The sequence below is a fragment of the Cervus elaphus genome, chromosome 3 (assembly GCF_910594005.1).
Source record: "Cervus elaphus chromosome 3, mCerEla1.1, whole genome shotgun sequence".
Taxonomy (NCBI): Eukaryota; Metazoa; Chordata; class Mammalia; order Artiodactyla; family Cervidae; genus Cervus; species Cervus elaphus.
The window spans coordinates 51,075,106-51,147,194 of NC_057817.1; the positions used below are offsets into that span (position 1 = coordinate 51,075,106).

Genomic DNA, 72,089 nt, shown 5'->3' on the forward strand with positions numbered 1-72,089 from the left:
TGTGTATATATATATATATTTGTTTAAGGAAAATATATATGTTTAGAAGTATTGTTGTCGTTCAGTTGCTCAGTTGTGTCTGACTCTTTGCAACCCCGTGGGCTGAAGCCTGCCAGGCTCCTCCATCTGTGAGGTATCCCCGGCAAGAATACTGGGTTACCGTACAGTGTTGGTGTGGTAGTACAGTATTACCACCATACTGGGAGTAGGTGGCCATTTCCTTCCCCAGGGGATCTTCCTGACCTAGGGATCGAACTTGCTTCTCTGCACTGGGAGATGGATTCTTTACAACTGAGACCAGGGAAGCCCATACTTAAATGTATGTATTTAAATAAAAACATAATCCGTAACTTCCTCCATCATCCCTTTTATAAGTAGGTGAAAAACATTGTTTTCCTAACAGGGATTTAATCAAATCACAGTTATCTGCCTTGAGGACAGAAGGAGCACAGTTCACCCTGAAGCAAAAGAAATGTAAAAACCACATATGCTGACTTTTGAAGATGAGTTATATTTCCAATATTTATAGATTACTATTAATGTTGCATTTAAGGGCGTAAAATCACCTTATATACCAGAAGCACACACTTAAATAATGGAGAGGAAATATGAACAAGAAACTTGGTTTGTGGTGCTAGAATCCTTCCTGACATTAAACATACAGCATAAATCATGTCCTTACTATATAATCAATGAGAAAAATTGACTGGTATCATATCGAAGTTTAGTAATTAAGACGGACATGTGGAGACAATTTGATTCCTAGTATGATATGGCTGAATTCTTAGAATATTCAATAATAAAAGCAGTACCATTATAGTATGTTTTTTACTTACCCACAAAGCAATGGTAGGCATGGCAGAAATTTGTTTCAATGTCATTTTGACACCAATCATTTACAGGATCAAAATTCCCTTTCTTTTGGGAAGTACAAGAATCTCATTCAGGCATAAAATAAATAAGATCCATATTCAACAAATTCTTATTAAGATCTGAATGATTAAATTTTAATATGTCTTAAATACTCTTATATTGGCATTTACAAGAAAAAATAATGTAGCATTTTATAGTTAGTACTGAGTTTTAATCATAGAACAAAACCAAAGTGAAGAATTTTACCCTGTGAGTAATGTTTAGAGTATCATGTGGATGGAACATCATTTTATTGCCTCTTAAATCTGTTATATGAAGAGAATTACTCTCTCTGCACATAATGCAAGAGTTGAAGTCATCATATTCCATTTCTCTGTTGTACTAAAGTTATACTGTACTATGCTATTTATTTTTTCTTTGTTCCCTTTAACACCCATTTAAAAATTTTTCACACTTCAAATGCTATTCATAGAATTAACACCTATCTCATTATATAGCTTTAATACTTATAATCTAGTGTGATTTCTATCCATTGCGCAACTTCAAGTACCTGAAAGAATGCCAAATTGCAACCACTTAATGATAAAGCAGAATCACTATAAGAAAAGCAAACCTACGGTTTTACTTCATCCAGAGGATTTTTGAAATTTTTATTGATCTGTTTCTGAACAAGGCTAAGAAGATTGCATTATTTATCTGGCAGTGATGTTAGCATCCCAGATAAGCAAGAGGCCCATCCATTTTTAACTTTTACAATGAATTCACCTTCTACTTGAATACATTAAATAGCCACTACTAATGTTACATCACTGCATATGTATTAATAATCAAATACTGTTGTGGGAGGAAGAATATATGCAGTTGATGTGTGAAGAATTACGGAACAGAACTAAAACACTCAGATATTTTAAACACCACAGAATCTACCAAGTTTCATTTAAATGCCAAGAAAGAAAACACACAGTTAAACATCTCTGTAAAGGTATTGTCCACAAATTTTGAAGTTCTTTTCCTCTAATTAAAGTTCATAAAATTGCATCCCACTGTAGGCAAGAAGGGACATTGGTGACAGAAGGAGACAATGATTTCTTGAGATGACTTTCTCATGTGAATAGGGACTTCAGATTGGTTTTCAGTGCTTTGTCAACCTTGCTTCTCGGTAACTTCCACTCTGAGTTATTTCCTAGCTTAACCAGAAAAATAGAACTTTTGGGGAAAAAAAAAGAAAGCGGAGACTTAGAGCAACGATTTCTAGTGAGTGAAATTTGCTGATGGTAAAAACTTATTCTAAACCCTTTATTTTATAGAAAAGAAAATAAAACAGATTGAAGTGGTTTTTCTCAGATTTGCAGATAGACATTTCCTCTCAGAGCTTGGAAGAGAATCAATTCTCTGTTCACTAATGAAGGCTCCAGATCTACACTATGATTGAAGCTAAGAGATGGGAGAGGTGCATGGAGTTAGTGTTTTGATACTAATTACTGACAACAAATGGCCTTCCAGGAGCTATAGCCAGTACTGTTATTCAGTAGAATAAGGCTACACCCTCATTCTTCCAAACCTCTTTTAAGTGATAGCATTAAAGAATATAGGGTATTAAGTAGATTCGGTAATTTAAATGGAGATACAAGTTCTCTCTATACTTTCTCTTTTAAAACTGTTGTGTTTCCTAGACAATATTTTGCTTTTTTATTTTGCCCTTTTATTTTCTGTTTGTATTTTACTTTTGATGGCTACTGGAAAACAAGAAATTCCACTTTCTTTAAGGAATTCATAGTTTGTTCTCAGTTGTTTAGTTGTGTCTGACTCTTTGCAACCCATGGACTATAGCCCTCCAGGCTCCCCTGTCCAGGGAATTTTCCAGGCAGGAATACAGGAGTGGGTTGCCATTTCCTCCTCCAGGGGTTCTTCCCCACCCAGGGATCGAATCCACATCTCCTGTGTCTCATGCATTGACAGGCAGATTCTTTCCCACTGTGCCACCTGGGGAGACAGATTTAGAGAATGATAATTCCTCTTTTTGACTTTTTTTTTTCTGTTGTCTTACTTAAGACAAGATTGTAAATTGTAAAATTTGTAAGATTTACAACCTTACAATCAAGATTAAGATCGTAAATTTCCTCTGGTGCTTTTTGGAAATCCTCAGCATAATTAAGACAAATCAGAGCTGGGTTGAATTTACGTGGGAGGAGAACAGTACACAGGTAACAATCCACAGCAGTAAAGAGCTCTTAGTAGTAAGAGCTTTAGTAAGAAAACTTTTAGAATGCAGACAATAGTACCTCAGTCTCTCAAAGAACTGAGAAGTCTTCACAAAGGAAGTGATTTGTGAGTTGGTATTTGATCATTGAATAGAATCTTGGCGGAGAGCGAAATGGGCAGCAGGAGTTATGCTGTTGTGGAACTCAATGCTGGAATCTAATAAATGCAACCGGCGCATCTGTGCATGCTCAGTCACTTTAGTTGTGTCCGACTCTTTGCAACCCCATGGACTATAGCCCACCAGGCCCCTCTGTCCATGGGATTCTCCAGGCAAAAATACTGGAGTGGGTTGCTATGCTCTTCTCCAGGGGATCTTCCTGACCCAGGGTTTGACCCTGGGTCTCCTGCATCTCCTGCCTTGCAGGGAAATTGTTTGCCACCAAGCCACGGGAGAAGCCCCCCAACTGGCACAATAGGGGGCTATTCTTTGCTTATGTGCCCTTTGCTGTCACTAGATCATAAGGCGCTAATAGAAGTGTTACTTCTAAATATGTCAGTACGAAGTCCCTGTCCTTCAATAATGAGAAAGTATCAATTCCTTGAAGCGGAATAGAGGAAACTACACTCTCTTTTATTCATGATGAGGCAGGTTTCTTTCATCGATGTGTAAAACTTACCTCAGCAATAGATGTTGCGAGAGGAAATGACTCCCATGCTCCATACTGGCAAGAAGCATGTCTTTATTGTCCTCTGCAGCGCTTAGCACACTGTAGATGTTTAATTAATGAAGGCCTCTCTCACTACAGTGAGTCATGTTAAATTCTAACGTCAAGGCTTATGTTTCACCATTTCTACAATGGAAATTTAGAGCTTCTTCTCAAGTGACAAGTTGGTAATTCTTTTCCGTCAAGTTCAGAGTCAATAACACTTAACAGAAAGTTCTTACTTTTAATTTATCTTGTTCAGTGACTCCTAACTTCATGTTTCTCATAGTTATAAATTAAAACCTGATTCATTTATACTAGGCCAACTACAGCCTATGACTAACTGTGGATTTTAAGAATATTAAACATAGGACACTCACTATGTTTGTCATAAGAACATTCATGATTTGGCATTTGCTTTTAGTCAGCATTGGAACATTTTCTACGTTTAATAGACGTGCAAAGTTTTCACCTCAAAAGAAAACAAAGGAGTGATTGGTGCCTTTACAGTATGTTTCTAGTATAAAATGAGGTCGGTTCTACCCCAATAATGACCTTATTAGTGTTAGTGTTAAGACTTTAAATAAGAATACTTTTAAAAAATTAATTCTATATTAGAGAATTTTTCTTAGCATACTATTGGTGTAAATTTGTGAGAGGTGAATACTAAATAGTAAGTCAGAGTAATCCTGGACTATAAAAAGGCCCAGAGATTCCCATTTAGATTTGGAAGATTCATGTATCTGATCTAGAAGCAGATGAAAAACTAGTCCTAGATTCTAGGACTAGTGAAGAGTTATTATCAGATAGTTATCATTAATAACTGCAAACATAGTAAAACACATATGAACATGTATACATACATACCAATGAACACACACACTGTATTCTTAGAAATGGCTTTAATTATTACCAGCATTAATTTATTACCAATTAAAAAGATATTTAAAACAAATATGTTTCATCTTTGAATTGCAATTGTGGGATATTTCATAAAGAGAAAAAGGAAACAAACAGAATCAGCAAAAAGCAACAGCAAAGAAAACGAAACCTGAAATACGCAAGAAATACTGATACTGACTTAACATTTCCTAATATTTTTTAGCATTATCTAAACTAGCTATATTAATTGAATAAAATGAAGCCCAAGTTCCAGTTATATTGGATACGTTTTTCAGAAATTTTGGCTGCCATAACTTACACTCTCTAGAAATATTGCAAGTCTTACTTTTTAACCTTTGATCTGACCAAGGATGAGGGGTGGGATTTAGAAATAAAGTGTTATAAAAATCTTCACTAATGGTAAAATAAGACAAGATTATTTGACTGTAAATTTTGATTAATTAAAGATGTATAACCTAAATCCTGGAGCAGCCAAGCAAATAAATAAATAAATAAGTAAGATCAAGAAAATAAAATTAAATCATAGAAAAATTACTGAAAACCAGATATGACTAATAATGCCACGTAAATTGTGTATTTTTCCAGTTTGGTGTAAATGCTTAGAAGTGGTCTATAATTAGCACTCTACCAAATTCTACAGGAACATCCTTTTCAAATTTCTGAAAGAGCTAACAGTTTTCCAATATTCACCATATTTTGCCATTTAGTGGTTAATGGTGAGCATATAGTATAAGCTATGCAAATGTGATTTTTAAAAATACTTATTGAATCTTAGATTGGGAGAAATAGCTATAAAATTTTAATTTACTTATTGCTATAACATTATAAGGGAGCTGGGCAGCTCAGAACCAGAGAGCTCTGCAGCTGGGCGCCCGACGGCCCCTGACAGCCTCCTCACCGTGGCGGACACAACAGCACCAAGGGTGCAGGTCATAGTGGAGCAGCAAACTCAGCACAGGCCCGGGCTCCACTGCATGGAGCTGGACTAGTAGCTGCCTCACGGAGGGCGGCGGTGGGGGCTCAGCAGGGTTCCTGGGGCCACCCACTGCACTCTCTCTGCCTCCACACAGTGGTTTTTGTAGGACAAACTGGCAGAGCTCAACTCAAGCACTGAAGCCCAAAATTACAACTCACTGCTAAACGACCATCAACAGGAGAATGTTGGATCCCACCAAAAAAAATATACCCCACGTCCAAGGGCAGAGGAGAAGCCCCCAAAAAGTAGAAGGTGGGGCAAAATCACATTTAGAATCGAACCCCATACCCTCCAGACATCCTTGGAGGGCTCAAACAAAATCTTGTGCTCACTAGGAGACTCCACAGAGACTGAGCCAGACCTGCCTTTGAGGGTCTCCTGTGGAGGTATGAGTCAGCAGTGGCCTGTCACAGGGGCAGGAGCTCTGGGTGCAACAGACCTGGGTGTGGCATAAACCCTCTTGGAGGAGATTGCCATTAACCCCACCACAGAGCCGCCAGAACGTACACAGGACTGGGGAAACAGACTCTTGGAGGGCACAAACAAAAACCTCGTGTGCACCAGGAACCGGGAGAAAGGAGCACTGACCCCACAAGAGACTGACCCAGACTTGTCTTTGAGTGTCCAGCAGTCTCTGGTGGAGGTATGGGTCACGGTGGCCTGGTGCAGGATCGGGGTCACTGAGGGCAACAGTGCATGCCTTTTGAAGAAGGTTGCCATTATCTTCATTATTTCCACCATAGTTTGGCCTTAGGTCAAAAAACAGGAAAGGAACACAGCCCCACCCATCAACAGAAAATTGGATTCAAGATTTACTGAGCATACCCCACCCATCAGAACAAGACCCAGTTTCCTTCTCAGTCTCTCCCATTAGGAAGCTTCCATAAGTTTCTTATCCTTTTCCATCAGAGGGCAGACAGAATGAGAACCACAGTCACAGAAAACTAATTAGTCTCATCAAATGGACCACAGCCTTGGTCTAATTCAATGAAACCATGAGCCATGCCATGTAGGGCCTCCCAAGACAGACGGGTCATGGTGGAGAGTTCTGACAAAATGTGGTCCACTGGAGAAGAGAATGGCAAAGCACTTCAGAATTCTCGCCTTGAGAATGCCATGAACAGTATGAAAAGGCAAAAAGATAGGACACTGAAAGATGAACTCCCCAGGTCAGTAAGTGCCTAATATGCTCCTAGAGAGGTGTGGAGAAATAAATCCAGAAAGAATGAAGACACGGAACAAAAACAAAAACACCCAGTTGTGGATGTGACTGGTAATGGAAGCAAGGTCCGATGCTGTAAAGAGCAATATTGCATAGGAACCTGGAATGTTAGGTCCATGAATCAAGGTAAATTGGAACTGATCAAACAGGAGCTGGCAAGAGTGAACGTTGACATTTTAGGAATTGGCAGACTAAACTGGAATGGGTGAATTTAACTCAGATTACCATTATATCTACTACTGTGGGCAAGAATCCCTGAGAAGAAATGGAGTAGCCCTTATAGCCAACAAGAGTCTGAAATGCAGTACTTGGGTGCAGTCTCAAAAAACGACAGAATAATCTCTGTTCATTTCCAAGGCAAACCATTCAATAACACAGTAATCCAAGCCTGTACCCCAACCAGTAATGTGGAAGAAGCTGAAGTTGAACAGATCTATGAAGACCTACAAGACCTTCTAGAAATAACACCCAAAAAAGAAGTCCTTTTCATTATAGGGGACTGGAATGCTAAAATAGGAAGTCAAGAGCTACCTGGAGTAACAGGCAAATTTGGCCTTGGAGTACAGAATGAAGCAGGGCAAAGGCTAATAGAGTTTTACCAAGAGAATTCACTGGTCATAGCAAACACCCTCTTCCAGCAATGCAAGAGAAGACTCTGCACGTGGACATCACCCAATGGTCAATACTGAAATCAGATTAATTATGTTCTTTGCAGCCAAAGATGGAGAAGCTTTATACAGTCAGCAAAAACATGACTGGGACCTGACTGTGGCTCAGATCATGAACTCCTTATTGCCTAATTCAGACATAAATTGAAGAAAGTAGGGAAAACTAGTAGACCATTCAGGTGTGACCTAAATCAAATCCCTTACAATTATACAGTGAAAGTGACAAATAGATTCAACAAATTAGAGCTGATAGACAGAGTGCCTGAAGAACTGTGGACAGAGGTTCACATCCAGAGAACTATGGATGGAGGTTCATGACATTGTACAGGTGGCAGTGATCAAGATCATCCCCAAGAAAAAGAAATGAAAAAAGGCAAAATGGTTGTCTGACGAGGCCTTACAAATAGCTGAGAAAAGAAGAGAAGCTAAAGGCAAAGAAGAAAAGGAAAAATATGCCCATTTGAATGCAGAGTTCTAAAGAATAGCAAGGAGAGATAAGAAAGCCTTCCTCAATGATCAGGGCAAAGAAGTAGAGGAAAACAATAGAATGGGAAAGACTAGAGATCTCTTCAAGGAAATCAGAGATACCCAGGGAACATTTCATGCAAAGATGGGCACAATAAAGGACAGAAATGGTATGGACCTAACAGAAGCAGAAGCTATTAAGAAGAGGTGGTAAGAATACACAGAAGAATTGTACAAATAAGATCTTAATGACCCAGATAAACACTATGGTGTGATCAGCTAGAGCCAGACATCCTGGAATGTGAAGTCAAGTGGGCCTTAGGAATCATCACACAAACAAAGCTAGTGGATGTGATAGAATTCCAGTTGAGCTATTTCAAATCCTAAAAGATGACACTTTTAAAGTGCTGCACTCAATATGCCAGCAAATCTGGAAACTCAGCAGTGACCATGGGACTGGAAAAGGTCAGTTTCCATTCCAATCCCAAAGAAAAGCAATGCCAAGGAATGCTCAGACTACCACACAATTGCACTCATCTCACTTGCTAGTAAAATAAAGCTCAAAATTCTCTAAGCCAGGCTTCAACAGTACGTGAACTGTGAACTTCCAGATGTTTAAGCTGGATTTAGAAAAGGTAGAGGAACCAGAGGTCAAATTGCCAACATCTGTTGGATCATTGAAAAAGCTAGAGAGCTCAAGACAAACATCTACTTTTGCTTTATTGACTATACCAAAGCTTTTGACTGTGTGGATCACAACAAACTGTGGAAAATTCCCATCAAGAGATGGGAATACCAGCCCACCTGACCTGCTCTTGAGAAATCTGTATGCAGGTCAGGAAACAACAGTTAGAACTGGACATGGAACAACAGACTCGTTCCAAGTCAGGAAAGGAGTATGTCAAGGCTATGTATTGTCACTGTGCTTATTTAACTTATATTCAGGGTATATCATGGGAAATGCCAGGCTGGATGAAGCACAAGCTGGAATCAAGATTGCCAGGCTAAATATCAATAACCTCAGATATGCAGATGATATCACCCTTACAGCAGAAAGCGAGGAACTAAAGAGCTCCTGAGGAAAGTGAAAGAGGAGAGTGAAAAAGTTAGCTTAAAACTCAACACTCAGAAAACTAAGATCATGGCATCTGGTCGCAGCACTTCATGGCAAATGGAGAAACAATGGAAATAGTGAGAAACTTTATTTTTGGGGGGCTCCAAAATCACTGCAGATCTTGACTGCCACCATGAATTTAAAAGACGTTTGCTCCTTGGAAGAAAATCTATGACCAGCCTTGACAGCATATTAAAAATCAGACATTACTTTACCAACAAAGGTCCATCTAGCCAAAGCTATGGTTTTTCCAGTAGTCATGTATGGATGTGAGAGTTGGACTATAATGAAAGCTGAGCCCCAAAGAATTGTTGCTTTTGAACTGTGGTGTTGGGGAAGACTCTTGAGAGTCCCTTGTACTGCAAGGATATCCAACTAGCCCATCCTAAAGGAAATCAGTCCTGAATATTCATTGGAAGGACTGATGCTGAATCTGAAGTGCCAGTACTTTGGCCATCTGATGGGAAGAATTGACTCATTGGAAAAGACCCTGATGCTGGGAAAGGTTGAAGGTGGGAAGAGAAGGGGATGACAGAGGATCAGATGTTTGGATGGCATCACGGACACAATGGACATGAGTTTAAGTAAGCTTTGGGCTTTGGTGATGGACAGGCAAGCCTGGCGTTTTGCAATCCATGGGGTCACAAAGAGTTGGACATGACTGTGTGACTGAACTGAGCTGATAACATTATAGCATCCACTTTTGATATATGGTCCAGAAAATAATTTTCAAAGCATTAATGTGCACTGATTTGGGAAAGAATAGATTTCTTAAGGGGACAAATTTTTTTGTAGTTTCTGATACCGTATTTTTCCCCCCCCCAGTAGTAACTGGCAGTTCTTTACTCCAACCATGATTCATATTTATTGAGTAAAGGAATGAATATGTAAGTGAATTGCTGACATGGAATAATATGAGTATAATAGATGGTTACAGATATTGTTATTATTTATCTGCTTGCTTTATTTTTTCTTTGCCAGCATACCTTTAGAAAGGTTAAATAAGTCGCCTTTGTTGTGGCAAGAAAATAATCCCTAATTCAGTGTATTTCAACAATAAAAAGTTATTTCTGACTCAGTATCCCACAGATCAGTTACATTCGGCTCTGTTCAACTTAGCTCTCTTGTGTTATGCTCTGTTCCTCGAGTTACTTCCTCCCTAACCTATATCTAACTGAACCTGTATCCTAAAGTGAAAGTGAAAGTCGCTCAGTCTGTCTGAATTCTCCAGGCCAGAATACTGGAGTGGGTAACCTTTCCCTTCTCTAGGGGATCTTCCCAATCCAGGGATCGAACCCAGGTCCCTGCATTGCAGCTTCATTCCTTCCAACTGAGCCAGAGGTAGCTCATAACTGGAGCAAGTCATTCTCATGGAAGAAGAGAGGAACAAGAAACCCAGCTGAACTGTGGAAGTACGTTTTCATCTTCTGTTCATATAGAGCATACTCATCCATTTTCTTGTTCAGAGAAAGTCACAGTCTTGTCTGACTCTTTGGACCCTGTGGACTGCAGCCCATCAGGCTCCTCTGTCCATGGGATTTCAGGCAAGAATACTGGAGTAGGTTGCCATTTTCTCCTTCACGGGATCTTTCCAACCCAAGGATCGAACCTGCATTTCCTGTGTCTCCTGCATTGACAGGCGGATTCTTTATTGAGCCACCCGGGAAGCCAAAGTCAGACAACTGAGCCTCAAAATAAGAAGAGAGAATACATTGCATATAAGAGGAAACTTGGCAAGAATGAGGCAGTATGATACTTCTACAAGAGAGTGTGGATCACTGAGGATAATAATACAAAGACCTTGATGCATTTTTATGCTATCTGAACCTAGAAATTCTCTGGGGTCTGTTTACATGAATTTCACATTCTTCTGTCGTGATTGACATGAAGGCCAGAATATTATTTTCCAAAAATTTTCAGGACAATCCTAGTATTGTGTGAACAAATATTTGCTGAATTTGCATATTTTTTGAATTCTAGGGATGTGATTTTAAAGACTTATTTGTCTAATAAATAAGATGCTCCTTTTAGGTATCTCCAATCTTCTTGAGATATAAATATTTATCATTATTTATACAAGTGACATAGTCAACTGAAGCTCAAAACCACAAAATTTTAGGAACATAAATATAAACCTGTAAAAATGTCCTAAAGATGAAATAAAAGGAGAATGCTTCCAAAATATAAAAAAAGAGTTTTAACAATAACATGTTCTACTGTTAAATATGTATATTAAGTGAAATTAATAACAATAAAATATACTGGGAAGTATACCTTAGAAGCAGAATTCAAATACCTTTAAATGTGACCATCTTTGTACCTGGGATACCCAGGTTCATGAGTTTCTGTGTATCTCATGAAATTTAAAGAATAAAATACAGTAGATAATTTACATCAGGTTGGTTAAGAGAAAAGTAAGAATTCTTTATACACACTCCTGAAAAGTGATGGAAATGAAAGAAGTAAATACCTCTATATGACAGTATAAAATTAATTTTTAAATGATCATGGCAGTTTACCTAAATTGAATGGAGATGAGCACAATTCTGCTACTATGTGAAGAATCACACAAAATTTTAACAAGATGTTTCCAGTTATACAATGGAAACACCCAGTCTTCTGCTGTGATTGGCAGTTTAAACTTCTTATAATAATGATGATATAACTACTCAAAACCACTTTTAAGATTTTTTTAATATAAATCCTAATATTTCTGTTTAATTGAAAATTATTCATGTCAAGTTGTATCAGACTGACTATACAGTTCATTAGAATAATTGGCAAGTGCAGATTAAACACTGACAACTTTTGCCCATATGACAGTATCTTTATTTAGGAAGTAACCTGTTTAACTGGGAGCACACTTATTTAATGTCATCTGCTGCATCTTAGGAAAGTGAGTCTTGGTAAATGATGACAACAAGAGCTGTGCTTTATAAATTGCAATATATATGATTTTTGTGTGTGTGGATTAAAACTGTTAATAATATAATTCATGTTAAAGGTATGGGAAACTTGGGCAGAATCAGGAGGGATCTTGGAACTAGCAGGGAAAACAAGAGATTGGCGGCAGAAGATTGATCAAGGGCAATCAGTTCAGTTCAGTCACTCAGTCGTGTCCAGCTCTTTGCGACCCCATGAATCACAGCACACCAGGCCTCCCTGTCCATCACCAGCTCCCGGAGTCTACCCAAACCCATGTCCATCGAGTCAGTGATGCCATCCAACCATCTCATCCTCTGTCGTCCCCTTCTCCTCCTGCCTTCAATCCTTCCCAGCACCAGAGTCTTTTCCAATGAGTCAGCTCTTCGCATCAGGTGGCCAAAGTATTGGAGTTTCAGCTTCAGCATCAGTCCTTCCAATGAACACCCAGGACTGATCTCCTTTAGGATGGACTGGTTGGATCTCCTTGCAGTCCAAGGGACTCTCAAGAGTCTTCTCCAACACCACAGTTCAAGGCAATATTAATACCCAAATTAAATCACCACTCCGACTTAGCAGTTAGAGTTGGGAACTGAGGCATTTATAAAGTTGTATGTTCTGATATATGTTATATTAAGCCTTTTTTTGTCTCTTTCACTAAATCTCTAGGTAATTGTATTATGTAAAATAGTGCTTAGGATATTGATAGTGTTTCCATTTGATGAAAGGATGCTGGCTTCATTACTATGTAATGCTTAATTTTGGATGACAGCATAGGACACTGGATGTTAGATGTGGATTCTATCATTCATCCGTCTATCCTGCTATTTATTTAGAAATTGGTTAGTGTGCTTATTCATATAGAAAACAAGCATACAAAATACCTGTAATGAAAATAACTAATGTTAATATTTTACTTAAAATTGCAAAGTATTTTCAGATATTTGGTCCTCGTAATCATCTTATGGAGTTAACATATTATATTGTCTCGTTTTTCTAGTGTTATGCATTATAACAGTATCCAGGAGAAAGAAAACTCAGGACTGAGACATCTCTTTAAAAAAACCAAATTCTTACAAACCACTTAAAATAAGGAACAGTATTTGAAAAATATGTAAGCATTGATCACTGTATAAATATTTCCAGTAAAGAATATTATACCCAGACATCTGTCATTCTGACCTTTAAAGAGGTACTGGAAATGTCACGTCTAGCCTAAATAACATACCCAATACATGCTGAAGTGTTCAGCAGAACCTGAACTGGGGACAAACAAGGACAGTCTGTCAAGCCAGCTGTTCCCAGAATCTGATAACACACTCTGCTTCAGGAAAAGAAGCTTGTCTCTGACACTGTTCTCCATTTAGTGATGGTAAATGCCAGTATGTCAATTCTTCACACATTAAAAGATTTCCAAATATCTAATCTGACACAACATGTGGGGTCTCCACTCAACAGGGCAAACACAGCACTGCTGAGACATTTGTGCTTATAATGTAATTAGAATCTGAATCTGTAGACTGTTTGATTCGTTTGTAATGTCAAGCAGAAAGAAGGACATAAAATGCCACTGAAACGATTTCATATTTATTTTCTTTTTACCATCTCCAAATCATTTATTATTTCTTGAAACATTGTTCTTTTAAGCTGAATGCTTAAAATGCCAACATTATCCATAAGAAGAAAATACTATTAAGTTAATCTTCATTAAGGCACCTCAAGCCACTTTATGCCTTTTTATTGGAGAAAAACATTTAACAAAATGAAAATATGAAATGTATGACTCTATTAAATAAAACTTTAGGAGGTAATTAAATCAGAAATTCAGTTAACATTGACTTTGGAAAGTGTGTTTTATCAGATATTAGTACAAAATTAGCCTAAAGAGAAAAGAAAAAAAAAAACAATGATCAAGAATAGGGCAACACAAAATCATTGGTGGGGTCTGCTCTTGGTATGCTGCCTTGTAAGGGGGCCAGGTGCTATGGCCCCCTTTCTAAAATGAAGTGCAAAAGGGATATCATGTAAATTCAGTGTTTGTGTTGTTTTTCTGCTTTTGCTTCCATTTTTCTTTGCAGTTATTAAGCCTGTCTGCCTGGAGTTTTAAACCTCTGCCGTACATTACGGGCATTATTAGTGTTTTGTGTAGATGGTCAGTTGTCTCAGTACAACACTCAGAAAGCTGTGTTTAGCCTCGTATTTCCAGAATTGTGTTTCTTCAGTCTTTTTTTTTTTTTGAAGGAAAACTAAATGATTTAGTTGCGAAAAAAAAAGAATCGGACATCATTTATTAATAACATATTTAAAAATCTCAATATTCTTTAAAACAATCATTATAACTGGGTGTTGTTCATTTTCTAACATTCATGGGTATAATCTATAAAAACTAACAAAACAGAATAGGAAGCAAAAGAAGTTCTGTTGGATCAAAGTTGCTGTGTTCCTTGGCTTGAAAAATGTAGTATATGTTGGTGCCGTTTCCTGGTATAAACAAAAAGCAAAAATAGATTATATATAATATCTGAATTGTGTTTGAAGCATATGAAGAGGCATGTGAGACATGCTAACGTAGCAGTAAAGAGGCAGGGGATTTAAATTTGAGTATTTTTAGCATAAAGATAGGATTGATATCTATGGGAAAAAAAAAGATGATACTATCAGTTAAAGTCACAGGATAGAAAGAGAGGAGGTGTTGGTCTAAATTAGACAACAGAAATATTTGGGAATCATGCACACAAAAAAATCAAACTAAGAAAATATTTTAATAGCAGTTAAAGTTTATCCGTATATATTTCTATGATTTGGACTCTGAAAGGAAATGAAATCTGAGCTGAAAACTGCAAATTGATATTTAATAAAGGAACTTTTTAAAGTAAGTTTGCGGTTTTGAGGTTGGTATTAATAACATAACAAATCCTTTAGTTTTTAAGTATGTACCAGGGATTGTGCTAAGTAATTTGCATGCATCATCTATTTTATCTATGTAACTTTGTGAAATATGAGTTGAAGTATTAAACTGTAAGTGACTCAGTGTTTCAAATGAGAAAGCTAAGGTTTCAGAAGTGGTAACTGGGGAAGCCGTGATGCAGACTTAGGCTGATCAACTTTAGAGCCACCTTCATGTTTATAATCTGGTGGGGATGACCCACTAGAGGAGGAAGTTTGATGATGCACAGTGAAGAGTGGAAAAGGAAGAGAGATGCAATAGAAAAAGTGAGAACATAGGTAGAGAGATTGGCCTTTTGTTGTAAACGATCAAATCTTCTACGAATGAGATGTTAAGATAGATGCATGTTTAAGTAGATTTGTAGATTTTACAGTATTCACATATGCTAATGTGTATTTTTCAAAGAGTTTTGAGGCATAATATTGAACTGGAAAAACGTTCTAAAAACTTAGATTGATATTTACACAGAGTTTTCATACATCCAATGAAATTCTTTCAAAGAATGTTTGAAAACTTTATAGCTAGAAAGTGAGACAAAATGCATTTCAAGCATCAAGGACATTTCTGAATCATTTATATAGGAAGATATTTTAATGGATCAATTGGTTGTGTGAAGTTAATACTAAAATCCTAATCAGAAATAGAGAGTTAATGAGACAAAGAGGAGCTAAATGCTCCATATAATGATGTAAAAAATTATCTTTCTGAACTGCAGTCCGGAGTGTTATCACTCAAGCTAGAGGCAGCTGTAAGAGAAGGAAAAACCTCTTTTTTTCCTTATCTGTTTGAACCCTGGAAAGAGTTGAATACCTGATTTGGGAGTGGTGAAAATAGTCACTGGGGATGGCTTGGAAGTGAGAGAAGCAGAAGGTGGGGGACTGAATCCTTTCAACATTTTAGCAGGCTGAGCGAGAGACTGGCAAAAAACCAGTCAAGGAAGAGCAAAACCTAGATGACTATGCCAGAGAAAGCAATATCAAAAATCGTCTCATTTTAGGAATTTTTCATTGTATTGTGCTTTTCATGTGCTATGTCCAAGCTTTCAGACATATTGCTTCCAACTTTAATAATAATTTTAAAAAGTTATTACAATAAACATTGACCAAAGGTCACCTTAACAATGATTGACTGAGGTATGGAAGAAGAGTGAGTTTCTGGACCATGTAAGCTCTCCCTTAGTATTCTTAAAAAATAAAACAAAAAAAAGAAAGAAATACTTTGGATAGAAAGCCCCAAATCCTGCAGTGGGTAAGACCTTGAACTTTCATTTGGGTGTTAGAGGAATGGATTACATTCTGAAAGATGGAAGATTTGAGAATACTTGTGTTTCATTATGGCACCCTCTCTGCAGTTGTTTTAAACTCTGGCTCCCCACTTAACTATGTTGGACTTACGTCTGTCTTTAACAACAAGCAGAGAGTACATTTCAGTCTTACCACTATCACTGGGCTTGGGTAAATGGGCCCTGGAGTAAAAACACAGACCTTGATCAGGCATTTCTGAATGTTTGATTACTTCCAGTGAAATACAAGGTTAGTTGTTAGAATTTTCCCAGCATTACAATTCTAAGTGAATGTGTTATTTGGCAGTGACTTATTTTGACCTTTAGCCTAGGAATTTCAGATTGTATTTTAATATTTTAAGCATATGTACATTGAGTTTCTGTAAATTAACCCTCAACTAGACTTTTTTTCACCTCTAACATAACCTTTTTACTTTTCTCTGGAAATCCTTTTATATGATTCAGTTCTACAAATGTTAAGGAGAAGCTGACTGTATTTCGATCTTTACAAAGTACTTTCATGTTTATAAAGCACTATCTTGTCTTGTGAATAGTATAAAATTAATCTTGTACATCATAAAGGCTTTATTAGCTCAATCAATTTATGTATAAAAATGAAAAATAGAAAATATTTTACTATAAAGAAACTAGGAAACGGTGAGATTGCTGATAGATAATGAAAAGAATTTTAAGTAATATCCTATCAATAACAATTTGCAAATCCTAGCAAGCAGCTTACTATACTTACCAGAAAGTGGAAAGTGCATTTTGTCTCTCTCAAAAATTTTACTTCTTTTAGGAGATCATTTTTCTAGTTAATTTGTGATCATGTCAATGTGATTTTCTTTTTATAAATCACTAAGGTGTTTTTTTTTTTTTTTAATTTTCCTACTGCAGTAGGCAATTATAAATTAGCCCCAGTTTCCACCACCTACAATTTCCTAGCATTGAGTGTGTTTTTAACCTAGCTCTTGTTTCTGGCAAATAAAGAAAAACTGATGGAATGTCATTTCCAAGATTGGGTTATAAAAGACTGTGACTTCCATCTTATTCACATTCTCTCTCTCTCTTGCTCTTATTACTTGTTCAGTCTGATGAAGCAAGCTGCCATATTGTGTCATGTGGGGAAGCAAATCCCTCAGTCCAGCCTGGGAAAAACTGCAGCCCTGAGCAAAGCTTGGTTGCAACCCTGTAAGATGCCCTCAGCCAAAGGACTCAGCAGAGCCTGGTGTAGACTCCTGACCCGCATAACTGTATGACAAATGTTGCTGCTCTAAGCTGCTAAGTTTCCAGGTAACCTTTTATAGGTAGTAGTATAGGATTAATGTGCTCATCATATGCTTTGTTCAGTTATGTATTGGACAATTTTAAATTAACTTTTTTTTAAGCCAGCAAAATTCTCCCTAAAATATCCATATTGTCATACATCAGCAAAAATGGCAAATTTCTGAAGTGAAAAAGGGAACAACAGAAACAATCGTTTCTCCTATTTATATGGTTTATTAACATTTATTAGAGGATAATTTCTTTACATTTATTAGAGGATATTTATTTATTAGATGATATTTATTAGAACATTCATTGGAGGATAATTCAGTATTCTTGCCTTAAGAACCCCATAAAGTGAAGTCGCTCAGTTGTGTCTGACTCTTTGTGACCCCATGGACTGTAACCTACCAGGCTCCTGTACCCATGGGATTTTCCAGGCAAGAGTGCTGGAGTGGGTTCCTATTTCCTTCTCCAGGGATGTTCCTGACCCAGGGATCCAAGTCAGGTCTCCCACATTGCAGGCAGATGTTTTACCTTCTGAGCCAACAGGGAAGCCTGAGAACCCCATGAACAGTATGAAAAGGCAAAAGGGTATGACACTGAAAGATTTACTCCCCAAGTTGGTAGGTGCCCAACATGCTACAGGAGAAGAGTGGAGAAATAACTCCAGAAAGAAGGAAGGGACAGAGCCAAAGCAAAAACAATACCCAGCTGTGGATATGACGGGTGATGGAAGTAAAGTTCAATGCTATAAAGAGTAATATTGCATATGAACCTGAAATGTTAGGTCCATGAATCAAGGTAAATATGAAGGATTCAAACAGGAGATGGCAAGAGGGAACATCAACATTTTAGGACTCAGTGAACTAAAATGGACTGGAAAGGATGGATTTAACTCAGATGATCATTATATCTATTACTGTGGGCAAGAATCCCTGAGAAGAAATGGAGTAGCTATCATAGTCAACAAAAGAGTCCAAAATACAGTACTTGGATGCAGTCTCAAAAATGGCAGAATGATCTCTGTTCGTTTCCAAGGCAAACCATTCAATATCACTGTAATCCAAGCCTATGCCCCGACTAGTAACACTGAAGAAGCCGAAGTTGAACAGTTATATGAAGACCTACAAGACCTTCTAGAAATAACACCCAAAAAAGATGTCCTTTTCATTATAGGGGACTGGAATGCAAAAGTAGGAAGTCAAGAGACACCTGGAGTAACAGGCAAATTTGGCTTGGGAGTACAGAATGAAGCAGGGCAAAGGCTAATAGAGTTTTACCAAGAGAACGCACTCGTCATAGCAAACACCCTCTTCCAACAACACAAGAGAAGACTCTACACATGGACATCACCAGGTGGTCAACACCGAAATCAGACTGATTATATTCTTTGCAGCCAAAGATGGAGAATCTCTATAGAGTCAGCAAAATCAAGACCGGGAGCTGATTGTGGTTCAGATCATGAACTCCTTATTGCCAAATTCAGACTTAAACTGAAGAAGGTAGGGATAACCACTAGACCATTCAGGTATGACCTAAATCAAATCCCTTATGACTATACAGTGGAAGTGAGAAATAGATTTAAGGGACTAGATCTGATAGAGTGCCTGATGAACTATGGACGGAGGTTCGTGACATTGTACAGGTGACAGGGATCAAGACCATCCCCATGGAAAAGAAATGCAAAAAGGCAAACTGGTTGTCTGAAGAGGCCTTACAAATAGCTGTGAAACGAAGAGAAGTGAAAAGCAGAGGAGAAAAGGAAAGATATTCCCATTTGAAATCAGAGTTCCAAAGAATAGCAAGGAGAGATAAGAAAGCCTTCCTCAGTGATCAATGCAAAGAAATAGAGGAAAACAACAGAATGTGAAAGACTAGAGATCTCTTCAAGAAAATTAGAGATACCAAGGGAAAATTTCATGCAAAAAATGGGCTCAATAAAGGACAGAAATGGTATGGACCTAACAGAAGCAGAATATATTAAGAAGAGGTGGCAAGAATACACAGAACTGTACAAAAAAAATCCTCAAGACCCAGACAATCATGGTGTGATCACTCACCTAGAGCCAGACATCCTGGAATGTGAAGTCAAGTGAGTCTGCATCGCTACAAACAAAGCTAGTAGAGGTGATGGAATTCCAGTTGAGCTATTTGAAATCCTAAAAGATGATGCTTTGAAAGTGTGGACTCAATATGCCAGCTAATTTGGAAAACTCAGCAGTTGCCACAGGACTGGAAAAGGTCAGTTTCCATTCCAATCCCAAAGAAAGGCAATGCCAAACAATGTTCATACTACTACAAGATTGCACTCATCTCACACGCTATCAAAGTATGCTCAAAATTCTCCAAGTCAGGCTTTAACAGTACATGAACCATGAACTTCCAGATGTTCAAGCTGGATTTAGAAAAGGCAGAGGAACCAGAGATCAAATTGTCAAAATTTGTTGGATCATTGAAAACACAAGAGAGTTCCAGAAAAACATCTACTTTGCTTTATTGACTAGGCCAAAGCCTTTGACTGTGTGGATCACAATAAACTGTGGAAAATTCTGAAAGAGATGGGAATACCAGCCCACCTGACCTGCCTCCTGAGAAATCCGTATGCAGGTCAAGAAGCAACAGTTAGAACTGGACATGGAACAAAGACCGGTTTCAAATCAGGAAAGGAGTACGGCAAAGCTGTATATTGTCACGCTGCCTATATATGCAGAGTACATCATGGGAAATGCCGGGCTGGATGAAGCATAAGCTGGAATTAAGATTGCTGGGAGAAATATCAATAACCTCAGATATGCAGATGACACCACCCTTATGGCAGAAAGTGAAGTAGAACTAAAGAGCCTCTTAAGTGAAAGAGGAGAGTGAAAAAGTTAGCTTAAAACTCAACATTCAGAAAGCTACGATCATGGCATCTGGTCACATCACTTCATGACAATTAGATGGGGAAACAATGGAAACACTGAGAGACTTTATTTTGGGGGGCTCCAATATCACTGCAGATCTTGAATGCAGCCATGAAATTAAAAGACACTTGCTTCTTGGAAGAAAAGCTATGACCAAACTAGATAGCATATTAAAAAGCAGAGACATTACTTTGCCAACAAAGGTCTGTCTAGTAAAAGCTATGGTTTTTCCAGTAGTCATGTATGCATGTGAGATTTGAGCTATAAAGAAAGATGAATGCTGAAAAATTGATACTTTTGAACTGTGGTGTTGGAGAAGACTCTTGAGAGTCCCTTGGACTGCAAGAAAATCCAACCAGTCCATCCTAAAGGAAAGCAGTCCTGAATATTCATTGGAAGAACTGATGCTGAAGCTGAAACTCCAATACTTTGGCCATCTGATGCAAAAAACTGACTCACTGAAAAAGACCTTGATTCTGGGAAAAAATGAAAGTGGGAGGAGAGGGGGTCAACAGAGGATGAGATGTTTGGATGACATAACCAATGCAATGGACATGAGTTTGAGTAGGCTATGGGAGTTGGTGATGGACAGGGAAGCCTGGCGTGCTGCAGTCCATGGGGTCACAAAGGGTCAGACGCAACTGATCAACTGAACTGAACTGTACTGAATTTCCTCACAGTGTTGAGGTGATACCTGCTATACATCAACGTTAATCCCTCATAATCATGTTTTATATATCTCTCCCATCCCCGTGGAGCCTCCCTCTGCTCCTCATTCTTCCCTTATAGTTTGTCATTCATTTTATTTTATAATAATTTGGGATTTCCATAGGATGATCAAAAGCTTTGCTATTTTTGTGTATATTTTTACTCAGTTAATGGCATTACTTTCTGCCTCATTGTCCAAAGCTACAAGTCATCCTTCCTCTTTCCTCCTCCTCCCCATAGCTAATCAGTCACCAAGTGCTATACATTCCCTGCCCTACACCTTTCTTAAATCTATTTTATTTTGTTCCATTATAGTTGCCTTTCATGTGTCCATCATTTCTTCCCAGACATAGCCTCTGTGCCTCTAGTCTTACCATCCCCACGGGGCATCCTCTGTCTTCAAACCCTCTGATGACTTTCCTTTGGGTTCAGGATGGAGCCCATAGTGCTCAACATGACCTGTTCTCCCTCCCTCTCCACCTCATCTCTCACTCATCTTCTCTCTCTGAGGTCCACCTTGAAAAGCCATGTTCTCTCTCTCCTTCCCCTTCCCTTCTGGAAGAAGCTTAAAGAAGCAGGTTGCTTAACTTTAGCTTAAATTTACCTTCAGAGGGCATTAGAAGGTGTGTGTGTGAGATTTTACTTTATTTGTTTGTTTGTTTTTAAATGTGTTTGTTTTAATTGGAGGATAATTACTTTACAGTATTGTGGTAGTTTTTGCCATACATCAGCATGAATCCACCGAGGGTATACATGTGTTCCCCCATCCTGAACCCCCCTCCCGTTTTCCTCCCCACACCATCCCTCTGGGTTGTCCCAGAGCACCGGCTTTGAATACTCTGCTTCATGCATCAAACTTGCACTGGTCATCTTTTTTATGTATGGTCATGTACATGTTTCAATGCTATTCTCTAAACTCATCCCACCCTTGAGAAGGAAATGGCAACCCACTCCAGTACTCTTGCCTGGAAAATTCCATGGACAGAGGAGCCTGGTAGGCTACAGTCCATGGGGTCACAAAGAGTTGGACATGACTGAATGACTTCACTTTCACTTTCTTTTTTGCCTTCTCCCACTGAGTTGAAAAGTCTGTTCTTTACATCTGTGTCTTCTTTGCTGCCCTGCAGGTAAGACCATCATTACCATCTTTCTGAATTCCATATATAAAAATGTTAATATACAGTATTTGTCTCTCTCTGACTTGCTTCACTCTGTATAATAGGCTCCAGTTTCACCCACCTCATTAGAGCTGACTCAAAAGTGTATAATAGCTTAGTAGTATTCCATTGTGTATATGTACCACAACTTCCTTATCCATTCATCTGCCAATGGACATCTAGGTTGCTTCCATGTCCTGGCTATTGTAAGCAGCACTGCAGTGAACTTTGGGGTCCATGTTTCTCAGTTCTGGTTTTCTCCAGGTGTATGCCCAGCAGTGGGTTTGCTGGGTTGTATAGCAGTTCTATTACCAGTTTTTAAAGAAATCTCCACACTGTTCTCCACAGTGGCTGTACCAGTTTGCATTCCCACTAACAGTGTATGAGGGTTCCTTTTCTCCCCACCCTCTCCAGCATTTACTGTTTCTCAACTTTTTATTGATGGCCGTTCTGACCAGTATGAGATATACCTCATTGTGGTTTTGATTTGTGTTTCACTCATTTGATTAATGTTTCACTCATTTGATTAATGAGTGATGTTGAGCATCTTTCCATGTGTCTGTTAGCCATCTGTAATGTCTTCTTTGGAGAAATATTTTTTTAGGTCTTTTCCCCTCTTTTTGATTGAGTTGTTCATTTTTCTGGTATTGAGCTGCATGAGCTGCTTGTATGTCTTGGAAATTAATTCTTTGTCAGTTGTTTCATTTGCTACTATTTTCTCCCAATTCAAGGACTGTCTTTTCACCTTGCTTATAGTTTCCTTCATTGTGCAAAAGTTTTTAAGTTTAATTAGGTCCCGTTTGTTTCTTTTTGTTTTTATTTCCATTACTCTGAGAGGTGTGTCATAGAGGATCTTCCTGTGATTTATAAAAATATGTATTAAATACTCTATTTGTTGGCGTTTTTCTAAATGCCACGTTTGTGAGATCCATTTATGTTGATGTATATAGCTGTGGTTTATTCATTGTCATGTATGGCATAGAATTGCATTGACTAAATGTACCACAATTTATATATCCATTTTACAGTTAATGAACACTGAGTTTCTAGTTTGGGGCAGTTATGAAGAGTGCTGGGATCAACATTTTGTTAAGTGTCTTTTGGTATACATTTGTATACATTTTTTCTTGGTTCTAGACTTAGAAGTAGAACTTCTGGATCATCAGCATGAAAATGTTTCCTGCTGGTAGATAATGTCAAACGTCTTCTCAAAGTGGTTACCATTTTATACTCATAGTGTACAAAAGCTTCAGTTGTTCCACATACTAAATAACATATAATATTATCCATCTTTTAAATTTTAGTCATGGTGGTAGGGGACATAAGTAATAGTAATTAATTATAATATTTTATCTTTTTCAGATGAAAAATGATGTTGAATATTTTTCATGGTAATTGGCCAGTTCAAAATCCACATTTGTAAGGTGTCTTTTTCAGTCTTTTGCACATTTTTAATTGTGTGTCCTTTTTAATAAATTTGTTGAAATTTACTATATATTTTGAATATGAACAGTTTTCTTGTTTTTGTTTTGCCTTGTCTTTAAATGTTTGAAAAAAATTAAACAGTAGCAACATTAGGCCTGGGATTTCCTACTTAAAAATATTTAATTAAAATATTCCTTTCAAAGATATAGGAATATCCAAATCTTCCGTATCTTTTTGTATATTTTTTGGAGAGTTGAGATTTCGAGAGACAGTCATCTCATCTAAATTGCAGATTTTTAACTAGGGGAAGTAGTCTTTAAAGTATAGAGAAAATATGGACACTATCGCAATGACTCAGTGTGTATTTTAGAGTTTCAGTGAAATTAAATTGGAGCACAGTAATAAATGAAATATGTTGTGACCAAACCAACCCTAGTAAGTAATAAAAGAGAAACATGTTGAAAGAAATGTTTGTAGCTACAAAGCAAATATACTGTGTGTTCAGATTTATAGAGCTCTGGCCTAGGTATACAGGACTGGTTAAGAGCATCTTCAAAAAAATTCTCAAAGTAAATAAAGGCCACCAATCCTCCAACTATCCTTCCTGGCAAATAATACAGAGGCACTCAAATAAGAATTCTAATTGATAGCAGAATCAGTACATGAATTTCAGAACATTTGCTATCCTGAATTTTGGAGGTTGACTTTTGAACTATTCTTTCTTATCTCTGTCAGTGGAGACAAAACATAACAGCATGTCTTCTCTACCAAGTATTTAAAGAATCCTCCTCCCTTTATGTGTAACTTCCAGAGAGATTTTAGAAATATGAATATTGAGGCATAAAAAAGAGCACCAAACTACCGTATGATACAATAAGAAATATATATTTGTATTTTGCCCACAGTTCTAGATACAGAACTTCTAAAACCCTTGAGTGGTATATGCCATTTTTATGACAATAAGATGACTGGTTGCTGGGGGACTCTTGATAGCTTCAAGCATGGGAGTTGGTCAGCCCTACCCCCTGACTATTAGGAAAGAGAGAGAGAGCTGAAATTGAATTTAATCACCGGTGGTCAATGATTTAATTGATTGTGCCTGTTTAATACCTCCTGCCAGGTTTGGGGGAATTTCCAGGTGGCACAGTGGTAAATAATCTGCCTGCCAATGCAGGAGACACCAGAGTTGCAAGTTTGATCCCTGGGTTGGGATGATCCCCTGGAGTAGGAAATGGCAACCCACTCCAGTATTCTTGCCTGGAAAATTCCATGGACAAAGGAGCCTGGAGGGCCGAAGTCCATGTGGTTGCATAGAATTGGTCATGACTGAGCGACTAAACAACTACCACCAGGTTTGGAGAGGTCTGGGTTGGTGAATGCATCAAAGTCCTTGAAGGCTGGTGCTTCTGAAATAAGACAGAAGCTCCCTGCTTCGTCCCCACATATCTTTCCCTACGCATCTCTTCCATTTGACTCTTCTGAGCTGCATTCTTTATAATAAACTGGTAATAGTGAGCAAAGTCCCTTTCTGAGTTTTGTGAACCATTGTAGCAAATTACCAAATCTGAGGAGCAGGTCGTGGGAACTCCTGGCTTTATAGGTGGTTTGTCAGAAGTATGGGAGACCCAGACTTGTAGTTGGCATCTGAAGCAAAAGTGGTCTTGTGGAACTGAGTTCTTCATCTATGAAATCTGCATGAACTCCTGTTGGTTAGCATCAGAATTATATTGAATTCTAGGGTACCCAACTGGTATCCAGAGAGTTGAAGGATTGGTTGGTGCAAGGAAAAGAAATCCACATATTTGGTGTCAGAAGCACTGTGAGTAAAAATCGTTAACAAACTTAAGGGCAGCTTCTCAGAGAAGACAAGTTCCTATGATGGTTTTAATGGCTGAATTGAGAGAGGGAAATACATAGAAGAATTAAATAGGATTTTCCAGGCATAGAGAGCAGCAGAGAAAAAAACATGGGACTTTCAGAAAAAATTGAACATTTGGAGAACACCCAAGTTTCAGTACTGAAGAATTAGATTATTTGTAAGGGGAAATTGGTAATATGAATCTTCAATGTTTTGTCCCAGTTCAGTGATTTATAGAGGGATATAAGTGTCCTTTGCATTTAGAAATGTGTGTGCCACTAGTGATTTCTTGGGCTCCAAAATCTCTGCAGATGGTGACTGAAGCCATGAAATTAAAAGACACTTGCTCCTTGGAAGAAAAGCTATGACCATCCTAGACAGCATATTAGAAAGCAGAGACATAACTCTGCCAACAAAGGTCCAGATAGTCAAAGCTATGGTTTTTCCAGTGGTCATATATAGATGTGAGAGTTGGACTGTAAAGAAGACAGTGCCGAAGAATTGATGCTTTTGAACTGTGGTGTTAGAGAAGATTCTTGAGAGTTCCTTGGACTGCAAGGAGATCAAACCAGTCAGTCCTAAAGGAAACCTTTAGGTTTCCTTGAATAGTCATTGGATGGACTGATGCTGAAGCTCGAATACTTTGGCCACTTGATGTGAACAGCCAACTCATTGGAAAATACCTTGACGTGCTGAAGGATTGAAGGCAAAAGGAGAAGAGGTCAGCAGAGGATGAAATGGTTGGATGGCATCGTCGAGTCAATAGATATGAACTTGGGCAAACTCTAGGAGATAGTGAAGGAGAGGGAGGACGGCATGCTGCAGTCCACGAGGTTGCAAAGAGTCAGACATGATTTAGTGACTAAACAACAAAGCAACAATCAGAGAAACTGCTCCTAAGCATGAATGCATCCGAAAAAATGCAGTAAATTACCCCCTGAAGTGTTTTATGATGAGGCAGTTTTCAAGTAAAATTGCAAGTATTGCTGTCAGGTTGACTGAGTTAGGTGAGAGCTTAAAGACTTGAGAAAATTCAAATTTTATTATTTTCTCATAACCCTTGAGACTCTTTCAGTGTATCAGAGATTTCTAAGGGGAAAAGTGAGCACCATTTTCCAGCTTTGTAATTAAGAGTTGTTTAAAGTTTTCAAGATTCTCCAAAAGTTCCTATAGTTCAAGAGTGACTATCATATTTATCTTTTAGTATGTTCTAGGAAATTAAAATATAAGGACGTTAGTGAACCCTGTTTGTTTTTTTTAAGCTTGAGAAATACCCACCTTACTGATAACTGTCATTGACCATGCACAGTCCTGCACTGCCCATGCTAATCTACATCCGATGATGACCTTCTCCATGAGAGGATAGCAGCTCCCTCATCTGAGAATGTTTGCTGAACACTGCTTAACTATGCTCTGAAATTCACAATACCAGTTTTTACCTAGGGAATGAACTTTTCCCTGTTGATATGAACCCACAGTTTAATGAATCACTGAGACAATTAAAGACTACTTTAAGATACAGATTGCATAGAGTTGCTTGAGGTTTCTTAAAGGAAAGGCATAATCTTCCACACTTCTTGCATGTATAAGAACATACTTCTTTCAAATATGAAAATACTTCCAACTAAGAAGAAATGGAAGGTGAAATATTTTTCACTATTAACACAATTCTGAAGTTAAGTGGAGGAATACTTCGTTTAGAAAGGATGCTTGATATATGACTAGAAAGTAATAGAACCATATCAATTACTATTTATTATATATGTATGACTATTTACAAATGTGGTGGTGGTTTAGTTGCTAAGTCATGTATGACTCTTACATCCTCATGGATTGTAGCCCACCAGGCTCCTCCGTCCATGGGATTCTCCAGACAAGAACACTGGAGTGGGTTGCCATTTCCTTCTCCAGGGGATCTTCCTGACCCAGGAATTGAACCCGGGTTTCCTGTATTTCAGGCAGATTCTTAACCATCTGAGCTACAAGGGAAGCCCATTTACAAAGTAAATTCTATTAATATTTACTACAACTTGGATAAACCTCAAAGACATTAAGCTAAGTGAACTAAGACGATAATAGAGGGATAAATACTACATGATTCCACTCATATGAAGAATCTAAAATAAAAGCAGAAAGTGGAATGATAGTTGTTAAGAGGTGATGGAAAGGGAAAACAGTGAGGTATTTGTCAAAAGGTACAAAGTTTCATCTATACAAGATGACCAAGTCATAGAAATCTAATGTACCATATAATGCCTATGATTAATGATACTATATTGTATTCTTTCAAACTTGCTAAAGGGTAGATCTTATGTTGGGTGTTATTGTAGCACAACAACAAAAAAAATGAAAGGTTACTGTCCAAGGTGATGGATGTTTATGGCATATATTGTAGTGACAGTCTCAAGGGGATATACTTATCTCCAAACTCATGAGATTGTATGTCCTATGTATATATACAGATTTTTTTCAGTCGTACCTCAGTAAAATGGTTTAAAAATGTAAATTCTGTATGTGGATTTTGGCCTTTTGTTAGAGACAGTTAACACTGTACAACATGCACAGTCCTGACTTCAACAAGAACTTATGTGTTAAGTTGATTATTATTTTTAAAATTTCAAATATATCTTTAAATTATTAGACTCCTACATATAATTGTAGGTCACAAAACTCAGAAAATGCAAACACCTTGTCATTTGCTGACATTACTAGTGTATTACTTGAAGAATGAGTCAGAATTCCTGTCAAGATCATAAAACACACTTGATATTCTTGACAGTTCTTTTGCTTTTCCAAAAATTTTAATTGTATGACATTTCACTGGCTTTTGATCCTTAGCTACACAGAATTAATGATTGTGCTCTTTATGTATTTATTTCCTTTTTTCAGTTGGAATCTGCATAATTCCAGTATTATACATGTATAGTTATTTGCTTAGCAATGGAAAAGTAGGAAAAGAAAAAAAAAGACTATTGCAAGATTTAAAAGATGAAAGGGCTTGGCAACTTAAATCACAATTCACACACAGGTAATTGTGCATAAAATTAAATTAATATAACCCATGTTAATGTTTATAAATGTTAAACTTCAATTAATTCAGAGCAGAAGAAACTATAAATCTATGATGTTTGTTTGCCTGCCTAGCTGTCTATCTATCCAGAGAAATATTAACAGCATATGTAGAAATTTTGGGGTCAGGAAGATCTACTGGAGAAGGGATAGTCTACCCACTCCAGTATTCTTGGGCTTCCTTTGAGTCTCAGCTGGTAAATAATCTGCCTACAATGCGGGAGACCTGCGTTTGATCCCTGGGTTGGGAAGATCCCCTGTAGAAGGGAAAAGCTACCCGCTCCAATATTCTGTCCTGGAGAATTCCATGACTCTACAGTCCATGGGGTCGCAAAGAGTTGGACAAGACTGAGTGACTTTCACTTTCACTAGGCTATTTCGTAGCATATACAAATACAAGTAAAAGAATGACAGAAAATACAAAACCTTCCCTAATGACACACACATAAAATATTCAATAAATTGTGTCCCACTTCTATAATTAATCCATAAAGCACCTAAAAATGATTGTTACATGAAAGGTGCCCAATACATTTTTGCTAAAGTATTTCATTTAATCGACAGGCCACAATTTGATTGAAATTATGATTCGGAACTACAACAAATTTTCCTGCTTCCTCTCTCAGGACTGAATGTAACTACTTGTCTCTTGGATATGGAGTAGAATAGAATCTAATGTGGATCTGTTGCAATTAAGTATGAGAGGAATTTGTGAAATGATTTTTGGTTGAAAGCAAACAAAGCTTCGATTTAAGAATGGATTTGATTACTTTTCTTGAAAAATATAATGTTTATATTAATAAGCTTATTCATAATTTGAATGTAAGGCATTCAGATCCCTTTCAGTACTGAAAACATTTAGAGGGATGATTTATAAATGACAGATGTAGGAATTCATATCAAAGTGAAAATTATAATATTTCAAAAATGTTTTATTGCTTACTTTAACTTAGCATGAGTTACATACTTGCTTTCATATTTGATATCTTATGACAAACCATTGCTAGTAAAAGCCAAGAATTTTCTTCCTTGGTAAATAGATTTAGTAGCCATGGGCTCATGGATTTATGGGCATTTTTCTCTACTGTCTTTACTGTACTGTGTAAATTCACAAGGGTTTCTCAGAAGTATGAACTAAGTTTGTTACAATGTAAATTCATTACATCTGAATTTAAACATTAAATACAATTAGATTTACTCTATGAACTTAGTTACCTCATTCTTCATGTTTTAAAATCATTTTTACAATCTACTTTATTCATTATTTTTACTACTTTATTCATATTAAATGTTTTTATCTTTCTATGTTTTTAAATAATGTAATTTTTACTTTTCTCTCGACATTTCATAATTTGTGGGTTATGGTGACAAAATTGGGCCAAATTTAATACCAGGGGATATATTTTATAAAACACTTTAATGTTAAAATTTAGGATATAATCCATCAGATGCATTTGAAATAAAGTTTGCCATTTATCTTATTTATATGAGAGATGGTGTTGTAAATACATTTGATTCAGGGATATGAAGATAGTGGCTTTATTCTTCTTAAATTGTGAATTATTTTCTTTAGCTATTTCATTACAGTGTTTATTTACATATATAATAGGAAGCTACTATATTATCAGTGAAATTATTTGCTATAGGTTTCTATAGGTTTTAAGAATAATTTTTGGACTGTCACTAGCATATTGCTTTTAATTATGGTAACTTCCAAAGAGTATAATATTATACATGTATAACAACATCTATTTGTGATCTCTGGACTGTCACTTTACATATATAGGTACACACTTACCTAGATACGCATGCACGCATGCCAAGCTGCTTCAGTCATGTCTGACTCTTTGCAGCCCCACGGACTCTAGCTCGTCAGATTCCTCTGTCCGGGGAATTATTCAGGCAAGAATACTGGAGTGGGTTGCCGTGACCTTCTCCAGGGGATCTTCCTGACCCAGGCGTAGAACCTGGGTCTCCTGCGGCTCCTGCGTTGCAGGCAGATTCTTTACTGCTGAGCCACCAGGGAAGCCCATACATATATATACATAAAAATAATGCACATGTATATATATTATATGTATATTAAATGTATAGTATATTTTAAAAGCGTGCTGTGTATGTGATAAATTTAAAGAATGAAGTATATGTGTACATTATAGCATAAAACAAATGACTAATTCTTCTGTCAATTTCTCATTGACATTAACCACAAAAATATGATTTTTCACAGTTTCAGATTTTACATTAGGATTTTGTAATTTCTTTTTTTTTTAATCATCCTGTTCATATTCAATCTAAAATTTTCTTGCTTACATAGGACAGTTATGTTTGTCTACTTGAATCTAATTATATGTAATTTGAGGATTCAAGTTTGTCTTTGAGTTGCTGGCACTTGTTTGGGGAGATGATTTAAGTCTTTGGAAATGTCAGATTCCTTGCACTAAAGGCTATCTAGGGAAGACACTGAGTAGCTTATTGGAAACATGAGTTGTGGAGCTCAATATAGATAGTGATATCTGTTGTGTATGTAGTTATGTGTATGTGGTGGTGTGTATGATTGACACGTTGTAACTGAATATGGAACTTCACTGAGTAAATTAGACTAAAAAGTAGAAAAATATCGATATAATAAAAGTAGCAAGGAATCACCAAAGATGGAGAAAGATTGACAAAAGTAGAATTTGAGAAGCAATATTCATATGCTAATATAACAAAAATATGTGATGTGAGAGGTGATCATTAGATTCAGTAATTAAAAGTTAATTAGTGATTTTAGTCACCAAAAACCACACTGGAAGCCAGATTTTGGTTGATTCTAAAATGAAAGGAATTGATGAACTTAAATAGTAAATTTAATCTATTATTTTTACTTGATCTGCACTGTGTCACAATTCTGTAGTAGTAGTCAAACTGTAAATAACTTAATGTCTTTGTGCTGTAAGTTACATGAAGCTTTTTTAATGTGTTATAATACTGTCAGGTCAGTTTATTTTTCTTCCTCAGTTCTTGTCTCACTGCAACAAAAATTTGAAATGATGGACTAAAGGCTTTAAAACAACAGACAAGTTACAGCTCAGTTCGTCTCAAGCAGACAGATCTTTTATTAGACAGACACTCCCAAGACATGGGAGCAGGCCGAACCCAAAGGAGTTCTCTTCTCCCTCTTGACTTCCCCTTTTTATACTTCCCATTTCCTCCTTTTGGTTGCCCCCTGTGCAACCAATAGGGCTTATACCCACAACCGGTCAATGAAAGGGAATGGAAATGGACATATGCTCAAGGCCAGCTGACAGTTGCAAGTTGTATAGCAGCAGGCTCTGTTGTTTATGTCTTCCCATAATTCAGTCTGTTATAATCAAATGTATATATATGTAGATTATTTATGAACCCCTAATAGGCTCCATGGGGTCGCTAAGAGCCGGACACAACTGAGCAACTTCACTTTCATTTTTCACTTTCATGCATTGGAGAAGGAAATGGCAACCCACTCCAGTGTTCTTGCCTGGAGAATCCCAGGGACGGGGGAGCCTGGTGGGCTGCCGTCTATGGGGTCGCACAGAGTCGGACATGACTGAAGCGACTTAGCAGCAATAGGCTCCTAGCTGCCTAAAGTTACTGGGAGAAGCCCCTGTGGTTATTTTGTATCCTCTGTGTTCCTAGGGCCATGTATAGGTGTTGGAAAAGTCTCTGTGGTTATTTGTAGGGTATCTGTGTGCCCTCCTGGGTGTGTATGGGATGGGGTATAGAGATCAGCTTGCATTCCTTTTAGCCAGGCCACCCCTCCTTGCTCATGCCTAACTTCCTACCTAACAGTACCTTCACATATACCTCAAAAGCTAGATTTTGAGGTAAATTTCATTTCATCTGTTTAAAAGCTAAGAGTTTGGGAACTTAAGAATTTATAATGAGGAACAAAGTCTAACTTCAGTGTTTTTGCCTGTTAATACTAAATTCAGCCTTCTCTAGTATACTGACTCTCCTCCACTGGGCTCTCTAATTTACTAGAATTCTGAGTTGGAAAAAGTACTGACTCCACCATGGTGTTATTTTTATGAAAATAGCTCCATATTCTGTGTTTTTTTCTAGCAAGTCAGTGTCAGTGGCTTCCTCAGTTAATGGTATTAATTCTTTACATCCACTGAGTAGGAAGCCCTGAAAGAATAATTTTGAAAATACTTAGCTTTTCCTTAACCACTCCACTCTCAGCCAAACACAAATACACTTGACGTTACATTATTCCATGTTCTAAGCAGCCTTCAGACTACCTGTTATCTGCTTGGAACCTTCTCGATCTGTGCTTCTCTTTTTTTTGCATAATGCCTTTGTTGTGAAAACAAAGAAAAATAGGTGTTCATTTTTTTGTTATACCCTGGAGCATTTTGAATGTAACTCATTATTTCAAGGTCCCACATTCCTTAAATATAATGCATTGACTTGAGATATTTTGATGGTCACCTGTCATTAGTTTTCAGAACAGAAAGATCTTTGGAGGCAGTAATTCTGAGCATCGATTGGTCTCTCCTCACTGTATATTGTAATGTGAACTGAGAACAGGCATGCGGATGCCTGTCAGTGACCTTCCTTGTGCTTGTCTTCAGTCATTCTGATGCTTTTGCTCATCTTTCTTCACACAAAGGCACTGAGTTTGTTTATTCATTTACAATTACATCTTTGCTAATGTTATTCAACCTGCTACACAAGCCACATACCAACGATTTTACCCAAGATTAAAAAAGGAAAATAGAGTTAAAGTGGATGTAGGCATGTTCCTTGGGGCTTTCCAGGTGGTTCAGTGGTAAAATATTCTGCCTGCCAGTGCAGGAGACACAAGAGATATGGATTTGATCCCGGGGTGGGGAAGATCCCCTGGAGTAGGAAACGGAAACCCACTCCAGTATTCTTGCCTGGAAAAGTTCATGGACGGAGGAGCTTGGCAGGCTACAATCCAAGGGGCCTCAAGAGTTGGGCACAACTGAGCTACTGAACATGCACTCACAGGCATATTCCTTATGTAATTATTTTAGATTTTAAATTATTCTTTTGCATCTTACTCAGCATTAAGGCCTAGAAGTAAGGGCAACATGGGACTTCATGAATGATGTGCAGTTAAACCTCCCATTGAGAGGACAGTTTCCCAAAGTGACCTCTGCATATCCTGAGTAGATGATTGGCCTTAGACCCCACATCTTCAAAACAGAAAGACAACACTGTTAAGCTTTATGAGCTAAAGTTCAAGCTCAATAAATTATAAACCATTATATAGCCAGTTTGCTTCCTCAATTCTAATCAGTCCTTTAACTTTCTATCCATAAAATCAGAACCAACTGACACCTTCCCACAGGGCCCTGTGACCAACTAGACAATTGTGGTTTTGACACAGGTAATGTATGACGCATTCCTATGACAGTGGGATATCTTAGTGAAAGGTGAAAGCCTACATATTTTTACATAAAGCAATTATAGGAATTAAGAAGAAAGTGAATTCTAATGAATATATAGAAAAACACAGAAAAAAGTATATATGCTTCTGTATACTGTTAATGACTTTCAAGAGCTTGATGACAGCAGCCTGTCAGTTTATTCAGAACTGAAAGTACAACATCCTGAACATGAAAATACCCAGCTGATTCTAGAGTGCTAGTGGTATATGTACACTCCAGAATTTGGATCTGTAGAAACCCAACCTTTCAAAAGGCTTGCCTCATCCAAGATCACAAGAAAGAGAATGACTATGAATGAGAAATAGTCAAGAAATAAGTATGGAAAGTGTGGGTAATGGATATCAGTATATTTGCAGACGTATGGTGGAAGGCCCCAGCAGAGTTGCTCATGGAATTTTTGGGTGTTTGTGGAGGAGGGCTTTCAAGGGAAAGATTAATTTCAGCTAACTGCATAGAAATATGTACAATGAACAAAAAGATCTGCAAAAAAGAAAATAAAAAAACAAAGCAAAAACAAAAGAAGTCATCCGTCTTCAGGATTTTTCCAAGCTCTCTCAAAGAACATTACACTTTACAGAGAAGATTGCATTTGTGATTGGTCATGTCAGAGTGATAGTTTTCATGACTTTTTACTGTGAAAAAATGTCTTGTTTGATGACCTTCAATTAGTGGAACTTGTTGAGGGTTTCTGTTGTTTCTCACACTCTCTATTCTTATGTATAGTATCATTATTTGTATAAATTTGTACATAAATATGAATAACTATTGATGTTTATATCAACATACAGGTGGATTCCATTTCTTTTTCCAGAACAAAGAAGGTATTAATTTGACACTTTAAAAGCAAGTAATAAAGATCTGTTGTTTATGTGGTGATTTTCTCAATTGAGAAAACAAAAGCCTCTAAAGAAAACTATGTAAACAGTTTACTCACCTAGTATACTACATTCTAATGAGAAGATACTCATAAATACAGAAATACATATAAATGTATGAGTTTAACAAAAACAAAAACTATTCACAAAGGGCTTAAGAACAGGAAGATGTAATATCTCAAGGGTGTTGACAACAGAAAGCTGTACAACACCCCTCAGCCTAAACTTAGAAGGAGAAGAGCAGACTTTTAACTCAGAGATGTGGCCGCATGGATGAGGCAGCCGGCACCCAGACCTGTGGTTCACCCTGGACAGGTAAAGCCGGTGCACGGGAGCTCATGAAAGGGCTTTGGTGACAAATAACCTTGGTCTCATTCTCCCCATTTTCTTAACTTCTGCTACTGTCTTTAACAGGGAAACCAAATTGAAGACAAAGAGCAAGAACGCCCCCAGGACACAGATCAAACCTGAGAAGTGGGTTTGGGAGAGAAGAAAAGGTATCTAGTACAGAGAGGGAAGGCATTTTCAACGAACGTGGACTCTTCCACACATTACCCAAGTGAGATTGTATTAAAAATTCTGCAGAGTTCCTCCTCTCAACTGTTGATAATGGTTACTTATTGCAAGTGAAATTGGGTAGGGAGAGGAAAGCACTTTATGTAACTTTGAGGGAAAGAAGGAGTGAAGCAGGGGGATAAGGGTAATTTTAAGCTTATTTTTGATAGTTTCAGTGCCTACTAAATTTCCCTTATAAACAAGCATTTAGTTTGAAATAAAAACTGAGATCTAATAAAATGTGAAAATAGTGCCTAAATTGATGTTTTATAAATTCAATTTAGTTCCAACATAGTAGAATAAACACATCACTATATTTATCAAATTCAGTTCTTTTAACCAAGGATTTTAAAAACCAATCATTCATAAATAATTCACATCATGCATCACATTCATAGATTTAAGATTTAAGAGAAAAGAAGAGAAAGCCATGTTAGGATCTTCCTATATGCTAAGAAATTTGTTAAATGCTATTACATAAATTATCTTAATGTATAAATCAATCCTGGAAGGTAGATATTTAACTTTTCTGTTTATATAGATGAATAAATTAGCTTGGAAATAAAATACTCATATAGTGATGGAATTATTACATTCTATTTAACATATATTTTTGGAAATTTACTGTTTATCAAGTATGGTTCTAAGCAGAGAACTTAACTTTTGGAATAATAATTCCAAAAGGATTAAGACTACATACAGTGATTTTCATCCATTGTGTGCATTTTTATTTTTAATAAGCAAAATATTTAAATTGAAAAAAATGCACAGGAGATAGTAAAATATTGGAATATTATCATTGATATAGATAGATTTTTGGAGAAATAATACTTTTGTAAAACCATGTTAGTCAATTGAATGACTGACAAATTATTTCGGAAAGTAGACATGAGAGTTGTGTTTTGCAAGAGTTCATAGTCTGTAGATAAAAGGACAATAGGGGAAGAAATTATTTTGAAAAATTTATATGACTTACTTAGAACTTTTCTACATAGATACCCTACAGATCATAGTATTAAAAAAAGAAAAAGCATTTGATTTTTAAGAATCTATATTATTTTAATAGTTTAATGTTTATAATATTTATGTTTTATTTGTGTGTGATTCATAGACAAGATAGAATTGAGTGTATTTTATAGAAAATTTTTGCATCAATTCTTAAGATCAGAGAATCATTAGAGTATTTAAGGATGAATTTTAGGAAGACCATGAGTAGTTTTAAAAAGTACAAAAACCATGTGTGTAATTGTGTGTGTTTGTGTATACGTGTGTATATGTAAGATTATATGCTTTTTTTCTGAGATGATGATTCATAGTTTTCAAAACATATTTTAGTGTGACAGTTGGTTTTTCTGTTTTTGTAATGCAGGTGATGACTTAAGCTTTGATTGCTAAGGCATCCACTTTAAGATGGCTGGCCATCTTGAATATAATACTGTTAGTTACAGGACTGCCACTCTAGGCCCCTTAGATAACTGACCATTTAACCCTCTTGTATTCTTTCCTTCTGTACTTTAAATTTCTGCTTTTATGCTTTAAATTCACTAACAAATAATGAGTCTGTCAAACCCTAGGCCACCAATCCATGACCGCAATAAAAGCAGAAGCCCAGACCCACATATTTTCAATCTCTCTCCACCCGTGCCCTTGATATGTGGCTTCAGGTATGTCATGTAATTTCCATGACTTATAAGTAATAAACCTTGTCTCTTTCAAAGTTTCCTGATGGTTATGGCTGAGGGTGTCTTGCAGTCATAGTAAGAACTACATGGGCCAGTCCAGCCACACCATTAGCAATAGGATGAGATCGGCACATTCAAATGGTTACAATATGCATCAGCTCTGAATTTGGGGAATGTTTGTTAGCAACAAATAACTGATTCTGTCATATTTATATTTTAAAATATTCAGAAAAAAAACAAAGACAAGAATAAATTAGAGCAATATATCATGCTGAAGCTCAAATTGTTAAATATCATTGAAGAGAAGTGTCTCAGTTGTGTCCAACTCTTTGCGACCCCATGGACTGTAGCCTACCAGGCTCCTCCGTCCATGGAATTTTCCAGGCAAGAATACTGGAGTGGGTTGCCATTTCCTTCTCCAGGGGATCTTCCCAACCCAGGGATCGAACTCAGGTCTCCTGCATTACAGGTAGAAGCTTTACTGTCTGAGCCACCAGGAAAGCCATATCATTAAATTACTGTAAGTTTGAAGCTAGAACAATCTAAGCAAACTGGGACCAAATCAACAGTATGAAACACCTTTGGGTATACTACTTAAGCAAAGATACTATCTGGAAAATGAATGATGCCCTAAAACAAAATTAGTGTTTTCTTATCCATAATTGATCTGCTATACATGAATTGCAAAGAGCTAATGGCAGGTTACAGTTTTGAACTTTAAATCAGTTCATCGTTTACATTTTCCTCCAAAACTTTCAAACTTTAATTAGTGAAATGTAGCCAAAATATAATCTGTTCTTATATTGTTTGGGGTTTCTTCCCTTTTCTGATATCATAAAATATACTGTTATGTTCTTTAATTTTTTCTTAATTTTTTAAATATCTCTTTAAATCAGTTAGTATTTACTTTAGTATATAGGATGTAAGAACCTGTGTCATCAAATTTTTCTGTAATACATGACAACCCATACACAATCAGCCCACATGAAGATTTTCCATGTTAACATTAGTGTAATTTTTTTCTGCTTTGCTAATGTCTTTCTTTCTTTCTTTTTTTTTTTTTTTGAAGGGGAAGGAGGCAATCTAATGTCTCAAGATAATATTGGGAGAATTAACATACCTCAGAACATCTTGCCTAGACCAAGGATTAGCACAGATTTCTCTTATCAAAGAATCATGCATAAAAAAATTGGCCCAGCTTCCTTTGACTTTTGCAAATTATACACTGTGTTATCCTTTAACTAATGCATTAAATTCTTAAAGCTGCCATAACAAATTACTACAAAATTGGTGACTTAAATCAACAGGAATTTATTATCTGACAGTGCTGGAGGCTAGAAATCTGAAATCAAGGTTTCAGCAAAGGTGGTTCATTCTGGAATTTCTGAAGCAGAATCCTTTCCGTGACTCTCTTCTAGCATCTGGTGGTTGGCAACAATCTTTGGCATTCCTTTGCTTGAAGCTGGGTCACACTCATCTCTGCCTCCATCATCACATGCCTTTCTTTCCTGTGTACATCTGCTTCCCCTCTCTACTTAAAAGGGAACCAGTTATTGGAAATTTACGGTCCAACATGATGCAGTTAGTCCTCATGCTAACTGATTACTTCTGCAAAGACTCTTATTTACAAAGAACTGAAAATCTGAGGTTTCAGGTGGACATGAATTCTGGGAGGACACTATTCAACCCATTGTAGCTAGGCCTTGTTTAATTTGGTCAGTAACTGAATATTTATTTCTATCATTTGTGCAATTTATAGAATAAGGAACAGAAGTCCACTTATTTCCTTCCTTTATCTAACTTTGTAACAGAATTTCAACATGTGTATTTAACTTGATGCAATTTTTAAATTCCCTTTCAAATGTAAGAACTGTTTTCTAAACAAGCCAATTATTGTTCTCACACTCAGCTTCAGATAAACCCTGACTCGATGGGTAATTGAAATATCCATGTTTGTCTTACCCAGTTAATTGAAAACACAGAAACTCTGAAGTTATTTGGGGGAGAGGAAGGCAATAGATTTGGATATAAATTCTTGGGGAATATTTGAATGTGGCTCAACCTCGTCATCTGTTAAAACAGCAGCAGTGTTCTTCCTAGCTCTGTGCTTGGTGGTGGGTTTAATTACAAAGTCATGTGCGACTCTTGCGACCCCATGGACTGTAGCCTGCCAGGCTCCTTTGTCCATGAGATTATCCAGGCAAGAATACTGGAGTACGTTGCCATTTCCTTCTACAGGGGATTTCCCTGACCCAGGAATTAAACCTGGGTCTCCTGCATTACAGGCAGATTCTTTACCAGCTGAGCTACAAGGGAAGCCCAGCTCTGTGCTTAATATGTGTGAATTCTTTTTGAATGATATCTTCAGGTATTTTACATACTTAAATGAGAGTACCAGCATCATGCCTGACTCCTCATCTCTTCTCACCCTGACTCCATGTGTCAATCTAGATGATGTTAATTTTAGTATCAATACACATCAAATAATAATGTGCAGATAATTTGTGAGTTTGCCACCCATGGTGGCTGAAATTTCACCTCAGTAGAGACATCAGTGCTTTTTAATTTGAGATGCAATTCAACACAGGCTACAAAATCTCCTCACTTCTCCAAAGAATCCCCACTTCTTTCTGGAGTAGATGATTATTCACAAATTCTGAGCATGTAACTGGGAAAATGCACGGTTCCAACAAGAAAAGGTGATGGTGAATGTTTCCCCAGCAACAGAGAGCTTCTCACGCTCTTCTTTCCCAGTGTGAAGGAGCAGCATAATGTAGTAGGACCTCCAGCTGTTCCTCAGGACATCAGTTAAGCCACGTACTTCTGACTGTTTCTGTTCCTCAATAGTGTGCATTTTTTGGAAATGCATTTATTGTCCTCTAAAGCACATTCCAATTATGCCAAGGAAAATGGTGAGAGCATGAAATTTAAGTCTAAGCCCCCTTGTTGGTTGGAAAATAAATGACTCTCATATTATTCTTATTGATACGTCTATAAATACTGTACTTATTTAACATTGCTCTTCAATACGATTTTGACAATGACACTTTCCATTTAAGTGCAATATATTCAAGAGTCCTAATATGTATTGTACCTAGAGGAAAGGCTTCAATAGCATATTTATAATATAAAATATAAAGACAAGATCAAATGTTAAAATGGTAATTAATTCTACACTTCAAACCTAATGAAACTATAATTGCATATTAATAACTACAAGTGGCTTTGGGTCTGATGGAAATAATTTAATTTTTACAGTGAAGATTGTTTCCAGAAATAATGTTCCTTTTCACTGGGGTCAAACTAGCATAAGTACCTTAATAGTTATGGTGTTTAACCTATCATTCTAGGCAAGTAATGGCAGAGCTCATATCTTCAAATAAAGATTGCATATAAAGTCCCATGAAAACATAAGAATTTATAATTCCATAAAGTATTCCTTTGACAGTAGATAGCTTTTGTACAAAATATAACTTGTGGGAATTCTCTGGTGGCCCAGGGGTTAGGACTTCATGCTTTCTCTGCTAAGGACCCATGTTCAATCCCTGATGGGGAACTAAGAATCTGCAAGCTGTGCATTGCAGCCAATGTGTGTATGTATGTGTATATGTGTGTGAATATGTGTGGGTGTGTATACTTGTGTGTGTAGAAACAGTATTAGCCTGACTTATATCTACAACTTCATTTTTTTAATTACTTTATTTATTTTAATTGGAGGATAATTTACAATATTCTGGTGGGTTTTGCCATACACCAACATGAATCAGCCATGGGTGCACATGTGTCCCCCATCCTGAACGCCCCTCCCACCTCCCTCCCCACCCCATCCCTCTGGGTTGTCCCAGAGCACCAGCTTTGAGTGCCCTGCTTCATGCATCAAACTTGCACTGGTGATCTATTTTACATAAGGGAATATACATGTTTCACTGCTATTCTTTCAAATCATCCCACCTTCACCTTTTCCCACATGTGCAAAAGTTTGTTCTTTACATCAGTCTCTTTTGCCTCCTTGCATTTAGGCTCGTCGTTATCATCTTTCTAAATTCCATATATATGCAGTAATATACTATATTGGTGTTTCTCTTTCTGACTTACTTTACTTTGTATAATAGGCTCCAGTTTCATCCACCTCATTAGAACTGACTCAAATACATCCATTTTTTTTTTAAGCTGAGTAATATTCCATGGTGTACATGTACCACACTTCCTTATCGGTTCATCTGCCGATGGACATCTAGGTTGCTTCCATGTTCTAGCTGTTGTAAACAGTGCTGCAATGAACATTGGGGTGCATGTGTCTCTTTCAATTCTGGTTTCCTTGGTGTGAACAACTTGATTTTTGCTCAGTCAATGACCTATTAAATCCAAAATGAAGTGTATGAGGAAAGAGAGAGAGGCAAAGCGGGGAGGAATTGGTTTAAATAAACCAAGATGTACAATTGATAAGCTTTATTCAGACCAATTCAAATAGTTCAAAGATTGAAGCTAAGCCAAAAGAGTAAAGTTATGGTGATAAGGGCTTATTTCACACTTTCTACAATCAAATTAAATCCCCTTGTATGTCTTCAGTGACAGTCACTGTACTGTGGCATATTTATAATCTTCCCTTGGCTCTTGAATCTTTTTGGTGCCTAGGAAAACAGCAACTTCCAGAGCTTAGGATCATAACTTTAACTGAGGCTTACTGTCATGAAATTAATACAGACATTATCAAGCCAAATAATGAAAAAATTTAGTTGAGATGTAGTTGATTTACAATATTATATAACTTTCAGTTGCACAGCATAGTGATTTAAAAATTTTTTTTTTTTTAAACAAAGTTTATTCCCCCCAAAGGGAGGTGCACCGTTCCTGGAAGTACTGCAATACCAGGTCGATGCGTGGAGTGGACGGAGCAAGCTCCTATTCCAACTCCTAATTCCAAAAATCCATTTAATATATTGTCCTCGGATAGAGGACGTATCAGATATTAAACTGATAAGAACAGATACTACACTTGATCTTAGCCAAAAGGCCGAGAAGCGATTAAAAATTTTTATAGATTATATACCATTTATAGTCTTCATATGATATTGGCTATATTCCCAGTGTAGTATATTCTATTCTTTCTGCAGTAAAGTACATATTCTATGTACTTTATTTTATTTTATGCATGGCAGTTTGTTAATACCCTACCCAAATCTTGCCCTTCCCCACTGATAACCACTGGTTTGTTCTCTACACCTGTGTCTGTTTCTTTTTTGTTGTATTTACTCAGTTCAGTTGCTCAGTCATGTCTGACTCTGCGACCGCATGAACCGCAGCACGCCAGGCCTCCCTGTCCATCACCAAGTCTTGAGGCTACCCAAACTCATGTCCATTCGGTAGGTGATGCCATCCAACCATCTCATCCTCTGTTGTCCCCTTCTCTTCCCGCCTTCAATCTTTCGCAGCCTCAGGGTCTTTTCAAATGAGTCAGCTCTTTGCATCAGGTGGCCAAAGTATTGGAGCTTCAGCTTCAGCATCAGTCCTTCCAGTGAACGCCCAGGACTGATTTCCTTTAGGATGGACTGGTTGGATCTCCTTGCAGTCCAAGGGATTCTCAAGAGTCTTCTCCAACATCACAGTTCAAAAGCAACAATTCGTCGGTGCTCAGCTTTCTTTATAGTCCAACTCTCACATCCATACATGACTACTGAAAAAACCATAGCCTTGACGAGACAGAACTTTGCTGGAAAAGTAATGTCTCTGCTTTTTAATATGCTGTCTAGGTTGGTCATAACTTTCTTTCCAAGGAGTAAGCGTCTTTTAATTTCATGGTTACAGTCACCATCTGCAGTGATTTTGGAGCCCCCCAAAATAAAGTCAGTCACTGTGTCCACTATTTCCCCATCTATTTCCCATGAAGTGATGGGACCAGATGCTGTGATCTTAGTTTTCTGAATGTTGAGTTTTAAGCCAACTTTTTCACTCTCCTCTTTCATTTTCATCAAGAGGCTCTTTAGTTCTTCTTCACTTTCTGCTATAAGGGTGATGTCATCTGCACATCTGAGGTTATTGATATTTCTCCTGGCAATCTTGGTTCCAGCTTGTGCTTCTTCCAGCCCAGCGTTTCTCATGATGTACTCTGCATATAAGTTAAATAAGCAGGGTGACAATATTCAGCCTTCACGTACCCCTTTTCCTATTTGGAACCAGTCTGTTGTTCCATGTCCAGTTCTAACTGTTGCTTCCTGACCTGCATACAGGTTTCTCAAGAGGCAGGTACTAGTTTGTTTTATTTTCAGATTCCACATATAAGTGTTAACATACAGTATTTGTCTTTTGTGTCTGACTTATTTCACTAAGCACAATACACTTGAGGGCTATCCAGGCTGTTGCAAATGGAAAATTTTATTCTTTTTGTGGCTGAGTAATATTCCGTGTCTTCTTTATCTGTTCATCTGCTGATAGACATTTAAGTTGCTTCCATATCTTGGCTATTTTAAATATTGCTACTATGAACATTGGGGTGCATATATCTTTTTAAATTAGTGATTTCATCTTCCTCAGATCCATGCCCAGCAGTGGAATTGCTGGATCATAGGTTAGTTCTACTTTTAGTTTTTGAGGAATTTCCATACTGTTTTCCACAGTGACTGCACCTATTTACATTTGCATAAGCACTTTACAAGTGTTCTTTTTTTTTTTATTTTTTTTTTTACAAGTGTTCTTTTTACTTAGCATCATCACCAACATCTGTTATTTGGGCTCTTTCTGATATAACCATTCTGAGTATGTGAGGTAATACCTCATTACAATTTTGATTTGTATTTCTCTGATAATTAGCAGTGTTGAGCATATTTTCATGGGCCTGTGTGTCTGTATGTTTCCTTTGGAACAATGTCTATTCAGGTTTTGTGTGGGTTTTCCAGTAAGGTTGCTTTATTTTTCTTTTGTTTTCTGAATTCAGAATTTTATTAGCTGTTTACATATTTTAGATATTAACCCTTTATTGGTCATATCATTTGTAAATATTTTCTCCAGCTCACTAATTTGTCTTTTCATTTTATTGAAGGTTTCCTTTGCTGTACAAAAGCTTTTTAATTTGATTAGGTCCCATTTGTTCAGTTTTGTTTTTGTTTCTTTGCCATAAGGGACAGATCCAAAAATACATTGCCATATGTCAGAAAATGTTTTGCATATGTTTTTTTCTAGAAGTGCTATGATCTCAGGTTTATACTTAAATCTTTAATATATTTTTAGTTCATTTTTGTATATGATAGGAGAAAATGTTCTAATTTCATTCTTTTATGTGAGGCCATCCAGTTTCCCAGCACCACTTATTGAAGAGATTGTCTTTTCTCCATTATATGGTCTTGCCTACTTTGTCATAGACTAATTGACTGTAAGTGCCTGGGTTTATTTATGGGCTTTCTACTCTGTTCTATTAACCTATGTATCTATTGTTTTGCCAATTTCATACTGTTTTCATTACTGTGGCTTTGCAGTATAGTCTGAAGCCTAAGAGCATGATACCTCCAGCTCTGTTATTCTTTCTCAAGATTGTTTTGGCTATTCAGGGTCTTTTGTGTTTCTATACAAATATTAAAGTTATTTGTTCTAGTTCTGTGAAAAATGACATTGGTGTTTTCATAGTAATTATGTTAAATCTTTACATTGCTTTGGGTAGTATGGGCATTTTAACAATATTAATTCTTCCAGTTTATAAACACCATATATCTTTCTACCTGTTTGTGTCATCATCAGTCCCTTTCATCAGTCTAATAGTTTTCTGAGTACAAGTCTTCTACCCCTTTAGGTAGGTTTATTCCTAGGTATTTTATTTTCCTTTATGTGACTGTAAATTGAATCATTTACTCAATTTCTCTGATTGTCCATTCTTAGTGTATGGAAATGCAACAGATTTATATGTATATATATATATATATATATATACACAAATATATATATATATACACACACACACACACACACACACACACATATATATATATTTTGTATTTGCAACTTTGTCCACTTTATTGAATAGCTCTAATAGTTTTTTGATGAAGTCTAGAATTTTCTGTGTTTAGTATCAAGTTATCTACAGACAATGGCAATTTTATTTTTTCCTTTTCAATTTGGAGTCCTTTTATTTTATTTTTATTTTCTGATAGTTTTGGATAGAACTTCTAATACTATGCTGAATAAAAGTGGCAGAAGTGAACATCCTTGTCTTATTTCTGATCTTAGAGGAAATGCTTTCAGATTTTCACTATTTAGTAAGAAGTTAGATGTGGGCTTGTCATGTATGACCTTTATTATGCCAAAACATGTTCCCCCTATGCCCAGTTTCTGGAGAGTTTTATATTGATGTTGAATTTTGTCAAAAGATTTTTTTTTTCCCCGAATCTACTGAGATGATCTATTGAGATGTTTTTCATTCTTCAGTTTGTTAATGTGGTGTATCACACTGATTTGTGGATACTGAGAAATCCTTGCATCCCTGGGATAAATCCCACTTGCTCATGGTGTACAATCCCTTTAAGTGTATTGCTGAATTTGATTTGCTAGTATTTTTTTTTTTTTTAGGATTTTTTGCATCTGTGTTCATCAATGATATTAGGCTGCATTTTTATTTATTTGTCTTATTTATCCAGTTTTAGTACAAGGATAACACTGGTCTTGTAGAATGAATTTGGAATTATCCCTTCCACTTCAGTATGTTTGGAATAGATTGAAAAGGGATAGGTGTCAGCTTGTCTAAATGTTTTGCAGAATTTGCCTGTGAAGCCATCTGGTCCTAGACTTTTGTTTGTTGGGAGGTTTTGTTTTGTCTTCTTTTAAGTACGGATTCAATCTTATTACTGATAATTGCTCTGTTCATGTTATGTATTTCTTCCTGGTTCAGTTGTGAAAGATTGTACATTTCTAGGAACTTATCAGTTTCTTTTAGGTTTTCCATTTTGTTGGTATATAGTTGCTCTTCACAGTCTCTTAAGATTATTCGTATTTCTTTTTTTTTTTTTTTTTTTTTTGACACAAAAAAGACTTTACTCACAGTTTTTAGAAGAAAATAAATAATGAAAAAGTGACAATTTACAGCATATACACCACCTTAAACATCTTAGGATTGCAAATGCTATCTGAGAAAACCAACTTTTCTGAACACAGAAAAAGGGGAAAGTGGGGAGCCACTGACAGTTTATAGCCCAAAGTGCAAAAGTGACTTTTCTTTACATTATGAACTGTACACTCCAGCTCTTCTGTCCTTTGTTCCAAGTGAGCCTTCTCATTAAATGCTGTCTCTTGGGCAATCTTTAGCCTCTCCCTCAGACTGTCTCGTTCTGTGGTCATTCTTTGCAAGTCAGTGAAGGCCACATCTCTCTCAGTCTCCACCCGCCGGAGGATAGCATGTGCTGTTGTTGATTTAGGAGACTTACAGCTTTTCATCATTTCCCGTCGAAGTCGGGCAATTTCTTCCTGTGCCTGCTCATACAGAAGAAAGGTCTTGTCTCTCTCAGATGTGAGAACCTTGACATTACCCTGAATTTCTGCCAAATGACGCTCATATTTTTCCAGCATGCATTTGAGTTCTTCACGGTCTCTAGTTGTCTTCAAAAGCTCTACATCACAGTTTGTACCCCGAGAAGATGGAGATGGGCGTCGTGGGCTTTTAGATCTACTTCTGATCATCCTTCTCAAATTTTGAGCTTCACTCTTATAGTAATCTCTGTCTGCTTCTAAAGTCTTGACAAAGGAATCAAGTCTGGAAGGAGATTTATTTTGTGCTTTTTCAGTCTCTAAAATTATAGATCTAAGCCTTTTTATTGTATCTTCCAATACTTTTATATTATTTTGCTGGCAAATGAGCTCAATCTTTGCTTCTTCAAGTTCCTTGTCAGCGGTATCCACCACAAAATTTTTTTCTTTTTCTAGTTGCTCTGCTAGTTGGTCGGTTTTAATCAGTTCTTGACAAAGATGCTCATTGTGGCTGGTTAAATCATCTACTTGACTGCTTACCACCTCCTTACTATCCAAGAGTTTCTTAACATATTCTTCCAACCCATGATTTGTCTGTTTGAGATCTTCAATTTGACTAAGCTAAATACTGATACCAAATCAATCAAGTATTTGCTGACTAAAGTGGAGGACCACAGCTTCCTTTCCCAGCCCACTAGCAAACCATCAACGGATGAAGAAAAGGGCCTTTTCTATCACGAAGGTATCCAAATGCCTGTAATTTCAGTGTAGAGATGAATTTGTCTTGATTTCTCACTTCTTGCTGTAGCTGGAGAATATTCTGGTATTTTTCAGCTTCAGAAACTGGAGCCCCTAGACCAAAATCATGTTCTTTGGTGGTAACCTGAGGGGGCTCGTCCTCCACCTCCCCGGCGCCTTCACTCTGCTTCCGTCCCGCGCGCCCCAAGTCGATTATTTGTATTTCTATGGTATCATTTGTAACTCTCCTTTCCTTTCTTAGTCCTCATTTGGACCCTCCTTTTTTCTTGATGAGTCTAGCTAAAGGTTCATCCACTTTGTTTCTCTCTTCACATAACCAGTTTTTTGGTCTTAATTTCATTTATTTCTGCTTTGATCTTTGTGATTTCTTTCCTACTACTAACTTTGGGTTATGTTTGTTCTTCTTTGTCTCGTTCCTTTAGATGTAAGTTTATATTGTTTATTTGAGATTTTTCTTATTTCCAATGGTAAGGTTGTATTGCTATAAATGTTCCTCTTAGAACTACTTTTACAGTATCCCATAAAGTTTGGATAATTGTGTTTTCACTTTTATATAGCTCCAGGATTTTTTTTAAATTTCTTTGGTTTCCTCAGTGAGCCAGTGGTCATTTAGTGGCATCTATTTTTTTTATCCATCTAATCTGATATGTCATTTAAGGTAAATATTTCCTTATTGATTTTTTGTCTGGATAATCTGTACATTAACATAAGTGTAGTGTTGAAGTCCCCTAATGTATAGTTTTTTTCCTTTATATCTGTTAACACTTGCTTTATTAGGTGCTCCTGTGTTGGGATTATATATATACAATTGTTATATCATCTTCTTAGGTCAATTCCATAACCATTATGTAATGTCCTTCTTTGTCTCTTATAATAACAATTTTTGTTCTAAAGTCTCTTTAGTCTGATATAGGCACTGATACTCAAGTTTCCTTCTGATTTCAATTTGCATGGAATACTTTTTTCCATCCCCTGACTTTAAGTCTCTGTGTGTGTTTATGTATTTATTTTTCATTTATTTTATTCTTGATGGTGCTGGGTCTTCGTTGCTCCACGTGGGCTTTCTCTAGTTGTGGAGAGAAAGGCCTACTCTCTAGTGGTGTACAGGCTGCTTATTCTGGTGGCTTTTCCTGTTATGGAGCGCAGGCTCTCAGCACATAGGTTTCAGTAGTTGCAGCACACAGACACAGTATTGTGGCTTTCTGGCTTAGGAAGCATGGGCTTCAGTAGTTGCGGCACATGGGTTAAGTGGTTGTGACTCACAGGCTCAATCGTTGTGGCTCGTGGGATCCACAACATGGGATCAGTAGTTGTGGCACACCAGCCTCGTTGCTCTGCAGCATGTGGAATATTTCCAGGCCAGGGGTCACACTCGTGTCCCCTGCATTGCCCAGTAGAATTGAATCTAATCTCTAACTGATATAAAATAGCCTTCTAAGAAAACCCAGAAACTTTAAGGTTGAATCACAGCTTACAACCACTTGAAGTTCAATCCTCCTAGGCACATAAGGGGATTCCTTGGTGGCTCAGTCAGTAAAGAATCCACTTGCAGTGTAGGAGACCACCTGCAATGCAGGAGACCTGGGTTTGATCCCTGGGTCAGGAAAATCACTTGGAGAAGAAAATGGCAACCCACTCTAGTATTCTTGCCTGGGAAATCCCATGAACAGAGGAGTCTGATGAGTTACAATCCATGGGGTCACAAGAGTTGGACACAACCAAGCAATTAAAACACCACTAGGCACATAAAGCTAGAGAAGAAAAAGAAAAAGAAAGAGACCAAGAAAAATGCAATCCTATTATTAAACTGAAAAATCAAGTCAATTTTTTATAGATTAATAATTTGAAAAACAGTGTAGGTAGGGAAGATTATGGTGAAACCAATCCTTACTATCTTAAAAGAAGCTTTAAATTTATATTTCTTATTAAAATTAAGCAACTTTTATTGAAAATTTTATTTTAAATAGAGAAAAAGACAATTATTTGCAGTGTATCATAAAATCTTTCCAAGAATATAAAGTTGAAAAAAAAAAAGACAAAATACCATGCAGTTAGTTTTAATTTACATATTATTTTCACTTGTCTACCCATTAAAAGTACAGAGAATCTTGTGTAGGAAAAGCACTGGCTCCCAACTATTAATCATTCAGAGTAGAAATACAGAAAAGCAATGCCATACCTAATTAAATTAGCTAAATGTTGCTGTCTAGATTTATCTAGCTGTTGTAATTCAATCAAAAGCTAAATGACATCATCACTTAATTAAAATTGAAGCTAATTAATTGTTCCAGTTGTTGTTTCTGTGAAAGATGCAATTTCTTAACAAAACCACTTTGATGAAGTGAAGAGATCTTTTGGAACATTGCCTTAGGACTGTTGCTGTGAATTGAAGTCATTCACAATATAATACTTCTTACTTTGAATTAATATATAGCATTGAAGAGGAAATATTTACTTTCAGTATTGAGCCTGCTGACTATATTTTTTAATACATGAAATGTAGTTATTTCTAAGAATAATCTTTTGGGGAACTACAATAGAAACTAAAACAATGACAAGAGTTGGATTTAAAACTTTTATTCACCCCTTCCCTGTTCATTGTCTGACCCAAATCGATCTGATTTCCATTTCTAGTATACCGCTTATAGATTTTTCAGCTTTAATTTTACACAACATTTTAGCATTAGTTGACTTGCTGGATCCTTCTCTCTGACTTACGTGATTTCTGTTGCATTCCTCTCTCCTGGTTTTTCTTATGGTAAATCTGCTTTGGTTAGACAGTGTTCATCCTGATCCACTGAAAGTGTGACATTTCTTTTCATTTCTACTTTTCATTGATGGACCAGAGAGGTGGGTCAGTGTTCATGTGCATTCTTGACATCGGTGGCAGTTGGAGCAAAGCAGTGATGATAGTCACTAGCATGTTTAGGAATCTACAAGTGCTTCATCTAGAAGAGGCCTAGATTTAGAAAAAGCCAAATGAAAGTGATAGTTCTGTTTTCTAGTCTTTCTTCCCCATCTCAATAAATTGAAAGAACTACTACTGTTTGGTGGCTCAGTGCTAAAGAACTCAACTGCTAGTGCAGAAGATGCAGAAGGTACCCCTTCTGGGTCTGGAAGATCTCCTGGAAGAGGAAATGGTAACCCACTCCAGTATTCTCGCCTGGAGAATCCCATGGACAGAGTAGCCTGGCAGACTACAGTCCATAGGGTCACAGAGTCAGACACAACTGAATGATCGCACACACCATGACCAGAGAAGGAAACGCATTTCTCATTCTGTTTTTCCTTCCACTTTTCATCATTACTCTGCTGTTATTTTGCAGTCAGATCTAGTATGCCCTTCCACATCACCGAGGCAAGGTGAGAATGCGTCACGGTGGCCAGGCAACCAAGACAGACACGAAGACGGAGTCGCCTCGCTCTCCATCGCACACGGCACTCTAGTCCTGTGTACCTTAGCTCACCAAGGTGTCAGCGTCCATAGTGGGTGAGAACAACAGGGAGCTTGACTCATGAACCCTCAAGGCAGGGTGGGGCTATCTTTTCATAGTCACTCTTCCCCCGGCTAAAATCAGGAGTGGTGAAAATTACTTTTGGCTAAATGTCAGCCTATCCAAGTGAGATAAGTTTTTTTTTTTTTTAAGAAAAATATTCAAACATAATATAAAATACCAACTTTCTCAAGGTAGAAAATGGTTTAGGATGTAGAAATCTTCTTTTTCCCTTATGATATCTATTCAAGCTGCTAAGTGTATTCATGGCCTAAGGGGAAGCAAGAAATATACTGATGTTAGGATCCTAAGAAGGCTTTTGCCCTTAATTTATATGGAGTCTCTGGGCTCTCATAATCCTTTCAGAAACTCAACAACTGTTCTCTTTTGTTCAGGTTGTGACTGCCTGAGGGGTAGAGAAGTTGAAACCAAAGCTTATACCTAAAAGTACACTGGATGATGACAAAATTCATAAATTGGCCAGGGGAAAACCAGTCTCATCATTTTTTTTGATGCCAGTTGGCATTATGCTCTTGGAAAATGATACTACCTTTTAGAGCATTTCCTCATCTCTGAGTGAAAGAGGTGACTGGGTCGTCTCAAACACACCTTCCATTATTTAATGTTACTTGCTTTTTATTCCATGCATGGAAGGTTTGTGTGTGTTCTAACATTGCCCATACTGGGCTAGTAGCTGGTAATAAAGAGGCAAATGCAATTCATCTGGTGCTTCCAAAGAGTCCACATTGTAATCGGAGAAGAAAAATGAACGGATAGGAAACATCTTCCTAAAAGTTATTTTCTAATTTTTTAATTGGAGCATATTTGCTTGACAGTGTGTGTTGGTTTCTGCTGCACGACAATGTGAATCAGTATACATATATATCGTCTCCCTCCTAGGTCACCCCATCCTCCCCTCTAGGTCTTCCCAGAACGCCAGGCTGGGCTCCCTGTGCGGTGCAGCGACTTCCCACTTCCTATTTCACACGTGGTGATGTGTATATTTCAATGCTACTGTCTCAGTTTCCCACCATCTTTTTCCCCTGCTCTGTCCATTAAGTCCGTTATGGACATTTGTGTCTCTATTTCAGCCCTACAAATAGGTTCCGTCTGTACCATTTTTCTAGATTCCATAGAAAACTGTAATTTAAAAAGACACATGTACCCCGAGTATTCACTGCAGCACTATTTACAACAACCGGGACATGGAAGCAACCTAGATATCTGCTGACAGACTGATGGATAAAGAAGTCATGTCATATATATACACGATGGAATTTTACTCAGCCATAAAAAGGGATGAATTTGAGTCAGTTTAGTTGGGGTGGACAAACTTACAGCCTGTCAGAAAGAGAAAAACAAATATCATATGGATATGCATACATATGGAATCTAAATGTACTTTTAAACAGATTTCATATGACTTTTATATGGAAATACATTAGGTGCAAAAAAGTGGGAATACCAAGACAGTTACAAAAAGTCCCTATCCTTAAGCAGGGTATTACCCAGTGGAGGCTACTACATGTAAACAGATAAATTCAGTGTGAAATGACATTTTCTAAGATACAGATATATAAAATTTGCAGTAACATACATGTGAGGGTGATATTGGTCCAACTAGAAGGTCAGGAAAGATGTATGTTGAAGCACTGGCTTGAGACAAAGCATAAATTTGTAATATCAGTTATTTATTAAGGAAAAATCCTCCAGACAACCAAAGACAACTACCAATACCCAAGATACTGGCTCAACCACTGAGCTAAGCTCAGTGAACTAGAGCAAAAGAATAGGGAGAGAGATGTGTGTCTTCTCAATAATCATCTAAATACACAACCGAATATCAGTATGTGCGTATGCTTTTTTAACTCAGACACTGAATACTATATTTCGGACACTGGACACAGTGCACAAAAGTTGCACTGGTCGTTATTTAAACTCACAGTCATGGGGGAGACCAACAAAACCCAAGTAAGCAACTAATATAAAATCGCTAGTCGTGATTATTGTCATATAGAAATTAAATAAGATGTTTTGATAGAAAATATAGTCTGGCTATTTATTTTAACTTGGTGCCCAGCAAATTCCACCTGATAGGATTACCCTGGAGCCAAGACTTGAAGGAGGAGTGGGAATCTATAGCTGTACAAAAGCTGTTGTCTGTGTGATAGTATATGTGAACGTGTTTAATGGGGGTGAAATAGAAGGGGAGGCAAAATGTTCTATTAACCTGCTAGTCTACATGAGACAGACCAAAGCATTTTATTAAGAAAGCTTTGTTAACGGGAAAGCAAAACAAACAAAATCGGCTGAGCCTAGTAAAGTGTTTGACTTACATTCAAAGAACTTAACTGTTTACTGCTCTTTGACACACTATTCGCTGACTAGTAAGCAGCCCATTGGGGAAGGGAATGGCAATCCACTCCAGTATTCTTGCCTGGAGAATTCATGGACAGAGGAGCCTGGTGAGCTGTGGTCCATGGGGTTGCAAAAGAGTAAGACATGACAGAGCAACTAACACTCAAGCAGCCCATTCCGCTTGTCTACAGTACACCAGATCTAGAAAATAAAATATGAAAAAGCCCTTCAAAAAATGTTCATGCTTCTTGAATGGACAATGAATCACTGTATCTGGTGTTTAGTGAGATTGCTGGGACAGCTTATGAAATTATGAAGGGATAAGGTTTCTCAAGACTTAATTTGATAGATCAAAAAGTCTGGAATTGTTATTATATATAACCAAAAAGGCACAAATGACTTTTCAGAGGGAAAATATGTAGTCCAGTTTATAGTTTTTGGGTATTAAAGAAGTAACAAGGTTTGTTTATACAGGCCTTTCTGTTCAAATTCCCTATCTCTGACAATAAGGGTGTCCTTTTACCTCCATATGCTAGGAGTGCACCTTTTACATGAGACATTTATTTTCTACTTTCATGGGACAGAAAGGAGGGTCAGAACGTACTTTTTACACTCGCTATTCTTAAGTAAATTGAACTCAAAATAATCAGTTTGATTATTGAGGCACATTTTGGGGTGGCTTACTGTGGACCCCAACACATTTATACTTTTATTCCTGTTTTATTAAAGTATTAATCTGAATACTTTTATATTTATGTGTTACATTTTTAGGCATTATTTTAATTTTAAACAGCTTCTTTAACAATGAAGACATGTTAGAGGAATGTTAGAGGAATTCAGACCTTAAAGAATAAGTTCAAAGGATTTGGGGATAATAGATAAAAATTTTTCTTTTAAGTGAACTGTCAAACCTTTATTTAAGGTTGGTCCTCCATTGTGCTACATGTGGATAAGTGCATGCTAAAGGCTCTAGCTAATAAAGAAGCAGTTGAATTGTCTTATGATAAAAGAGCTTACGTACATTTTAATAAATTAGAGCACATTTAGAAATCATATTTTGTTTCTTTCATTAGCAAGCATATTGCACATTGAATGAGAAGTTGAATTACCTAAAAGTACATCTCAGATTATATAGCAACTGAACACCAGATGACAATGCTACTATTGCTGAAATGACTGCTAAAGAAATTAATAACAAAAAAGCTCTTAATTGCCACTATGCTTCTGCTAGCCTAACAAAAACAGGAACATTTTTACAAATATATTCATATTTATAAAATATATTTAAATTATATATATTTGTAAAAATGATTATTAAACTGTTTACATATATGTAATTGTAGAAATGTTTTTGTATTAATATATTAATAATAGCAAACATCTAGTGATGATTAAGAACATGTACACAGAATACAATTATAATGGACATGGTACTGTCAGTACCCCTAGATACTGAGGATTTATTATTTTGACCTCTTAGTACGTGTCCTCTTCTTCAGGTATAACATCTCTATGTTAATAGGATCTTCTAGTGAAGTTGTGAATTGCTTGTCCCAGGAAGTATCAGAGATCATATTTCTCATCGTCTGGAAAAGAGAAACTGTATTAGGAATACGGTTAATAAGCAGAAACAGAGATGGAAAACAAATGGCAGATTCTGTTTGATCCGCTACTTTCTGTTATAAGGTTTTTTTTTTTTTTTGGACACAACTATATTTCTGTATTTCAGAGACTTGGCTGTCTACCTCTTTAGCCATTAAGCATGTCTTGAGGTGGCTTTTGCTAGCCAGCTGGAGGGTAAAGATGTATATTCAGTTAGGTTAGAGTTAAACACACACACAAAATTAAAAAGGCAAACCTTTTGCACCTGCTCTAGTGCAGGTATAATTAATCCCTGCAACTAGCATAGATCTTGAGTATTTTCCACTAAGGTTTATTCACAACATTGGTCAATTTCATTGATCTAGATGACTAAAAATAAACTAATCTTTATAAACTTGTGCCAGAAATAGTTATATAGAAAATATGATATAAATGCATATCACATAATTATAGTCACATATTAGGAGTAAATTTTGTATTAGGGTAAGATAGAAAAGAAACCTTCCAGTGTTTATAGCCCACATATAAAAGTTCAAACAGGCTTCAGCAATATATGAACCGTGAACTTCCAGATGTTGAAGCTGGTTTTAGAAAAGGCAGAGGAACCGGAGATCAAATAGCCAGCATCTGCTGGATCATTGAAAAAGCAAGAGAGTTCCAGAAAAACATCTATTTCTGCTTTATTGACTATGCCAAAGCCTTTGACTCTGTGGATCACAATAAACTGTGGGAAATTCTGAGACGGGAATACCAGACCACCTGACCTGCCTCTTGAGAAACCTGTATGCAGGTCAGGAAGCAACAGTTAGAACTGGACATGGAACAACAGACTGGTTCCAAATAGGCAAAGGAGTATGTCAAGGCTGTATATTGTCACCCTGCTTATTTAACTTATCTGCAGAGTACGTCATGAGAAACGCTGGGTTGGAGGAAGCATAAGCTGGAATCAAGATTGCCAGGAGAAATATCAATAACCTCAGATATGCAGATGACACCACCCTTATGGCAGAAATTGAAGAGGACCTAAAGAGCCTCTTGATGAAAGTGAAGGAGGAGAGTGAAAAAGTTGGCTTAAAGCTCAACATTCAGAAAACTAAGATCATGGCATCTGGTCCCATCACTTCATGGCAAATAGATGAGGAAACAGTGGAAACAGTGTCTGACTTTATTTTTTTGGGCTCCAGAATCACTGCAGATGATGATTGCAGTCATAAAATTAAAAGATGCTTACTCCTTGGAAGAAAAGTTATGACCAACCTAGATAGCATATTAAAAAGCAGAGACATTACTTTGCCAACAAAGGTCCGTCTAGTCAAGGCTATGGTTTTTCCAGTGGTCATGTATGGATATGAGAGTTGGACTGTAAAGAAAGCAGAGCACCAAAGAATTGATGCTTTTGAACTGTGGTGTTGGAGAAGACTCTTGAGAGTCCCTTGGCATGCATCCTAAAGGAAATCAGTCCTAAATATTCACTGGAAGGACTGATGTTGAAGCTGAAACTCCAATACTTTGGCCACCTGATGCAAAGAGCTGACTCTTTTGAAAAGACCCTGATTCTGGGAAAGATTGAGGGCAGAAGGAGAAGGGGACAACAGAGGATGAGATGGTTGGATGACATCACCGACTCCATGGGGATGAGTTTGGGTAGGCTCTGGGAGTTGGTGATGGACAGGGAGGCGTGGCATGCTGTGGTTCATGGGGTTGCAAAGAGTCGGACACAACTGAGCGCCTGAACTGAACTGAACTGAAGATAGAAAAGAAACCTTCCAGTGTTTATAGCCGATATATAAAAGTTCAAACAAAGAAATTGAAAAATAATACCTAGAGGAGTATAATCTGCCACATTTGTTCTCAGAGGTAATTTCATTATCCTCTAATTTTTTGTTGAAGTGTTTGCATGAGTAATCTCAGAGATATGATAAGAGGAGGAAGCCAGAGCAGGATTTACTTTTGCTTTTTCTGTAAAATCTCTTTCTGAGGATTTTTCAGATAATGCATGTCAAGGGAGAGTTAATCTCTCAAGGAGTATGTCAATTGAATAATTTCAAATAAATATCTAGAGTTAAATAAGCAATTAAATGAGTAAAATGTCCATATGGTCATTGAAGCTATCAAGATAAAGTATTACAAATTTGCTTAGGTTTCCGGGCTACTTGCAAGATTTGGAAGAAACGAACAAAGGATTGGAATGAAACTAAATTGATACCTAGCACTTTCTGAAAATGTTTGTCAAAGCATGTAATGCCACTGGACAGTGTACTTATTGAATAAAGAAAGATACATTGTATTTCTATATGTGGACAAAGTTCACTTAAACAAGTAGCTAATTTTAAATAAATGCCTATTAAATGATTTAATTAGTTGGAGATACAAAAGTTACCTGAATCATACACACTCTCAGGTTGAAACTTGTAATAGGATAGGAAGAAAATACTGAAAAGTGTCTAGACATAACAACTCTATCAATACAATAGATTTATTCTGAGATTCAGACAAATGAGTACATCATCCCAGAGTGGAGGCATTATAAAATGAGAGTATTATTTATTTTTCTTGTAACATTTAAATTTACTTAAAATGTTGAACCTCATATTTTTTCATTTACAAAAAAGAAAAAAAATTAACTCAAAGGACTGTTGTAAATATACTATTTGTATGTGTACACCCATATGCACACAAACATCATGTGTGTGTGCATGTATATATATTTATATATATATGCACTGATCCTAGAAACTAAGTTTCTAACAAAACTACCATGGTTTAAAATTATAAAACTCTAAATTAGTAAATGTAGGGGTTTCACGATGGCCTGATAGCTCAGTTGGTAAAGCCATTGCCTGTAATGCAGGAGACCCCAGTTGATTCCTGGGTCGGGAAAATCCGCTGGAGAAGGGATAGGCAACCCACTCCGGTATTCTTGGGCTTCCCTGGTGGTTCAGCTGGTAAAGAATCTGCCTGCAATGCAGGAGACCTGGGTTTGATGCCTGGGTTGGGAAGATGCCCTGGAGAAGGGAAAGGCTGCTCACTCCAGTATTCTGGACTGGAGAATTCCATGGACTGTATAGTCCCTGGGGTTGCAAAGAGTTGTACACAACTGAGCGAATTTCACTTCACTTCACTTCACTTGGTTGCTCAGTGATAAGGAATCTGCCTGCCAAGCAGGACAGGCCTGTTTGATTCATGTGTTTGAAGTTCCTCTGTAGAAGGAAGTTTGCTTGCCTGGAAAGTGTTATGGACAGAGGAGCCTGGCAATCTGCAGTCCATGGGGTCACAAAGACTCAGACACAACTTAGCAACTAAACAACAAAAAATCAATGTTTTTAATTTAATCAGCATTACATTTGGCTTGAATCTGAAATTAAGTTATGGCTATAAATCCAGTATTCAATTTCAACTTCTCAGTTCATACCACATTTTGAAGCAGAGATTCCTTAACTTCCACTGTGGATAGCCAGTTCCAAATAACTATTAGTCTACCCTAGTTAGTGGTTCACTTTCCTGTTTTCAACTATAATTACATTTCTGTTCTGAACACTAACTCAGTTGATGACAGTTAATTTCCCATGTACTAAGTTCTTGGTCCTGAGGTACCAGATTTTATCTCTATTCACCAGTTTTAGAGTAGATCCCTTCCTTAAAGCAAGATGTCGATGTTTCCTGGGAGAGAAATTGATACTGACAGAGATCACTGCTATTCTAAACCGTATTCTAAAATTTTGTCTTCCTCTCTGAACTCTCCCTCCAATAGGAGAGTGAATCTAGATTTTTATTACACAGGAGTATCATTTCTTGCAATAGAGAACTCTTACACTACCTTGAGAGTGCTGCCTGCTGAATTGCTTCAGTCATGTCCAACTCTTTGCAATCCCATGGGCTGTAGCCCGCTGGACTCCTCTGTCCATGCGGGGACTCTTCAGGCAGGAGTACTGGCGTGGGCTCCTCCCCCAGGGGATCTTCCCCACACAGGGACCAAACCTCTGTTCCCTGTTGCTCCTGCAGTGCAGGCAGATTCTTTCTGACTGAGCCATGGGGAAAGTCCATCTTGAGGATAATCCTCGTAAATAATTAGATATTTTTATCTAGAATATTTAATAGTATTTAAGGCAGCATCAACGAACAGAATTAACTGGATAATAATTGGCTGTTTATTTAATCAACACTTTTACCCAACCTGTAAGTAAGTGACCCTTTGATGAAATGACTGATTAGGATCAGGTTAATGTCAGGTTAATACAATGAAAATGGCAAAATCACTTGTATAAATAGGTCTGATCTCAATGCTGAACATTAGGTGTTCATTCATATTCTATTTTATGCTGCTACAGAATATGTATTTCTAAATTATTGCTATGTTGAATCAATTATGTACTTATGAGTGTATCTGTAATTTTACACTATTAAAAAATTAAGTTTTGTAAAGTCTTTGTTCCTTAGATGCAATAATCTTCATTATGACAAAAAGTCTTGACGTTCTCTGGAGATTAAGATTCTAATTTATTTATGTCTGCTTCAGTAATGTCTTGCATGACATATAGTTGATAATCCATAAATTCAAGTTTCCTGTGCTGTAATACAAATGCATTCTTATAGGTAATTATTTTTAAGTGTGGGAAACATAGTATAGAAATATTTATTGAGCTTACTCGAATGAATAAATTCCTGTGCCTTTCTATCCCTTATCTAGCATAAATTTGAAAATGTATAAAATTTGAGACTGAGATGAAAAAGCTTTATAGCTAAGGTTTCTAAAAACTAAGTTTCCTAAATTCTAGATTATTGTCTAGTTAAAGTAATTAAAATTTAACATTTACAAAATACAATTTGGTAAGAGAAAAAAAGAGATTCAATCCTTTTATGATCTAGGAATGACATGCTGGTTTTACTGTTTTTAATATGAAGCAAATTTTCTGGTTGATTATTTAACATGGTAAAATTATATAGAATATAGTGTTTATTAGGAAATATAAAATAGGTCCAGTTTTGGTATTGAGGTAATGCTTACCTCATGAAGTAAGCTGTGAAATGTTTCTTCCTCTTCTGTTAGGAAAATTTGTAAAGGTTTAGTGTGAGTTATTTTTATGTTTGGTAGAATTCACCAGTAAAGGCATCTGCATTTGAGGGTATTTTTTCCCTGTACTTTATGTATTACCAGGAATTTTCTATTCAATCTCAGTTTTCTAAATTGTTGGCATTCAACTGCTCGTAGCATTCCCTCATATTCTTCTTTTATTGCTGAAAGATCAGTAGCAATGCTCCACCATTTCATTTTTTATTTTAATAAAGAGGTTTTTTTTGTTTTGTTTTTCTTTTTCTCTTGGTCACTCTATGTAAAATTTGTCCATTCACTCATATTTTCAAAAAACTAGTTTTGGGGTTCTTTGGTTTTTCTCTAATTTAGTTTTTCCTTCTATTAGATAATTCATTAATTCACATTCAAGTCCTCTTTATTTCCATTTTTATGTTTGCTTTGGATTTAGTTGCTCTTCTTTTTCAGTTTCTCACGGTGGAAGTTAGGTTATTGGTGTGATGCTTTTCTCCAAAATTATTGTAGATATTTATACATTTCCCTCTAAATACTGCTTTAGCTAAATCCCATGAGTTTAGCTTATTGTGTCTTTTCATCCATTTCAAATCATTTTATGATATCCCTTGTGACTTCCTGATCAGTTATTTAAATGTGTATTGTTTAATTTCCACATATTTGAAGTTTCCTAAAGTTCCTTTTATAATTAATTTATAATTTGACTGCATTGTTTTCAGAGAACATAATGTGCCTAATTTTGTCCCTTTTAAATTTATTGAGTCTTGCTTTATGTCCTAACACATCATCTATCCTGGAGAATATTCTATGTATACTTTTAAGTTTGAGGTATATTGTTTTATCGGTACCTGTTAGTCTCGTTGGTTTATTGTTATTTAGTCACTAAGTCATGCCCGACTTTATAGTTATGCATTTTTAGTATAAGCTTGAAGTACAAAGTTGTAGAACTGCTGTACCTTTTATTCTCCAGAAATATTCTTTTGACAAATCTCTCTTTGAATTTTACTGATTTCTTGTACCTAAGAATATGTTTCATTCCTTTATGCATCTCTAACAATCACAGTAAACATATTTCCTAGGTTTAAGGAAATTGTTTTATTTTTGTAATTCCCAATTGCTGTTATATAGTACCTCTACTGTAAGATCAATGACCAAGATATATACATTAAAATGCAACTAAATTTGTTTATGAAAGGGTGGCCATTTGTTATTAGTTTGAGCATTTATGATAAATGGTTCTGAAGGCCCATTTCCAAGACCCCTTTAACCTTCATGCCTATAGCACCAAGTATTCTCTCATTCAATAAATTATGTTAGGTAATTGAAAATATATCTGTATTAGTTTGCTGTTTAACATAATACAATTTAAATAGTTCATGTATTTTCAGTATATTTCTAAATTAAATAATAGACATATAAAAGGCATTTTCTGATAATTTAGTTGAAACTATGACATTTAGAAGTGTATGTTTATAATCTCTGTTCATCACAATATGAAACTTTAGGACCTAGTTTTTAAAATTAAAATACTTAAGGAACTATAAAATTAAACTACTAGAGACAGCAGAAAGTAAAAGAGCAAGGATAAAAATTGTAGTAAAATAGATTGGCAGGTCCCTGTAAAATTAATGCATGCACAGAACTTTCCAAATTACAAGTCATGGTCTTAGGATAAAACATCTGCAATAGCTGACTTATTTAAGGGCATTAGTTCAGGGCTTTATGGATATTTATATCTTCTGGGAAAAATTGGAATCAAAAGTCAGTCATCAAAACATACCACAGACATAGTCCTTTGGAAAAGTGAAAACTGGTTATCTAAAACAGAAATCACTTCTTTCCTCATTCTGCATATAAACAAAGGCATTTATTGAGCATATTGGAAATAACTTATATCTGCATGAAAATATCTTTCCTAAAATAACAAAATCTTAGCAAATTAGTTTACTATGGACAGTAAATAAGAATATGTAAGCTTTCACAGTATTTCTGAATGAATAAAGTTTTTAAAGCTTAAATGTCTACTTTATATATCCCATTTGTTTCATTTTTCTCTGTTTACTTTTATTGCCAATTTAAAGATATATTTATATTTCCATTAGTCTTCTAAATTTTCTTAAAATGACACCTTGTTTTAGAATGGTCTTTAATTACTTCTCATATCATTATGTCATGAGGTCCTCATCTAATCTGTTATGAACATGCTTATGTCAAGGTAAGGTAAGCTTTTCTATGCGAGAGTTAGTTCATTTTTTTGTTTGTTTTTTTTTATTATCTCAGTAGTACTTAGCTGAGACACAAAAAAAGAATCTTGAGCTCACAAGACTGAATGTCTGAAACGAAATCTCATTGCTTCAGTTATTTTCTGGTAATGCAAGATTTGAAGATAGGAAATATTTAAGTTCTTGTACCATGTGCTGATAAGTAAAAGGCCTGACCATCATGCTGGTGCTGCTTTTACTTCTTTCCTTTGGAGAGGATATAGAAACAGAAAGATTACAAAAAGCAATTCTTTAAAATGATACTCATTCTAATATGACTTTGACAAATGCCCTACTATTTCTTTCTCAATGCCTTCATCTAATTCAGTTTGTATAACAATCCTTTTCTAAATGCTTTACCCTAAGCAGTATAACTAACAATGGATCACAGAGATTGTGAATTTAATAGCCATAAATTGCTATATACACATACCCCTTAAGATAAGCTTAGATAAAAAAAAAGAATCTACAGTAAAAAATCATGTATTTTAATAGATATTTAACTGTAGCATACAAGTCACCCTTTAATAAGAAAACCATGCTATCCTTTGGCATATTGCTTGACGCGTCAGCTGGGTAGAGACCACAGGGCTAGCATATTGACTTGACTAAGTGTATGATAACGTGTTTTTTCTAACATCCCTAAAAGCTCATAGTAGGAATAAACCTGAGCTTCTTATTTTGATGGTAGGAGATGTACTGGAGTAAAGCATGCAGTGGGTGAAATAAAAAACACATGGGGAAGAAGTGTAAGCCACTTCTTGAGTTCATACATGCCGCTGATGCTGCAGTTTATTGAACCCGAGCATAAGCACTGGCAAACCGCTCTGGAGGTAAAATAAGGCAGGGACTATAATGTCACTAATGACTTTTCTCAATTACTCAGCTATGTCCAGGGCCCTGAATGATCCAGCTGAGTTATTCCACAGTTACCTTGAGCACTCTTTTACAGCTGACAACAATTCAGGGAGGAACATTGTAGATTTAAAAAGAATTTGTGTTCTGTATAGGAAGTCTCACAGTTCTCCACAAACTGGAGAGAAAAAGAAACTACCGATATTAGCATGGGGGGGTCGGTCCATTTGTTTTCTCCCATGAGATGGGTCTAGAAGCACTTCGTTGCCTTTAACTTCATTCAGAACAGTTTTTAGATGGTATTGTGACAGCTGTCATATCAGCGTGCATTAGAAAAAAATCAAAATTGGTGAATTTTTGTGTAACCATTTTAATATTGAAGATGGAAGAAAGAAGCAACATTTTTGGCATATGGTGCTTTATTATTTAAAGAATGGTAAAAAGACAACTAAAACACACACACACAGTTGTGCAGTGAATGGAAAAGGTACTGTGACTGATCGAACATGTCAAAAGTGGTTTGTGTAGTTTCATGCTGGAGGTTTCTTGCTGAACAATGCTGTATGGTCAGGTGGACCAGTTGAAGTCGATAGCAATCAAATTGAAACATTAATTGAGAACAGTCCACATTATATCACGTGGGAGACAGAGGATATGCTCAAAATATCCAAATCAAGCTTTGAAAATCATTTACAACAGCTTGTTTATGTTAATTGCTTTGATGTTTGTGTTCCACTTAAGCCAAAAAAAAAAAAACTCCTTGACTGTATTTCTGCATGTGGTTCTCTGCTTGTGTGTGTGTGCTCAGTCGCTCAGTCATGTCTGACTTTTTGCAGCCCCATAGACTATAGCCCACCAGGCTCCTCTGCCCATGGAATTTTCCAGGCAAGAGTACTGGAGTGGGGCCCCATTTTCTACCCCAGATAAGCTCTGCGACCCCAGGGATCTAACCCAGCATTTCTTGCATCTCCTTCTTGCATCTCCCCTGCATTGGAGGCAAATTCTTTACCACTGATGCCACCTGGGAAGCCCAATTCTCTACTTAAAAGTAATGAACACCTTGCGTTTTTAAAACAAATTGTGATGGGCAGTGAAAAGTCAATACTGTACAATAATGTAGAATGGACAAGACTGTGGGGAAATTGAAATGAACCACCACTAACCACACCAAAGACTAGTCTTCATCCGAAGAAGGTGATTTGGTGTGTATGGTGGGATTGGAAAGGGATCCCCTATTATGAGCTCCTTCCGGAAAACCAAACAATTAATTCCAACAAGTGCTTCTCGCAGTTAGACCAGCTGAAAGCAGAGCTTGACCAAGAGCTTCTGAAATTTGTCAGCAGAAAACACAGAATCTTCCACCAGGACAGCATGAGACTGCATGTTTCTTTGATGACCAGGCAAAAGCTGTTACAGCTTGGCTGGGGAGTTCTGGTTCATCTGTTGTATTCACCAGACATTGTACCTTTGGATTTCCATTTATTTTGGTCCTCAGAAAATTCTGTTCATGGTGGTTTTGTCACTAAGTCATGTCTGACTCTTGGGACCCCGTGGGCTGTGGCCTACCAGGCCCCTCTGCCCACGGCATTTCCCAGGCAAGCATACTGGAGTGGATTGCCATTTTCTTCTCCAGGGGATTCCCATCTAGGGATCCTCTGGACTGGCGTTTCCTACATTGCAGGCAGCCTCCTGCATTGCAGGTGAATTCTTTACTGCTGTCAACTCCCTGGAAGACTGTAAAGGCACTTGAAACAGTTCTTTGCTAAAAAAAAAAAAAGATGAAGTTTTGGGAAGATGGAATTATGAAATTGCCTGACAAATGGCAGAAGGTAGTGGGACAAAACAATGTGTTGTTCAATAAAGGTCTTGGTGAAAGTGGAAGGTGTGTCTTTTATTTTTATTAAGAAATGGAAGAAATTTTTTGGCCACCTCAGTACCTCTCACATTGCTGAGGAAATTTCAGACTGTAATAATATTCACTACTCACACAAACTTTTGCAGAATTCCTATTTCCCAGGTCTTAAGAGTACTAAATCTGATATGTAACCAGAGTTTATTTCTCAATGCACACATACCATAATGTGGGTTGCCTGTGGCGGTGGAAAAGTGTCTCTGTCCCATGCAATCATTTGGAGTTCAGTTTTTTTAAATTAATTTTTATTGAAGTGTAGTTGAGTTACAGTGTTTCTTAGTTTCTTCTGTACAGCAAAGTGAATCAGTTGTATATAAACACATATCGAGTCTTTCTTAGGTTCTGTTCCCATATAGGTCACTACAGAGTACTGAGTAGTGTAGTTCCTCATGCTGTGTAGTTCTTATTAGTTATTTATTTTGTATATAGTAGTCTGTAGATGTCAACCACCCATTTTATCCCTCCCTCATTTCCCACTTGATAATCATGCGTTTTTCTTCTACATCTGTGACTCTATTTCTATCCTGTAAGTAGGCTCATTTGTCCAACTTTTTTTTTTTTTTTTTGGATTCCACATATAATCAATATCATATAAGCCCTTAAAATGTCCCTTGAGTTATTGAGTGAAGTTAAGGCCAACCTCTATTCAATTTTCACTGGCTAAAAATAGGTCACTTTGCCCCACATATATGCAAGGACCTGGGTTGTAGTCTGGAAGTTTTTTTTTGTTTGTTTTTTAAATACAGAAGTGCATTGATATTGGCAAATAACTCTCTACTACAGTAAATATCATTTAATTATTCATAGACACAAATTAGCTCACAAAGAGATTCCATCCCAGCAGATACAACTCTGTATTTCCTTGTATCCCCCATGTAATTCATCACTGAAAATATTCTAAATGCAATTATAATTATCTACTATCCATTTTGACGAAAGCTCAGTATTTACACTCCTTTTAAAGCCTGTAAAATCAGTAGCAATTGTGTCACCTACTAACTAAAACATTTGGTGACACCTTAAATCCACCTCTAGTTCAAATACTATAAGTAGCTACTTCAGATATCTCTGAAGATTCAGTTGAACAACTAGCCTTGATAAGCAGATTTTTAATCAAGGAAATAGGCTTAGTTAATTATGCACATAGACTGTGCCTTAAATGATTCTTATTAACTGGCCTGTTTCACCTCCTAGCACGCAAGGCAGGTGTGACATGGCAGTTCTTCCTTTAACTGATGCTTGCTGAGATTACAATTAGAGACAGACTTAATCCAATTAGCAAACCCATCCTCATGTGAAAAGTAAAAAACTGACGATTGCAAAGACTCCCACTAGTGATTTCCTATTGCTGTGTTCTCTAATTATATTCCCCCAGTACCACAAAGGTATCACATGAGGCCAGCAAACAGACAATGAAATATATTTGAATATGAAAAAGATACTTCTGATAAAAATAATGTAATCTCATCAGGATCTATGATACAGTGTTAAAGGTAAGTAATCTCTTGAAAATGTTGTTTTATTTAAAAATTTCCCCCCAACTAGCTCCCTTTTTATTTAAGGATCAACTCTGTTGTGGAGAAAAGAAGTTATAGGAAAAACAAATCAATGGAAAATAAAAATCTGAAATAGCCTAGAGTTTTCTGACTTCTACTTGAATGAATTTCACCATGCATGTAGGATACCTGTGGTGTGAAAGTGAAAGTGAAGTCGCTCAGTCGTTTCCGACTCTTTGCAACCCGGTGGACTGTAGCCCACCAGGCTCCTCTGACCATGGGATTCTTCAGGCAAGAATACTGGAGTGGGTTGCCGTTTCCTTCTCAAGGGAATCATCCCGACCCAGGGATCGAACCCAGGTCTCCCACATTGCAGGCAGAGGCTTTAACCTTTGAGCCACCAGGGAAGCCCACATGTGATGTAATGTATTCTTAATAAGATTACTGAGAGAGTCAATTCCTAGGCAGGTTGATGAGAAGTCCAGGGTACCCAAGGAGGAGAAAGGGATCTGGGGCTCTTGAAGCAGAGATAGGGGTCTGGAATTCTCAAAGAGGAGGAAAGGACAAACATGTTTTTTTCCTCTACATTCCTTAGTCTTAGTTACATAAAAAACGTTTATTTCTTTAAGCATAGAACTGATGATTACACAACAAACAACTCAGTTTAAACTCTGTACTAAGGATTATATAACAGCAATGTATCCTGCTTGAGGACAGTTTCTCCTTCCTGAAATCCTTCTGGCCAATCCTGTGATCTTAAAATGTGAATTATGGGAGTGGATCTAGTAAGATCTTTACAACCTTGAGACCTTCTTTTGATTTATTGTAATAAGTAATTAAAAAGTATATAACTCCTTTGCTAACACTAGCAAGGAGGGCATTCTCCATCTGTGTTCTGGTGTCTGTGTCAGAAGTGTTCTCTGTCCTTTTTTCACTTTAATAAAACTCTGCTACACAAAGGCTCTTGAGTGATCAAGCCTGGTCTCTAGTCCAGAAGTTAAATCTTCTTTGGAGGTCACGAATCTGACACCGTTCACTGTAAGCTGTCATCTTGGGGGCTTATCTGGGATCTTCAGGGCAAGGTAAGAACACTCAGAGCTCCCTCTGCTTTCTCAGTATGCATGTTTTCTGCTTTACTTTACTAACTCTACGGTGTGCTTGTGTGAATGAATGACACACCCTGCGCAAAGCAAGTGATGGGCCCTGCTCTGCCTCCAAATGACTGAAGGCAGCCCCAAAAAGGGGAGCTTTGTTGAGGGTTTATACCAATCTGCCAATGCCAAGAGACACCCAAGGTCCTTGCGAGGGGAGCAGCCAGAAATGGGCAAAGCATGTGGACCGAACTTTGCTTTCTCAGTCATCCTTTCCTGGTCTCTTTGGCCGTTTCACAACTGCATGGAGAACTAGAACTACTAACCTAATCTATTGGATCTTAGACTTTCAATGGACTTGTGATTCATGCTGTTACTATGTACTTTTACTTAAACTCTAAGCTTGGTAGTCACGGGAGCACCTAACCTTACTAGGAGCCGAAAGTTACAGGGGTACTTTTGGGAGCGAGGTGGAACTCTAGCTCCAGGAATGCCTCTTGAGCTAGAGGTCCTGGCTGCCTGCCTCAGGGGCCAGAGACCTGAAAGTGAGTCTTTGTCACAGCTGTGTCTCCTGTCTATGTGGATAGAAGCACTGCTGGTGACCATGAGGTTTTTGAGGTCACAGATTGGAAATTGCGGGATCTAGTCAGGTTAGAAATGCAATAGGCTTCTTCCCTTGATAGCACCACCTCTTAGTGGACCAGAGGAGGCTCTCTGGTGGCTTTTGTCTCAACTCCTTAGATATTTCTTTTGTGGAATCTGTGGAAATGAAGTGGAGGGATTGGTCCTAGTAGCTTGAGGACAAAAACCACTTTTTCCTCACTGGCCAACCCTCCACCACCTCTTTTGCTATCACATTGACTGGCGTGGTGACACTTGGAAGGGACATCTTGGTTATTGTTCGCCCCTTTATGGCTCACCATTTCTACAGTGGTCAGGACTATACTCAGGAATGTGCCCAGGCACATGAGATGGATGCCTCCCCTAGTAGTCCTAGCTTGGAAGGCATTCCAAAAGCTACTGTGCTCCACCTCAGGGGGCATCAGAGGAAAAGGGCAAATCAAACAAAAGTCTTGGTGGTATAGAACTAAATCAGCTTGGGATGCCATCAGGTCTACCGCTGGTGCCTCTCCACCTCGCCTCGGTGGTAGAACCGGAAGGGACGAGTAAGGCACCTGCATCGGTAAGGGACAGACTAAGTCCTTAAAGCTCAGCATTCAGAAAACTAAGATCATGGCATCCAGTCCCATCACTTCATGGCAAGTAGATGGGGAAACAATGGAAACAGTGACTGACTTTATTTTGGGGGGCTCCAAAATCACTGCAGATGGTGATTGCAGCCATAAAATTAAAAGATGCTTACTCCTTAGAAGGAAAGTTATGACCAAACTAGACAGCATATTAAAAGGCAGAGATATTTCTTTGCCAACAAAGGGACATCTCGTCAAGGCTATGGTTTTTCCAGTACTCATGTATGGATGTGAGAGTTGGACTATAAAGAAAGCTGTGCACCAAAGAATTGATGTTTTGAACTGTGGTGTTGGAGAAGACTCTTGAGATTCCCTTGGACAGCAAGGAGATCCAACCAGTCCATCCTAAAGGAGATCAGTCCTGGGTGTTCATTGGAAAGACTGATGTTGAAGCTGAAACTCCAATACTTTGGCCACCTGATGCAAAGAGCTGCCTCACATGAAAAGATCCTGGTGCTGGGAAAGATTGAAGGCAGGAGGAGAAGGGGATGACAGAGGATGAGATGGTTGGATGGCATCACCGACTCAATGGAGATGAGTTTGAGTAAACTCTTCGAGCTGGTGATGGACAGGGAGGCCTGGCGTGCTGCAGTCCATGGGTTCACAGAGAGTCGGACACGACTGAGTGACTGAACTGAACTGAAGTCCAACCAGGAAAGGAGAGCTTCGGTGGAGAGTCTGTCTACACCCCTATCTAGAGCAGGGAAGGATGCTGCTGGTGAAAAAAAGCCATGGCTGTGGATGCTGCTTTTTTTCCTCGTACAGATGTGAGCCGGCAGTTCCAGATCCACCTTTAAAATGTATTTTAGGGGACAAGTTTGATCCCCAGAGTTTAAAAAAGATATGCCTGTTTTTCTTCTGTGATACTGAATGGCCAAGGTATCCTTTGGAAGACGGGGAATGCTGACCTGTTGAAGGATCTCAATTATTATGTTTTACAAGTAGACCAATTCTGTAGAAAACAAGAGAAATGGGTAGAAGTGTTATATGTGTTGCTCTTTATTTCTCTGTGAGACATTCCAGACTTAAGTCCTAAGGGTGCAGATTTGGGTGTGAAATCCTCAGCTGCCTCCCGTTCTCTTACTTTGCCCCTGTATCTGGGGCTCGCAACTGAACAGGCTGAGAATCAGGGCACCCTTCCAGGAAGGGGTTGCCTCAGTCTTGGTAGAAATTCAAACAGTCCCAATTGTGCTCAAGACTATCTAGAGAATCCAGAAAAGTACATAGAAGCCTTTACGGGACTAACTTTACTTTATGACCTTACTTGGAAAGATGTAATATATGACTTGGACAGACGTGACTGCTGACTCAAAACTTAAGTTTGGGGGGAAGCTACTACTTTTGGAGATGAATGGCTTGAACATGAAACAAGGGGAAAGAGGGAACACCTAATAGCCCACCTTCCTACTGGGGGCCAAGCAGTTCCTGTAACAGAGCCACTTTGCTGTATGTGTTCTTGAAGGACTCAAGTGAGTGCACACTAAGACTTTAAATTATGCTAAGTTGGCTGACGTAGAACAGGGAGAGAGGGAAACTCCTGGTAAATTCCTAGTATAGACTCCTGGAGGCTCTCCGCATGTTTACTGACATTGATCCCAAAATTACAGAGGGAGAAATGATCTTAAAGGATAGATTTCTCACTCAATCAGCTCCAGATATCTGCCATGTTATGAAAACAGGCATTTGGACCAAATCACTCTTTAAAAAAAGACTGTTGCAACTAACTCAGACGGTATCAGTCAGTTCAGTTTGATTGCTCTGTCCTGTCCAACTCTTTGCGACCCCACCCCATAGACTGCAGCACAACAGGCCTCTCTGTCCATCACCAACTCCTGGAGTTTACTCAGACATGTCAATTGAGTCGTTAATGCCATCCAACCATCTCATCCTCTGTCGTCCCCTTCTCCTCCTACAAAGTGAAGAAGAACTAAAGAGCCTCTTGATGAAAGTGAAAGAGAGGAGTGAAAAAGTTGGGTTAAAGCTCAACATTCAGAAAACTAAGATCATGTCATCCGGTCCCCTCACTTCATGGCAAATAGATGGGGAAACAGTGGAAACAGTGTCAAACTTTATTTTGGGGGTCCAAAATCACTGCAGATGGTGATTGCAGCCATGAAATTAAAAGACGCTTACTCCTTGGAAGGAAAGTTAGGCCAACCTAGATAGCATATTAAAAAGCAGAGACATTACTTTGCCAACAAAAGTCCATCTAGTCAAAGCTATGGTTTTTCCAGTGGTCATGTATGGATGTGAGAGTTGGACTAAAGAAAGCTGAGCACAGAAGAATTGATGCTTTTGAACTGTGGTGTTGGAGAAGACTCTTGAGAGGCCCTTGGACTGCAAGGAGATCGAACCAGTCCATCCTGAAGGAGATCAGTCCTGGGTGTTCATTGGAAGGACTGGTGCTGAAGCTGCAACTCCAATACTTTAGCCACCTGATGGGAAGAGGTGACTCATCTGAAAAGACACTGATGCTGGGAAAGATTGAAGGTGAGAGAAGGGGACAACAGAGGATGAGATGGTTGGATGGCATCACCAACTCAATGGAGATGCGTTTGAGTAAACTCTTCGAGCTGGTGATGGGCAGGGAGGCCTGGCGTGCTGCAGTCCATGGGGTCGCAGAGAGTCGGACATGACTGAGCAGCTGAACTGAACTGAACTGATTGTTGTAGATCCTGAAGCCTTAAAATTAACCATGTGACTCAGCTTTTAGCTTTTCAACAGACATTACCAGGTTAACTCCTCACCCAGCCTTTGAGTTAAAGAAGCCACAGGACCAAGATGGACCTGAGAATCTAGGTGGGGTTGCTTCTGCTGACTCTAAAAGTCCTGAGTCTGCCCTTTGACCCTAAAGACAATGCCTTTAAGTGTTCTGAACACTTTCCTATCTTGCATTCCAGAATCGGTCTTACTGATGGGTCTGTGGAGCAACCCCCCCCCCCCCCAATCAATCCCCATCAATTGAAGGTTTAACATGGTGGGTTTCTCCGCTTCAAGGAATGGACTTTCTTCAACTCTGCAAAAACCTTCACCAACAACAATCATATGTGATGCCTTTTCTTAATCTGAGACATCTAACAATCCTAAAATGGACTGGTGTTACTATGGACATAATGTAACTTTTAATTTTCATTATGTTTTAACTTGGTTTAATGACTATTTTGCCTTACATTTGTAACTGTAACTGGATTTGTTTCTAACTGTTTGAAAGCTTTTAAATTATAAATGGTTGTCCAGGCTCCTATGAGTGCCACAACCTCCTCCAACTATTACTTGGGGCCCCTGGATCAGAGACCCTTAATA

General features: G+C 37.4%; 1 protein-coding gene and 1 non-coding gene across 2 annotated transcripts; both read right to left on the reverse strand.

Moving 5' to 3' along the window:
• Positions 1–42,055: 42,055 nt before the first annotated feature.
• Positions 42,056–42,246, reverse strand: LOC122686463. The gene has a single exon (XR_006338781.1). It is a non-coding gene; the product is annotated as a U2 spliceosomal RNA (small nuclear RNA).
• A 3,980-nt stretch (positions 42,247–46,226) lies between these two features.
• On the reverse strand, positions 46,227–47,554 carry LOC122678198 (testis-specific gene 10 protein-like). The gene is made up of 2 exons (XM_043878782.1): positions 46,995–47,554; positions 46,227–46,924 (listed from the first exon to the last, which is right to left on the reverse strand). Exon 2 carries the CDS (start codon positions 46,875–46,877, stop codon positions 46,281–46,283), a length of 597 nt encoding a protein of 198 aa, XP_043734717.1. The 5' UTR covers positions 46,878–46,924; positions 46,995–47,554; the 3' UTR covers positions 46,227–46,280.
• Positions 47,555–72,089: the final 24,535 nt, after the last annotated feature.

Bases quoted from the DNA above. Each gene is read 5' to 3' on its own strand.
- LOC122678198 (XM_043878782.1), bottom strand. From the start codon at position 46,877: ATGATCAGAAGTAGATCTAAAAGCCCACGACGCCCATCTCCATCTTCT.